Source organism: Camelus dromedarius, chromosome 24 (assembly GCF_036321535.1).
Source record: "Camelus dromedarius isolate mCamDro1 chromosome 24, mCamDro1.pat, whole genome shotgun sequence".
Taxonomy (NCBI): Eukaryota; Metazoa; Chordata; class Mammalia; order Artiodactyla; family Camelidae; genus Camelus; species Camelus dromedarius.
Genome location: NC_087459.1, coordinates 32660411 through 32728023, shown reverse-complemented (window position 1 = coordinate 32728023; position 67613 = coordinate 32660411). Strand labels below are relative to the sequence as shown.

The following is a 67613-nucleotide window of genomic DNA, read 5'->3' as shown; positions in this document are numbered from 1 at the left end:
CACAAATTTATTCTTTTACAGTCATGTGGCTCAGGAGACGGGTCTTGCAGGTTAAAGTCAAGGTGTGGGCAGGGCTCGTCCCCTCCAGAGGCGTCCCCTGCCCTGGCTGGAGACTCTGGCCGGCGTCTCAGAGCCAGCACTCTGTTCCCATCCGTACAGCTCCCCTGACTCTCCTTGTCGTTTATAAAACCCTCGTGAGTACACTGGGTCCACCCGCGTGGTCCAGGGCAGTCTCCACATCTCAGGATTCTTCACTTATCACATCGTCAGAGCCTCTCCAGCCACGTGAGGCCACGTGGTCACAGGTTTCAGGGGTTAGGGCGTGGACGTCTTTGGTGGGGCACTCTTCTGCCACATCATCCTTCCTTATGTCGGAGCGTCTGCTCATCCATTTATTCATCCACCTGTGCACAATCTGTCCATTGGTCCAACCAGCCAGCCTGGCATTTCTCCATCTGTCCTTCTGTCCCATCCTTCCATCTGCTTATCTGTCCTTTTTCTATCCCTCGCCTACCGTTTATCTGATCGTTCCTCCACCATCCATCAGTCCTAACTTCCACCTTTCCTTTCCATCCTCTGTCCATCTGTCTGTCCAGATGGGGCAGGGAGCCAAAGGAGGAGGATTGGAGGATCCTGGAGGATGTCGGGGGGACACAGGGTGGAGCCCCAACCCTCCCAGACTCTGCCTGGATCAGTGTTCCTCTTGCTCACAGCTCCTTCCTGGAACCATCCGTTGTCACCACCCCCCCCCCCCCCAGACAAATGGCTTCCTCTGCCACACCCGCCTGCCCAGAGCCGGGGCTCTCAGAAGACAGAGGCCATAGCTGACCCTCCTAGTCTCTCGCCCAGGCCCACGGAGTGGGTGAGTGTTTGCCGAGTGGAACTGGACCCGTTGTTATCAGCAGAGTGTCCCCCCTCCCAGTTCAGGAGCAGCCCCAGGGGCCACAAGGGGACTCACCGCCCAAACGGACTGACAGATGCAGGCATGAGTGGGTCCTCACTGACCCCACGCCCCCGTTTCCTCTCCTGAGCTCAGTGCAGGGCCGAGCCCTGGGTTCCAGGAGAGGTTGTGGGAAAGGCCCCTTGCAGACCCTTCACTGGCCTCGGGGCGTCTTGCGGGGGAGTGTTGGTCAGCCCAGGGCTTGGGGAGAGGGCCCTGGACCAAGCCCAGGATGACTTGATGGGGAAAAAATGCCCCCAAGAGGAGCAGCGGCTTCGCCTGCCAAGCCGGCTCCTCGGGCTTATCAGAATCTCATCCTCCCTATCTCCCTGCTGGGACGCGGGAGGGGGCCCTGGCTCACTGGCCCCTCCTCAGGGCCCAGACCGGAGGGCAGGACCCCGGGTGACCTCACTCTTCTTTCTCTGCGCCTCACTGCCTCTCTCTGTCTCTCACTGTCTCTGTATCTTTATCTCTGACTCCCCCATCTCCAACCACATCCTTCCTCTGGGGACCTCACCCTATGGCCGAGCCCCTCCCCTGTCGTCTGACAGCCCCCAACCCTGGCCTCAGGACCTCCTCACCAGGATGGCCTCCTGGTGGCCTCCAGGAGTGACTCTGGTCCAGGAGTGACCCCCTCGGACGCCTGCCCAGATGCCGAGGGGTGGCCAGCCTGGGGTCTTGGAACAGGACACGATGTGGTGACCGAGCACGCCCTGGGGTCTGCGGCAGGTGCCCGGGAAGAAGCACTGCAGGGTGGGTGGGTGGGTGTGGAGGTGGGGGGTTGGCGGATGTGTGGGCAGTTGGCTGGGGTAAGATCAGGCACCAGCATGCAGTGGTGGTCCTCTCTGCCCAAAGCCCGCCGGCCCCCTCTGCCAATTCCGTGCGCCGACAAGCTCCCCACATGGCCTCCAGGGCCGCAGGCCAGAGAGGCTGCCGCGGGCCCCTGGCACGTGCCCACGGGAGGGGCAGGCAGGAACGGGTGTGCCTGCCTCGTAGGCCAGGGGCCCGAGGAGGGGGAAGGAAGGGTGGCGGGCTGTGCCGGAGGGCATCCCAGAGGTCAGCCGGGAGGCAGGGCCGGCCGGGCCGGGCCAACAGCAGCTCTAGAACTCAGTCCCTCCCGGCTGCCTCCAGCAATGCCTGGTCCCCCGGTCCCACCAGTGCCCACTCCCAGACCCACTCACCCCTGCGTCTGGGACCCAGCCAGGCCCATGCTGGTCACGTCCCTGAGGTGCCCTGCTCCAGGGAGCTCCGCCAGCATGACAGACCCAGTGGGGGAAGGGGGCGAGCCGTGGGAGATGCACACAGGGCCAGGATCTGAAGCCCTACTCTGAGCCCCCTGTCTGCATGACCCTGGGTCAGACAACGAACCCCCGTGGGCCTCAGCGTCCTGTAGCCCCTCTGCTGTCCAGACAGCCTGGTCCGTTACCCTCCCCACCCACCCACCGGTGCCTCGACAGCTCTGGGCCCAGACGGGAGGCTCCAGGCTCACACTGCTGAGGCTGAGCGTTCTAGCCCCTGGACCGTACACGACCTGGAGTCCCACCACTGTCACCTCAGCCCCCCACCCCATGGGAGACACTGCCTCCTGAGACCCCTCAGCAGGGTCCCAGGCCAGGAGCCCCGGGGGGGCCAGAGAGGCCATGGTTGAATGAGAAGGGGGCTCTGAGTCTGAGTCCAGCCCCAAGGGAGAAGTGTGGGCCCCTCATCTTGCTCCCTGATGCACCCACCACTGTCCCCCCACCCCACACCCCAACTGTGAGGCTGGTGGGGTCTCAGGGCTAGCGAACCGGGTGGGGCTAGGTCTCCTCTGCACATGGGGGGCAATCTCCAGGTGAGGGCTGTGGAGGGGACCAGGTCCAGAAAGGGGGAGAGGCTGGAGGGGAGGGTTGCAAGCCCCCTCCTCTGTTCCCTAGGCTGCTCCTTCTCAGCCCCATCCCATCGTGCATACACACACCCAGCACATGTGCGTGCGTGCACACACACACACACACACACACACACACACGTATGCCCCTGGCACCACACCTCACACTGAAAATGTCGGTGCCGGGCTGGGAGGGGCACATTGTGGGTAGACTCTCAGCCACACCTCCCTCCCCCAAGCCCCAGCCCCGTTCAGCCCCCAGCCCCCAGCTCTCCTGTCCCTGGCCAACAATATGCTGTGGGCCTGCCTGGACCTCAGTCTCCTCATCGGGGCAGTGGGTTGGGCTCCCAAACCTCGAAGGGCAGCCCCACATCCACTGTCGGGAGAGTCTGGCTCCTGCTCCCGCGCCCCCACCCCAGTCTAATTCTCTTTGCAGCAGGAGGGGAAATGGAGGCATAGAGGGCCACTCTTGCTGCCCAGGGGCTCCTGGTCGGCAGGCTGGACTGTCCCACAGGCCAGGCCTCCTCATCCACTTGGGCTCTGCCCAGGGTGCAACTGTGTCCTGTCTGTCTGTCCATTGTTCCTAGGCCACCAGGGCCCGACAACCCCACCCCCACCGCAGAGAGGAGGAGCTGGGGTGGGGAGCAGGGAGGGAGGGCCAGACCTGTTAACAAGCTTCTTCCCAGCCCCCACCCCCGCCTTAACTCCCCAGGCCCTTCCCAGGCGGAAAATTCAATTAGTTTCGAGCAACTGCTCTGCTGAAGAGCCAGAGAAAGGGGCAGGAGAGAAAGGGGATCCGCTCTGCGGCTGGGGTGTGTTGGGAGGGGGGCGCCTGAGGGAGGGGGACATGGGGGACAAACAACTTGCTTATGTCTGTGTGTTTGTGTCTCTAAATGTGTCTTTGCATGTGATTGTGTGTCCCCAGGTCCTTCTGTTCTCAAGTCTGTTCCCTGTGCAGACACGGCCCTCATAGCCCTCGGTACCCCAACGTGAGCGCCCCCAGCCATAACTGCACGCCCCAATCCTGAGTCCACTCCAGGCTGTGGGTTCTCAGGGGTGAAAGTCTGTTTGGCAAGGTGGGGAGCAGTGCACACAGAAGGGCCAGACCCTCCCCCGCAAACTGCATCACGCCAGCCTCCCACTCACAGGATGTGGTGTGCCCCCAGCTCTGGTTCCACACTGGTCTCTTGCCTTGGCTTCAGACACTCTAGCCCCATAGCCACAGGGCCTTTGCACATACAGTCCTCCCTGGCCTGGCAAACTTCCCCTGCAAGAACCTTGCCCCCGCATGGGTCAGTCCTTTCCACTCTCCCATCATCCCTGGGCCTCACAGCAAGCAGCCAAAAGTCTCCCTCTGCAAGTGAGTGGGGAGCAGTTCTGTCTGGATCACTCTCCGTCCTGGACTGTGGAGCATGGGGCCCAGCGCACAGCAGGTGCTCAAGAAATGTTGGCTGGGTGAACGAGGTGCCAGGCCCACACAGAAGTTTAGGAAACAAGGAGTCCCGCAGTAGACACTTCTCTGCCTGGCAAATTCCTGTGCACCCTGCTATGGCCTGGCTTCCAGGACCCTCTCCTCTCCTCAGAGGGCTCTGAGAATCAGTAAGAATTGTAGCTTGGCCCTCAGCCCGGAGTGTCTGTACTTCCCCCTGGGACCCATTACCCCTTGTCTCTGGCCCACAGTCTCCCTTCATGCACCCAGGTGCCCCTTCAAGGAAGGCCTCCACACCAGCAGAGCGTGGGATGGGTGCAGGGGTGCCCATCTGACCCATCATGGCACCCCAGTCCAGCTGCCCAGCTGACTTTCTTCCTCTTGCCCCGCCCCTGCTCCCCTCCCTGATTCCAGGGCCTCCCTGAGCCCTGAGCGGGGAGTGGAGAGGTGCCTACCTGAGCTGGGCGCACAGTGGGTGTGCAGAACACGGAGCTGTTGGGGGACAAGGGTGGAGATGCCCAGGGGAACCAGGTGCGGCAAGGGGCACTGCCTCTCTGAGCGCTTCTTTATGGGGCCCCCAGACACTGCCTGAGGGGGGCCGCTGCCACAGGTCTGGGGTGGGGGCAGGGAGCCCCTGGGCTGCTGGGGAAGGAGGGAGGTTTGGGAAGGCAGATGTGAGGAGGGGCCCATGCAGAGGAATGTGGGCTGGCCCTCCTCTTCCCTGAGGAAGGACAGGGGCAGATGGCAGCTGAGGGGCTGAGAACCAAGGGGGAGGCCCAGCCAGCCTGGCCCGAGGCTCTGATGGGCACCCGGGGCCCCTCCTCAGGATCTCTGGAGGACGCAGCCTTCTCAGGTTCCCAGCTCCCCACCCTTTGCCAGCTGTGTGCAGCTGAGGCCTTGCCCTGAGGAAACCCAACACTGGTTGGGGGGGACCCAGGTCCACGACCACTGCAAGGGCTTCCCCCACCAGAGCCGTGGGCCGTTTGTGTGGGGGTCATCTGTAAGAGGGGTGCCGTGCGAGCCCAAGCCCGGAGGGCGGGCTGAGGCTGGGTCCCCATGGGGAGCCAGGACCTGAGCCTTGGTTTCCCAGTGAGCACCCCTCCAGCTCCCTTCTCCCGAGGGAGCCTCACCACGTCCCTGAGGGGACGGAGTGGAGCCTTACGCAGAGCCCGCCTTCTCCCCAGCCCCTCCCTCAGGCTCCCCCTACCTTCCAGTGCCCATGCCTGCCACACCCCACTTTGCAGGCAGGGAAACTGAGGCCCCACCCAGAGTGCCAGCTGCTCCAAGCCGCCCTGCTCAGCACCCTGGGTCCCGCCCAAGGCCCCGAGGGAGGAGGCTGGTGAGGAGGGCGCTGCCAGACAGCTGTAACCCACATCGGCAGGGGCTTAGACACCTGCCCGGCCCCCTCCGCCCTCCCCGCGGCCTGCCCCGGCATTTCTGCACATCACCACTTGCAAGGGGCTTTCCCCACTCAGCAGCGTCTGGGCCTCCTGCTCTGGGGAGAAGGTGCCACGTCCCCACCCCACCCATCCCTGCCAGATACCCCCATCCCAAGTGCAGTCCCACTTCACAGACAGCTCTCACTGCTGCCGGTGTCCTGGAAACAGGCTGGGCGCCCTGACACGCTTGGGGCTGGAGACATCCCAGTGTTTGGAGTAGGCAGCCTGGGGTGGGGTGGGGGAGGCTGGGAGACTGAGAACAGACCCCAGCTGAGGGGCCAGGACAGTGGGAGCCGCAGGGGAGAGGGCCAAGGTTACAGGTCGGCACAGTGCTTGCAGTGGCCAAGGCCAGCCCTGAGATGGTCTCCCAGTGAGGGACAGGTCACTTCTGAGCTGGAGGCAGAGCTGTGACAAGGCGCTGGCCCAGGGTGGGGGTCAGGCAGCCACGACCCACACCTGCTCCTACAGCTCCGTCCAGTGTCCCCACAGCCCCTGAAGTCTGGGACTCAGCCAGCTGCTCGGGCCCAGCGCCCCGTGCTGTGACCACAGGCCTTCTTCGGGCCAGCATCTTGGAGGACGTGGCCTCCAGCCACAGCACCGTCCCCGAGGGCCCACACAGACTCCCCTCCCCAAGAGGCCCAGCAGACCACCTAGCGGGTGCTGGATGGGGGGCTCTCAGCCCACTCAAGCCAGTGCTCCCGCCGGGGTCCTGCACAGGCGGGCTCAGGGCCCAGCCCCAATGGCCGGCTTCTGTGGGGGGACCGCAGGGCAGGAGGCTGGGAGCTCCTTCTCGCCCTGGCCCAGCACCTGCCCCTGCTGCCCACCCCGCCAGCCCAAGGGGCCCCCTCCTCCCCGGCTGCCTCCTTTCAGGGCCCGACAGGCCTTTTCAGGCTGACTGATGGCAGGTCTGGATTTCCATGTCAATGGGCCGAGCCAGTCCGCCTGGTAAGCTGGTTAACAAGCCTCCAGCCCCGTTGGGGAGGCTGTGTGGGGTGTTAACACAAGCTCCCTTCTGCGGGGCTCCGTGGCCTCGCGGTTGCCATGGCGCCCTGCGTGGCCTTTGGGCCACGGCTAATCCTTTCTCTGGGCCTTTCATCCTGGATGTCCCACCCCCAGGCTGGTCGCTGGTGACTCGACCGTGCCCAACAAGGCTGGTTTCTCTGCCGGGGTCAGAGGAGGCCGTAAATCCAGCCCCCAGCCCCCACCCCCCTGGCCCCGGCCCTTTGTCCCTAGCATTGTCCCCAAGTCCCCAGCCTTCCTCTCTGCAAACTCCAGTGGCGGGAAGGGAGCCTTTGCCAAGTGGTCAGTTCCTGTCCTGGGGAGTGGAGGGTACCCAGGCCCGTTCTTGGCCCTGTCCCCACCCTCACCAACCCTGTCACTCCAAGTCCTCCCATCTCTGTGCCTCCTGCACTCCCTCACCTTCAGCCTGGCCTCTGTGCTGTTCCTGGAATGTGCCAGGTCTGCCCCAGGGCCTTTGCTCCAGCTGTTCGTTCTCTTGCCTGGAATGTTCTCCATGAGGCCACAGGCCCTGCCCCTCCCAGCTCCGGCACTACCTCTGTTTTCCCTGTGGCCTCGCTGCCTCCCCAGCACACCTTGAGGAGCACTGTGCTGTCCTTCCCCCAGAATGCCAGCTCCCTGAGGTCAGGGACACAGCCCCCAGGACAGAGAGTGGACGCTCTGTGTGAAAGATTGGGGAGCTGTCAGCTCAGAGAGGGGGAGTCTGGCCCCAAGGACACACAGCATCGAGCCGTGGTGGATGAGGTCCCATGTATGGGCTGAGCTGACTTCACACTGGGGGGTCTTCACTATCCCATCTGCTTCCTGCCCCAGAATCTCTCGACAGAGACCACCTCTTCTCCTTGCAGCAACCTCTGTCCCCAGAAGACAGATTCCTGGAGCCCTGTGTTTCCAGGACTCTGTTAGCCTGCCTCCGGCCCCATGGTTGTCTCCCCACGGCGCTCCCCTACCTAGCTTCTGCTTGCATGCCTCCAGCAATGGGGAGCTCACCACCTGGGTGGTGCAGATGGGGAGAAAGTGCCTCCTTGCACAAGCATGCTCCCAGCTCTGGGCTCCGGCTCAGACGGCAGGGGAGCTCAGGTCGGATGGACCACGTCTGGGGCTCCTGGCCTTGCAGTGTGTGGGTGACTAATCCTTGGCAGGGCTGCGGCGAGTAGCTGTTAGCGTGGATCCAGACCTAATATGCCCTGAGTGTCCCCGAAGCGAGCCTGTCTCCTCACCCTTCCCCCGCAGCTGGGCACCTGCAGATGCATGCTCTTGGCCGCTGTCACTCTGAATCTCATGACAATCGTGCAAGGCAAGAAGGACAGGAAGTGGCTCTATCTTACAGCTGAGAAAACTGAGTCTTAGGAGTAAAGGGGTGGAACCTCCTGCAGGGAGCCAGAGCCTGACTTCTGACCCTAGGGCCTCTCCCCCAGGTCGTGTGGCAAGGAGGCGACAGCCCAGCCTCACCGCCTCTCACTGAGGGGCCACCCACCAGCCTTTTGAGCCTCCGCGCACTGAGTGTGAGGTGGTGGGACCCAGGCCCCCTCCCAGCCCCACCCCCGGGCTCTCGGCTCCCAGGGACCGTGGGACAGAGAGGGGCTGGCTACCAGATTCCCGCCATGCACTGGCCTACCCAGGGGTGAGGGGACAGCTGGACGAGGGCCCAGGAAGGGGGGCAACAGCGAGGGAGGCTGAAGCTCGGGGCGGGGGTTGGTCAGGGGTACATGAGAAAGGCCAGCTGGGGGCGGGCCAGGAGGCCCAAAGAGCCTCCAGCCAGGGTGGGAGGAGCCCCGCCAGCCTCAGCTTTCTCATGGGTCACGGGGACTGAGGAGAGGAGAACTGTCCCTGTCCCCGCGCCCCCAGATGTGGGGAGGGAGTGCCAGGGGCCCCGAGACAAGGAAAGGAAGAGGAGGGGAGGACGGCTCGGGAGCCGCGCTCTGCAGCGTGTGGGCGAGCGCCGGGCTCCCTGGGGAGACCTGGGGGCGCTCCAGCTCCACAGCTGCCCTTGGCTGTGCTGCTAGGGCCGTGGCCGCCCCCACCCTGTGCTGGAGGCCCTTGCTGGCAGGTCATGAGGGTCCTCCTGCCATATGGAAGACATCGCCTCCCAGAGAGGGCGAGGGTGAGTTGCCTGTGCCGTGGGCTGCCCCCTGCTCCGGGCAGGACAGCCCTGGAGGAGGCGCCGGGCATGGGCTGCACTTGGGGGCCAACACCAGCTCCAGTGGCAAGTCCCCCCAGCAAGTCCTGTGGCAGAGCCAGCAGCCCTCACCCACAGCCACCCCGGACGCCGCTGCTCACAGAGGCTGCCACAGGCCCGTGGGGGCAGAGGGCCACAAGGATCTGCTGCTGAGTGGGCGCCCACGGCCCGGAGCAGCACTGGTTAGCGAGTCGGAGCAGGCCCAGCCACCTGGGAGCCAGTCGGGCTTTCTGCCTGCCAGGGCCCGAGGCCCCACCACCCAGCTCTGCCTTCCTCCATCCCCCTAACCCCTAGCCCGGCCGCCCAGTCCAGCCCACCCAGCAGCTCCTTGGCACCAACCCAAATGGGTGCCTTGGTTGAGAGGGTCTGCCTTCTCCAACCTCAGTCTCCGGACTTGCAGCGCCCATATAAAGGCACCCGCTGTGCAGGGCCCAGAGGAACCCCACGAGGGGTGCAGGCTTGGCGGAAGGGGTCTCCCTGGAGAACCAGACAGAGCAGGGGAGGGGAGGCCACGGTCTCTGGAGTGAGGCAAATCTGGGCTCACACTCCTGCTCGCAGTTTAAAACCATTCTCTGACAATAAACTCTGGCCTCGACCCAGCAATTTGGCAGTGACCGAGACAAGATGGGTTCTGAAGTTCACAGTGTGGCAGGGCCAGCCCGACAGTGGCCCAGGTGACAGCATCCGTAGCACTCACCATGTACCAGGCCTGTGTGAGTCGGTTCACGTTGCCTTCAAAACATCCTTTGAAACAAGCTTCCTAATTACTCCCATTTTACAGTTGGAGACATTGAGGCACAGAGAGGTTGTGTGACTCACCTGAAGTCACCCAGCTAATAATTAGCAGAGCCAAGAATTAAATCCCAGCAGTACGGCTCCAAGAGGCAGATAAGAAAGCTGAGCGATCCGGAGCAAAACAACTAGCGCCCCCAGACTCGGTTTCCCCAAACCCGCCTGAGGCGAGGCCCCACCGGTCAAAGCCAGGGCAGACCGGGTACAAGCACAAGTTGGAAGCGGCCGGCAGGGCGTTCTGGGGCCCCCACTGCACTGGGCCTCCCTTTCAGTACCTGTAAAACGGGGTGATGATCCTGCCCCTCCCCAGGAGGACCAGGGGGCTGCGGAGGGCAGGCCCCTCACCGGGAAGGTTTCCAGCACTCAGTCTGGCCAGCTGCAGCCGGCAGTCCACCCCGCTCGCCCCCGCCTCCCAGATGGGCCTCCCACCCCCAACCAGAGCAGGCTGGGGCTGCAGCGACGCCCCGGGGGACGGCGCAGGGTCGTGGGAAGGGGCGGCAGGGAGCTCCCTGTGGACACACCTGAGCGGCCCGGCCTCCGGGGGGACACGGAAGGTGGCAACACAGCCGGCCTGGGCCACCGGAGCCAGACGGCCCCCCGGCCCACCCCCCGCTGTCCTCGTCGGCGCCCCTGGGCTCCACGGAGGCGCGGACGGGAAGAGGCAGAGGAACCGGCTGTGCGGGACACCTGAGCCCGCTGACCAGGCCTCCCAGGGGGCGGCTGCCCAGGGGCTGGGAGGCCGAGACGTGGTCCGTTCCCACCGCCTGCCCCCAGAGGGCCCGGGAGGAAGCAGGTCGGCAGGTGGTGGGCCAGCTGGGGCCTAGGCCTGCCCCGACCCGCTTCTGCTGGGCAGGGGAGACCAGGCCAGGCGCCTCCTGACCTCAGTTTCTGCCTCTGTGACCAGGGACACTGTCCCTCCGCTCCCAGGCCCCTGCGAGAAACGCAGGTGTGCAGGATCCTTACCCCACATCACGCATGGGAGACTGAGACTGGAGCAAGGCTCATAGGAGACACCACGGAGCTCCCAGCTCTGCTGCTGTGGGGCCGGTGCTCAGAGCCAAGAAGACACCCTCAGCGTGGGGGTGCGGAGACCCGGCTTCGGTTCCAGCGGGTGAGCCAAGCACCCACTTATTGTAAAAGGCGTATGGTTAAGATCGGCCGAGCCTGCATCCTGGCCCGGTGCTGACGGGCAGAGGCACCTTTGCCAGTGGGGAATCACAGGGCAAGCACTCGGGCCTCTCTGGCCTGGGGCCTGGTGGCCACTCGCCCAGCCCTCATGCCCAGACCTGAGGCTGAGGGAGAAGCGTCCTGCGAGTGGGAGGCCCAGCAGAGCGCCAACCGTTCAGGGACTGTCGGCCCATCTGCATGCCCCTCTCCGTCCTTGCGCTGGGCAGGTGCCGGGGGCCCCCAGAACCAGATGGGGGGCCCAGGGGCCAGGTGCCTGTCTGTCCGCCCATCCTGTGTGGCCACATTCCTGGTGGGCAGGCCTGGCGCTGCCCGCTCCCCAAGCCGCCACCCCCGCCTTCACCACCGCTGGGCTCTCTGCCCCTCCTTGCTCACACGTGTCTGAGGGCGCCTGCCCCCCACGGCCCCGGGCTGCCGCGAGGAGGTGTGGGAGCACCGCGTGCAGTGCAGGGAGACGCAGCCTCCCAGGTCCCTTGCCTGCAGGGGTGTACTGGGTTGAATGGTGGCCCCCTGAAAAGACAGAACCAACTCCGAACCCCCAGGACCTGTGAAGGGGTCCTTATTTGGAGAAAGGGTCTTTGCTCATGTAATTAAGTGAAAGATTTTGGGATGAGGTCATCCTGGATTTAGTGGGTCGTAAATCCAACGAGCAGTGGAAAGAAGAGGCGGACACAGAAACACAGAGGGAAGGTGGCCGTGTGACAGCAGAGCCAGAGACTGGACGATGCGGTCACAAGCCCGGAATGCCAAGGACTGTGAGGTCCACCAGAGACACCTGGGGCAGGCCCCCTCTGAGCCTCCAGAGGACCTCGATCTCAGACTTTTGGCCTCCAGAACTGGGAGGCAATAAATCCCCGGGGGTTTTTTGTTTTGCTTTTTTTGTGAAGTGGGAGGTAATCAGGTTTACTTATTTATTTTTAGACGAGGTACTGGGAATTGAACCCAGGACCTCGTGCATGCTAAGCACACGCTCTACCACTGAGCTGCACCCTCCCCCAACAATATCTGTTGTTTTAAACCAAGTTTGTGGTCATTTTTTACAGCAGCCCTAGGACACAAATGTGGGGGAAGGGGGGTCTGAAAAGGCTCATCTCCCAGAGCCCAGGTGTGCAGGGATGGGGGCAAGTGCCCGAGAGAGTCCCGGCAGGGTGAGCTCGGGGGAGCCACCCCCCGGCACCTTCCAGGGACATGAGGGGCTGCTCCACAGGCCCCTGGCCCCCGACGCGAGCTTTCAGCTCGTGGGCCCAGGTGAGCTGCGGGGCCGCCTGTGGTCAGCCGTCCAGTGCTCTGAGCTGGAAGGCGGGCTCCCGGGGTCCAGCCGCATCCTCCCAGAGCTGACTGTGAGCCCCTCAGCAAATCCTGCCCGCCTCAGGGTCCCCAACCTCTCAGGGCAATGAGGACTCGGGGAATTTGTCCCCTGGGGGCCCTGGGCTCTCGGGGAAGCAGCAGTTCAGCCCGGGAGGTGCTGAAAGCTGAGAGGACCGAGTCTCAGCCGGGCCCTGAAGTGCCACGCTCAGGCCCTTGGGGCAGATGCAAGAGGCCCCAGGCGCCGCTCACCCGGGGCACAAGGCAGCGGGGGTGACAGCAGGGGTCAGGGAAGGCTCCTGGAGGAAGAGATGGCAGAGGATTTGGCTGGACTCCGGGGGAAGCTGACTCAGCCTCTAGAAGCCCCACTTCTCCAAGCAGCGCCTTCCTGATGGGGCCAACCTTCCTTCCAAAGCTGTTGCCACCAGCCGGACAGGAAGCATGTGGCCTGGGCCACACCCCAGCCCCAGCCCGGCCCCCGCCCAGCACTCTGGCCTGGCCTCGGCCTCCCACCTTGGCCTGGCCACCTCTCTGGGGAACAAGGCTGAGGCCAGCCCGACCCGCCTCCCCCTTCCCAAGTCCGCAGCTGTGCCAGAGGAAGGAGCTGGGAAAGGCTGCGGGGGCCAGCTCTGGGCGTGTGGACGCGTGGACACACGTGTCCTCTGTGCAGGGCCACACGCTGGCTGGCGGGCACTTCTGTGCCCCCCGCCCCAGCCAGTGCACATACAGGCTCATCTGCACGTGTGAAGACCTGCACACGCAGACGCACGGACACAGGTGTGTCTGGGGCGCCCAGAGCAGCACAACTGGGCCTCTGTCTGCCAAACTGCACCCAGCCCTGTGACTCAGGCCTTCAGGGCCACTGCTGGGGGGGGGGGCATGCTGGGGGCGGGCAACTGGGGTATCTCACTCGCGAAAGCCCTACTCCTTCCTACCCTTGATTCTTCAGGGAGAGGACACACAGCCTTGCAGTTAGGGCCTGCAGTTGTCGGCCTCTGGCTCCCTGCTTCCTCAACTCCACCAGCAGGACTGACCTGTGACTCTGTCAGCCAAGGATGAGCCAAGCACTCTGAGCAGGGGGCTGGGGGAGGACATTACCCAGAGAGTCAGAAGAGGCTGAAGAAAGACATTACCCAGCTAGGGAGGGGCAGTGCACACATGTGTACAGGTCGTGCACTGACCAAAGATAAACGCCTGAAGTCCAGCCCACGCTCTGCTCACCAGGCTGCAGAGAAGGAGAGCCTTTTCCCCAGCAGTAGCCCTGGGTGGCAGGTAGGGTGCCCGGCAGGGTTCTGAGGACCCAGTGTGCACAATCTCAGCCTGCATGGCTGGGGCCCGTGTTTGCCCAAGACCCCGTGTTGATGCAGGGCTGTGTGTCTGCGTGTGTGTGCTCTCCCTGGAGGATGCCCAGTCACCCACAGGCCAGAGTCCTGTGGACAGGGAGGCGCATCCCTGTCTGGCCCAGGGTGCTGCAGTTCCCATGCTGTCACAATGGTCACACAACAGGGGGCCCCTGGGGATGGAACCTAATCACGGGCTATTGAAGACCTGAACGCCATGGCCCTTACCCTGAGCCAGCGGACGGCCCTGACCGGGACACCTGATCTACCACCGCCCTCGCCTGAAAGGGGGACACTGTCCCCTCAGGGCCCCCACCCCAATGGCATAGACAGGGAGGGAAACTGGGTCGCTGGGATAGAGTGACAGCAATTGCAGACAGGGACGAGGCAGGAGGGGGCGGCCACCGCCAGGAGCAGCCACCCCTGAGGATGGTCCAGCCTGAAGGATATCTGCCCGAAGGGGACCCAGCCTCAGGTCCCTAAGGAGGGACACATTTGGGGGGTTGCATCTGAGACAAGAGAGAAACCACTTGCCTAAGACCCTACATCAGGTTGGGGACAGAGCCAAGACTGGGGACCCTCCTTTCCCCCAGCTAGAGGGGTGCCCCTAGGCCATGCTGCAGGCTGTGGTGTGGGCACCAGGCCTGGGCATCGGCTCAGGGCCCCCAGCCCCCTGCCCTCCTGGAGCAGGCCAGCCAGCAGCCCACTTCTCCATCTGGGTATGCCTCACTTCTACTCAGTTTCCTGGCCGGGACAGAGCTTTCCAGGGGCAGCCAGGGAGAGTCAGGCCTGGCCAGAGCTCCCTCGGGGAACAGTGTCCCAGACCTTCTCTGTCCAAGGCCAGTTCAGCACTGCCACCCTGTCTCTGCTCTGAGTCCTGCACCCTCCTGTAGACCCTGCGCAGGGGAGGGGGCCCTCCAGGACTTCCTGGGGTGTGGGAGACACACAGGAGGTGGGACCCCACAGATGCTCACTCTCAGGGGTGGCTGGAGAGGCCTGCTAACTGTTCAGTGACTCTCGGGGCCTCCATCTTCCCACCTGTGAAATGGGTCTCAGCTCTTTCAGGCTCTTTGAGCGCTGGGCACATCCAGCAAACTCAGCTCTGTCGGGTTGGGCTTCCACCCACCACTGTCAGGTACGTTTTGGTGCCAGAATATATGCTGGGGGCAGGAGGGGACCCAGGATTGAGGGGAAGGGAGTGAGTCTGGAAGACGTCCCCAAGGAGGTGGCAGCTGAGCCAGATGTAGGGGTGGGGGAACAGAGGCAAAGGCGCTGGCTGGGGAGGCAGGAGGAACAGTGGTTGGCTGAGCCCGGGGTGTGTAGCGAGCAGACAGAAGAGGTTGAGAGGCTGGCAGGCAGCGAAGGCCAGGGACCGGCCAGCCCTCCCAAGCAGGTAGCGAATGGGGAGCCAAGGAGGGTGTCCGACCGCAATCCCATTTCTAGGATCCAGGGGCCAAGCTTTGTATCCCTGCAAGACCGCGCTGTCGGCTCCTCACTCTTCCAGCTCCAGGCAGGGAATCAAGCACCCTGGGCACAGAACTGGCCTGGAATTACGATCCACCTCCCACCCCAGGCGGCCAGGGATGCTGCCGGCTAGAGGGGGCATGGGGTCCCCAGAGCAGTCCACAGGGTGGGCTGGCTTCGGCCCCACTCCCTGAACCTTGGTCCAGCAGGGTCGGCTGGGCCCTTACAGGGCTGACGTCATTGTCAAGCGAAGAGGGGTCCAAAATGACCCCAGAGAGTGCCTGTGGGCGACCTGTGGGCATGCCCCTTCCTGCAGCTTCCTATGACGGTGAGGCTGATGACGCGGGCCAGCCGTGGTTGCTGGGCAAACATCCATGGTCACTGCAGGGGCACTGAGACCGGAGCCAGATCCGCCCTCCACGGTGCCCCAGGGAGGGCTGCCGGACAGGAGGGCGCTCAGGAGCTGATGGGGCCCTGCCTCTCTGTCTGTCGGACGGTGCTAGTGGTGGGCAGCACCACGCCCAAGCGGGTTTTAGAACTGGGGTGGGGGCCCCGGGCCGAGAACCCCCACCCCACCACGAACCCCCACCCCACCACGGTGTGGCCCGGTGCGGGCCGGCTCACTTCCCTCTCTGAGCCTCAGCTTCCTCATTTGCAAAATAAGACCGGGAGACACGCCCTCTTAAACCTGTGAGCCTGCAGCCTCTCCCCCCCACACTTTCCTGCCTCCCCACCCTGCCGCCTTCTGGCTTCACTGGCAGAGGGGACCTGGTGCCCTCTCTCCAAGGCCTGGTTGGCATCAAGTGGCAACAGCCTAGGGGCTGTTGGAGAGGGTGGGAGCACTCGCAGTTGGGGACAGGCGCTGTGGGAAGCCCCCAGCATGGGGGCAGGAGTGGGGACCCGGGAGCTTAACCTGGCAGACACATCGGCAGTTCCGTCTGCTGCTTCTGTCAATACGAGCCTTCCTGTTTTGGAGATTAAACCTCGGCTGAGCAAACAGCTTTCAAGGAGGCCCCTCCCTGCCACCTCCCCTTCCCAGCCTGTCCTGAGGCTGGAACCACCTGGAAGCTGTTGAGGGGGTGACATGGCTAGGTGGGGGCCCGGCTCTCTTCCCCTTCCCCTCGCCAAGCCCTGCACCACCCCCCATGCAACCCCCAGCCCCTGCCCCCACCCCCACTGACCCCTGCCGAGGCCTCCACCGGAAGCCTCCTGTGTAATCCTTCCGCCCCAGGCGGGCGCACTGTCCCAGCGGCCCTGTCCTCCGCATCCTCTGACCTCATGTAACCTCCTACAGGAAGGTGAGACCAAGCAGCTCCTTGGGGCTTCACTGCCAGGCACATGCCCACCTGGCAGGGACGCGGGCATGGCAGGAGAGCCACCCTTGAGCGTCCCACCGGGGCCCAAGCCTGGGGAGACCTGGTGATGCACTTGTGGCGTCCCCCCTTGGCCTCTTGGCTTTGCGGGTTGCAAGACTCCTTGTCTGGGGCCTGTCTTGTTTGCAAAAGGAGGTTCCACAGCAACCCTGGCTTCTACTCATTTGATCCCCCAAGGATGACAACCAAAAACATCTTCAGGCATTGCCGAGTTCCCCTGGGGGCCAAAGTCACCCCCAGCTGCGAACCCGTGGGCAAGCCCCTGCAGACCGTGTGCAGACCACAGAGCCAAGGCTGCAGAGGGTGGGCGGAGCCTCAGAGGTCTATCCCGTCACCCTGGCCCCCCCAACCCTCCCACCAGTGTCCGCCCACCTCCAAGCACCCTGGCCCTGCCCGCTTCCCAGCATCCTCCCCAGACTCAGCTCTCCTCTTGGCAGAGCCTCCCAAGGAAGGAAGGAGGGAGCACAAAGGCCGAGGCAGCCCCAGCCCCTCCTGGCTTTCTCCCTCTCTGGCCACAGGGATGCAAGGCCATGAGGGGCACACAGACAGATGGGGGGCTCGGGGTTGACTCCCGTTGTCCAAGCTGGACCACAGGTGCGTCTCCTTCTGTAAAGCGGCCTGGACCACAGCCCTCTCATTCACAAGGCGTCTGTGGCTCCTCGTGGCCTCCCCAGCTTGGCCTCCTGAGCCTGGACCCCAGGGCTCCTGCTCACCTGTCCAGCCTCATCTCCTCTACCCACACCCCTGCCGAGTCACACAGCCTCTCCAGTCCCCCCTGGGGGGCCTCCTGGCTGCCTTCCCATCTGCCTCTGCCTGCCTGAACCTTCAAGCCACAGGGTGACAGACACCATCTTTTCCCAGAAGCCTCTGCTGAAGCCTCAAATCCTTTGGCCCTAGCATACGATGGACTCTCCCCTGCCCAGGCCCCCAGCACACCAGGGCTTGGCCTGTCTTCCAGCCCCTACCGCCCTCTGCCTGCTTGAGGAACAGCGGGTGCCTGATGAATCCTTCCCAGGAGACCGTGAGCTCCCTGGGGCTGCACCTGAGTCACCTCCTCCACTCTCCCGGAGCCAGAGATGGGACTGGAGAAAGCACCAGGGACACTGTTGGATGGGTGGGTGAATGGACAGACGGATGGACAGACATACAGGTGGATGGATGGGTCCCATGACTGTGGCTTACCTTTCGGGGGGTGCGACTGCCATGCTTCCCCCAGGCAGGGCACATGACCTCCCCACCGCCCCTTCCAGGGCAGCCTAGAGCATCCGGGGATGCCTTGTCCCTCCCCTTCCCGTGAGTGAGAGGAGGACAACACCGTCCCTGTCACAGGGGAGGGGCCCGAGGTCAGGGAGACAGGGACAAGCCCAGGATAGCATGGGAAGCCCAGCTCCCTTTGAGCTGAGGTTCTGACCCCTGCTACCTCCATCCAGCCCGGAGCCCCTCCTCGCGCTGCTCCTGGGGCCTGGACCCATCAACATGGGCATGGGGTCACGACAGGGGCAGGGGATCCTGCCCAGAGCCTGGCAGGCACCCGCACAGCCACGCCCCACCCCCTGCCCCACACAAGCTAGCCATTCTTGGCAAGACAAAGGCCAGCTGGGGCAGAGTGGCTCTGGTATCTCCCTGATGGGTGTCTGGCCTCTGCAGGATGTCAATAATCAGTTCTGGGGGGGCTCTGCCCCTGGGGGCTGCAGATCAGATTAGCTCCATCCAGCTTCACGGCCCAGGCAGCCCCAGTGCAGCCACCAGGAAGAAACGCAGCTGTCAGCTCCAGGCCTGTGGCCTTCCCCGAGTGCACAAGCCCTGGTCCCAAGGCTGAGAGGCCTTCTGATCTTCTGTGGGGTCAAAGGCATGTCTCATCCCCTCCCTGGACCCCCATTACCCATCTGTAAGACCAACAGTTTGAGTGGGACCTTTTGAGAACTTCTTGAGGTGATGTACCCAGAAATGCTCCCATTCCCCAGTGCAGGGCAAGCACTGAGCAGATGGTCATTTTCATGGGTCTCAGCCCCTGCCACCCACCACAGCCCTGCCCTCAGGTCCCATCCCCAGCGCCAGCTCAGAGTTCAGTGGGCGGCCCTGCCAGGCCTTCTTACCCAGAGGCCCATGTTCCCCTGGGTGGGAGTGGGCCAGGGAGAGGGTGTACTCTCTTGAGTCTCTGTATATCTATATGTCCACATCTACCCAACCTTCCATCCATCCATCCACCCCACCTGTCCATCCATCCACCTGTCCGTCCATCCATCCAGCCGTCTGTCCACTTCCTCATCTGGTCAACCAGGTTTGTTGAGCAACTACTTTGTGCCAGATGTTGAGGGGGAGACATGGCCCCGTGCCTTCCTGGAGCTCCCAAAGGGGTTGGGGAGGGAGGGAGGGAGGGAGGGCAACAGGCAGCTGCACTCTTATGTGGTCAGTGCTGGGCTGGCGGTACCACAGGGGCGGGGGAGGACTTCCCGGGAGAGCTAGCACTTGGCCGGCTTCGAAGAGTGCTCCCCGAAGCCTTGATCAGCCACCCAAGCTAAGTCGGCCTAGCTGCCCTGACCACGCCAGGCTCCAGGTTTCAGGCCAAAAGGCCAGGCCACCGGTGCTCATTGGTGCTTTACTGCCAACTCCTAGGCAGCCCAGGGTGGGCAGGGCAGGGCAGGGCAGGCAGCAGCGACGTCCCTCATATAGAGTCAAGTAACATCCTAAGACCCACAGAGAGAAGGAAACTGGCCCAAGACCACCCAGAGCGTGGGCTGGGGGTGCGGGGTTCTGGGCGAAGCAGGCGGGCGGCCGGGCCTGAGCTCGGGGCTCATCTGCAGCTGTAGGCTGTCTGTTCCTCTCCCAGGGCAGTAACGGGGATCAGCTGCTGCCGCCGCCTGCCGCCCCATCCCTCCCTGCCATGGAGCCGCCGTGCTGAGCTTCTAAGCCAACCCCTCTCGATTACCTCCCCTCCTGCCAGCACTGGCTCTTCGTCCAGAAGCTTCTGGGCTGGGGCCCTTACTGGACCACCATGGCCATGCCACTCACTGTCTCTTAGGAAGCCTGCCGGCACCCTGGTGTCTGAGGCCCCCAAGCTGCCGGACACTGAGTAGTACTGCCTCGGATGACTTCCTGTGAGTTAATGGGTCACCCATTATGTCTCCTGGATCTTCCCAGGAAACAGACACCCAGTGGAGGCTAGCCCCAAGGCCCCCAGGATGCAGAATGGGCTTCTAGAACCTGCTGGGACTGACCCCATTTGCAGGAGGCCCCAAGCTGAGCCCCAGCTGAGAAAGGGGTCCTGAGCTGGGCTGAGGACACAAAACCTCCACGGAGCCCGGCAGGGGAGGCGGCGTGGAGCCCCGTGGGGCCTCGCGGGCCATGTGGGCCCCCTGTCCTCGGCCAAGTCTCCACCCAACCTCATTAGGTAGGTCTTAAGCCATTCTGCCACCTGGCTGGCCGGGAGCCCCACGTTGGGGCTGCTGGAGGGGCATGTGGAGCACAGGCCAGCTGCTCAGGAGATGCACAGGCCCAAGTCCCTGGGCGAGAGGACCAGGCTGTCTGCTTGCCTGACTTGTCAGCACCTGATACGATGGACAGTAGTGTCATCCTCGTGTAAGGGTGGGAAAACAGGCTCAGAGGAGGAATGTCCCATGTCTAGAGCCTTAACGCTGAGAAGCGGCCACTCTGGGGTTGGAGGGCAAGCAGTCTGGTTCCTGAAGCCCCCAGCCCCTAAGGCTGCATCTGTTTGTCCCTGCCTGGGGAGGGTCCTGGTACAGCCTCTCCCCCCTCCCCCTTCCTGAGGACCCTAAAGCCTCAAGGACTGTCCTGGCAACCTTGTCAGCTATCTCCATCCCCTCCAGACTCCCCATTTCCTGTCCTGGGCCCAGCACCTCCTCCTCTCACCCACCCATCATAGCTGTTTGGCCCAGTGGGTCCCTGGAGGGAGCCTTTGGGTCTAGGGTGAGGGCAGGGGAGGGGAGCAGCGCCTCAGGCTGGAGCTGAGTCTGGGGAAGGGGGTGGGGGCAGCTAGGCCGGCCACCCCCCTACAGTTTTCAGACCTCAAGGAGTCACCACGAAATTCCATTCTCCTGACAGCAAAGAAATTGAATCACTCTTGCCAAAGCCCACGGCCCCCACAAGAATGCTGCAAAGCTTTGTCCTGCTGTTCCCAGATAGGCAGCCGCACCCAGGTCCCCCCACTCCCAGCAGGTCTGGCTGCAGAGAAATGCAGAAAACCCCTGCTGGACTCGATGCCATGCCCCTGCCAGGCTGAGCCAATCCCCCTGTACAGTTGCTCCCCCTCCCGGAGTGCAATGCAACAGAGCTTCTCCAGCCTCCACTTGCTTTCTGTACAATGGGCACATCACTTCCGATGCCTGGTGTGTCAAAGGCACAGCAGCCAGGGCTGTGTAGAAGGGGCTGGGGAGCATGAGTCAGAGAAAGCAGGGGTGCTGTAGGGTGCAGGGCGGGGAGTCCCACCCCCTGGGCTAGGGGTCACAGAGAGGTTGGCTCACAGGACCTCATCAGGTAGGCATAGAGGGTGGCATGGCTGTGTACTGCTCCCCCTCCTGCCTCTGGCAGGATGCTCAGTGCCTAGTGGGTACCACTAACTATGGGTGCCACTGGCCAGAATCCCAGGTACAGGGCACAGCTCATACAAAGATCTGGGGGCTTGACGGTGTTTGGCTGTTGGGCAATGGGGAAGCATTGCAGGGAGCAGAATTTCTGTGGAGCTGGGACCGAGCTGGGACCAAGCTGGACACCAGACCAGGACTTGAACTCAGAGGCAGTGGGGAACCACCAAAGATTTTGGTGTGTGTGTGTGTCTGTGTGTCCGGGGGTAGGGGTGAGGGTGTGATCAGAGCTGTGTGGTTTCTGAGTGGAGAGTAAGCAGAGCAGGTAGACTGGGGACAGGAGACCAGGGCGGAGGCTGTCCAAGGGGTCCAGGGAAGAGACGAAGGCCGAGGAGGAGGCTCCCTCTCAGAATAGCCCAGACATGGGGTAGGTAAGAGTTGGTGATGGGGCAAGGGACTTGGGGGCACAGAGACCCTCCAGATGTGAGGCTGGAGTTGTGCTGGGGCTCAGCTGACTGTGTGGGGATGGCCCCGCAGCCATCGGGTCCTTTCCTGCCCTGCCCACCCCCACCTCTGCAGGCTGTGCTCTGGCTGATGGGGGTGGTTTATGGCAGGAGGTGACTCCATGGGAGTCTTGTCACTTGGGCACAGCTAGCACCATCTGCTCAGGCATCTGCCTGCCTGAGGTGGCGCCTGCTAATTACCTTGGGGGTGGGTACAGGAAGAGGCCTGGGAACTCCCATCCCCCCTCACCCATCACAGAGGGGCAAGGGGGAGGGCCCCAGGGCCCTAAGAGCAAATGGGCCAGGCCCCCTGGGCGTGAGTCTGGGACCGGGGCCAGACATGCCCCATAAATCTTTATAGAGCACCTACTATGTTCTAGGCCCATGAGGGGGTGCCATGAAGCAGAGGGAAGCGCTGTGAAGATAACTGGCCAGTGGGCAGAATGAGCGCCAAAGAGGTACCAGTTTCACTGTGGTGGTCGCTGAGGGCGTCCTCAGGAAGGGACGCGGAGCAGCTGGGGAGGGAGGGGAAGGAGGCGCAGCCAAGCAGAGAGCCGCCCCTAGCAGCGCTTCCGGAAGATGCTGCAGGCAGGGGGCTCAGACCGTGATTTCGCGACGGGGGTCCCTTGGCCACTTCCGCGCCCCTCGCCCCTCACCCTCAACCCCGGCTGCCGGCGCGCATTCCTGCCGCGCCTGCTCGTGCGGTGGGCCGGCCCAGCCCGTGGGAAGGGCAGGGGGTGGAGGCCGCCGTGTGCCGGGGAGGAGGGGCGGGGGCACAGCTGGGCCACATCTGGCCCAAGCGCAGAGGGACCAAATGGGACAGAAGGCGGCCTTTCATCTCGCGCGGGGAAGGGCGGCCTTGATTTCTTCTCGCCACGGGTCGCCAGAGAATTTCGGGGGAACTACGCCCCGCACCCTCACGACGTTGGGCTTCGACGAGGAGACTGGCGCTGGGGCTGGGGGTGGAATTTGGTAAGGTGCTTTCTCGCTGGAAACTCTTGTCCCTACCTGTGGCTCAGGTGGTTAAACGCCTCCTCGATATTAATACCGGCTGTTCTGGATGGAGTGCTCAGGTCCACCCAGGCGCCGACCCTGTTACTTGGCCTGCACTGTCCCTAGGGGAGGAAGCGGGGCTCGGGGAGGGGAAGCGCACAGCGAGGAAGTAAGGACGTCCCACACCCCACCTCGGGACGATTGAGCCCCATGTCACTGTCCTAGAATCCCGGTCACAGCCCCGAAGGCGCGTCCCTCCATATGCCAGACGCCCTGTACGGCCCCAGCCGGCGCTGCGCTAGCCTCGGTTTCCCCTTCAGGGCCACTAGGGCGGGGCGGGCCCAAATCCCCACGCCCCGCGGCTGCCCATTAGGGGAGATCCGGGCGGAGCGGGGCGTGCACGTGCGCACAGGGGGCGGGAGCCCAAGGCAACGGCCCTTCAGTTCCCAGACCCCCGCCGTGGCCCCACGTGGGTGCTGCCGGGTGTCGCGGGCAACCCGGCGAGGCCCCGCCCCAGGGCCCTGGAGCCAGTGAGCTCGTGTTGGGGGCGGGGCCTCATGGAGCGCCCCGCCCTCGGGGGGGCGGAGCCACTCTGGGGAGGTTTAAGAGCGCGGGACTCGGGCCTTGCACAGCTGAACTTGCCCAGGGGGCGCGGAGCTTCGGCGCTGGTGTGCCGGGCAGGGCGCACCGCGCGGCCGCCACCCCACTATGCTCAAGCGCTGCGGCCGACGCCTGCTGCTGGCGCTGGCGGGAGCGCTGCTTGCCTGCCTGCTAGTGCTCACGGCCGACCCGCCACCGCCCCCGGTGCCCGCCGAGCGCGGTCGGCGTGCGCTGCGCAGCCTGGCGGGCCCCTCGGGGGTGGTCCCGGGGCCCGGACTGGAGGCGGCAGCGGGGCCCCGGGCGCTCGTCCGCGAGGTGCACAGTCTGTCCGAGTACTTCAGCCTGCTGACCCGCGCGCGTAGGGACGCGGGCCCACCGCCCGGGGGCGCCCCCCGCCCCTCCGACAGCCATCCGCGGCCCCCGGCCGAGTCGCTAGCGCCGCACGACGTCTTCATCGCCGTCAAGACCACCAAAAAGTTTCACCGCGCGCGCCTCGACCTGCTGCTGGAGACGTGGATCTCACGCCACAAGGAGATGGTGAGCCCCCCGCGGCCTGGGCAGGCGGGCTGGGGAGAAGGCACAGGCTGTATCTCTCTCTAGCCACTGGGAATATCTAGGGGTGATGATCCCCTTCCAGCCCAGTTTGCCTGGTGGGGCCACCCTCCCCATCACACTGTTGTGAGAGCCCCAACTGGGGATGGTCCCCAGCCAACCTCCAGGGCGCTGGGTGGCCCACACTGACCCTCCACCAGCTACCAGTGCTTAGGGTTGGTGCCCTGCGATGCTTTTGGCCCCTCAAACACTGGAACTAATTAATAGGGAATTCTTGTCCCCAAACCTTCCTAAGGCAGATTCTGCGTGGGGCATCTGCCCTGAGCTCAGATCCTTCCCTGGGAGGAGAACTTTCCTCACGGTGGAGTGGGGGTTAGGACCCCTGGGCACAACCTTTGCAATGGAGTGGGGGACAGATCAGTGCTGAAGACATTCTGGATTTGAGGGAATGAGAGAGCGCTGGGTTTCGAGGTCTGTTTGGGGGCCTTCTCTCCACAGTGCAGGAGTCTGGAGCCTGGAACCCTGTGCTTAGTACATCCTGGCTGAGCATCGACTTCCTACACACACACATAATAAAGACACACCTCACTTTGAAAATCTGCCTCCAGGCTGCAGCAGGACCGTTGGGTTGGGGCAGGACAGGGGCAGAGTGTGAACCCTGCTCAGGCAGCGGTGGTGGGGGAACACCCCCAAGCTGGGATATTCAAGGGACTAACTGGGCATTTGAGGTGAGGGTGAAGGACCCTTGACCCAGGTGGGGTCTCAGAGAAGACTCCACACCTCTTCCTCCTGATTTGAACCCTTGAGGTCTGGGGGCCTTCTGGCCTGGCTGAGCCTGTTTTGGGGGCAGGATCCTGGTGAGGTCATGATGGAGGCTAGGAGGGCAGGGTCCTTTCTAGTCCAAGCATGGGGAGGGGGCCCTGGGAACCCCAAGGCAGCCTCCTGGGAACGCAGCGTCCCTTTCCCAGGGGCTCAGCAGGCTGGCGGGAGGGGGCCGCGGGGGCCGCGGGTTTTGTTTGGCTGCTGGGCCGTTAGGATTCCCAGCGCCGGGCGGCTCTCACGCCGGCCGCTTGGGCAAGGTAACAAAGCCCCTTTCTCCAGTGGAGAAAGGCGTCCGGCCTCTTGTGTGCAGCTATGTGCTCCATGGGAACCGCCGCCGGCGTGCTGGCCACTCAGGTTGCCTGGAGATGAGGGCCTGTGGGGCCCCCCCACATCCCTGAGTGACAGCACTTGCGGGGCACCATCCCTGAGCCAGGCACCACCCTCCGGGACTCTGCCTCCCCGCTGTGTGACCTTCGGCAGTGTTCAGCCCCCTCTGGGCTGCCACCAGTTCTCACACCTCCCATCTTGGGCTTTGGGGGCTTTCTCCAGCAGAGGGGATGTGGTCGGTCTCAGGTGCCAGTCCCTGTGAGCTAGGTGGCCTTGGACAAGACCTAGGGCTTCTCTGACCCTCAGTCTCCTTATCTCTGAAATAGAGAAAGCATTGCCCTTCCAATAAGGTGCTGTAAAAGAGGACTGGCAAGACCTGGGTGTGGGGAATGAGCACGGTGGGGCACTCAGAACCCGGGTGGGGGCTGTCATTCCCTTGGACCCTTAGCTTCCTGCTGAAGGGCAATTCAGGTTTCCTTTTTGCCAGCTGACCCCACCCAGGAGAGGCTGAAGCTGCCCCAACAATCAGTTCATGTGTCACAGCAAGCAAGAGCCCCTCTTACCGTGTACTGTAGGGGAGGGGTCCTTGAAACTCTTTCAAAACAGAGGATCCTCCTTTCCCAGCCCTGTGCAGGGTGATTCAGACCCTGTCTGACCGGGGAGACTCAAGGAAGTCAGGGTTGCACTAGGGGGAAACCCAGAGAGGCTGTGTGAGCTGGAAGTGGGCATCTGACCCATGCTGGGGAGGGAGGGGCTTCCTGGAGGAGGTGCCATTTGAGCTAGACTGGGAGTAGAAAATGCCCTGAAAGGGCAGTTGGGCATCATGAGCACGGGCCTGGGGGATGTGCCAGAAACTTCTAGCCACTGGAGTGACCTGGGCGGGGGTGGTCAGCAGGGGCCACACCACGACAGGCCTTGAAGTCCAGGATGAGCGGCCGGGCCTTTGGCCGACACGTTCCTCCCCCATCCCTCCCAGGAGTGGGCCAGGCTGCTGTGGCTGCCACCGCAGCAGCCACAATTGTTGGGGGGAGAGCTTGGCATCCTGTGTTTCTTTGAATCGCGGCTCCAGGAACAATGCTGCTTCCTGTGGGTGCCCCCCGCCCGCCCTCCGCCAGCTCTGCTGTTGTCAGGGAAGTGGGGAGGGGTCTGAGGGGTTCTCGCTCCTAGAAAGGAGCAGCTGAGATGGACTAGCACCACCTCTGTCCCCGGTACAACCGCAGGCTGGGGGCTGCCCCTCTGGGCCTCAGTTTCCCCATTTGTGCCCGCGGTTAGTAACGGTGCCCTCCTCCCAGGGCCGTTAGGGAGAAGCAGGAAGAGAACTGTTCTTGGCATTTTGCTTGGGGCTTATGTGAGCTCTGGTTATGCCCATTGCACAGAGGGGGAAACTGAGGCTCTGAGCAGTGGGTGAGGCCTGTGGCCAGGCAGCCCAAACCTTCCCTCCTGGTTGCTCTGTTGTGGGGAGACAGGAGGCCCAGCACCCTCACACCCCCACAGCCCCACCCCTCCAAGTACTCCTCACTGAACAAAGGTGACTTTAATCTCCATAGCCTTGGGCTGGGTTTTTAGGGCACCACCAAAGCGCGGGAGAACAGGCCTTGCTTGATCTCATTAAGAAAGCATTTTCCTTTTAATCCAGTGGCGGCAACGGCGCGTCTGCACTGGCCGGCCTCAGCCTCCCACGGCATTCCTGGGCTGAGGTGCTGGGGAGCGGGCGGGGGGCTGGATGCGAGTCTGTGCGTGTGGGCTGCCCTGGGGTGTCTGCTCTGGAAGGAGAGGGTGCATGTGTGGAGAGGGTGCAGAATGAGCCTGCCACCCCTCTTAGCTCTAGGCCCACCCAGCCGGTGGCCTTGCCCCAGCATGGGCCAGCGTCTGGGGTCAGGCTGGGCAAGGAGCCGGGGCTGCCGGTTGGGGTGGGTCCCCCAGGTCCCTGGGGGTGTACTGCTCTCTGCGCATGCTGGCTCCTCCCTTGGACCCATCTGTGCACAGAAGGAAACCGAGGCCTGGCGGGCATGGATGTGGGGGTTTCTCCTGCTGCCTGTGCTCAGAGGACCCGCCACTGGGCCCCCAGCTTTGCACTCAGCCCCGCCTGGGTGCTCTGGGCGGCACGCGCTGGGCGGGCCAGCCAGAGGAGGGAACATTCCTCCCCGTGTGCCGACCAGCCCAGGCGGGCGCCGGCAGCTCCTGGTCCCTCTCTGTCGGCCCCCCTCTTCCGCGGAGCAATCCTGGCAGGGGTGGCCCTGTGCCGGCACAGGTGGAGCCTTGCTGTGGCCTTGAGTGAGGCCTGTCTGCGAGCCCGGGTTTCCTTGTCTGAGCAGCCGGCGGGGGTGCCTGGCTGCCCGGGTGCTGGGGACACTGATCCCTGCACTGGGGCATGTGTGGTTTCCTGCCTCAAGCCCGCTGATGGACGGCACCCCCTTAGAACCCGGAGGCTGCTTTGGCTCAGAGAAGGTGACCAGCTCAGCTGGCTGGTCACACAGTTAGGGGTGCGAGGGGCCCAGCTTGAGGGCCCAGCCCGGAGGACTGCAGGGCTGTGGCCGCACCCCTGCCCGCTGGACCTTGCGCCCAGCCCGGCCCAGTTAACCAGGCCAGCTGTATGGTAATGGGCCGCTAGGCCACTCCCGCTTAACGCGGCTGAGTTCCCCTTGCCGCGCGGCCCAGGACAAAGCTGGCGGACAATGCCTGGTGATTCATCCTCCCTCCGGGCCCTTTGTCCGACAGTGCTTGGCAGACGCCCAGCAGAGGCCTTTGTCCCCCACTGATTGAGACTTGGCTTCCCAAAGCCGACCTCCTCTGCCCGTCCCCCCACCGCCCTCTGCCCCCTCCCACAGGCCGGGCACTGTGTCAGTAAGGGTGTGTGCCCCACCAGGTGCGCAGGGCGGGCCAGGAGCCTGTTACCTGGCGCGTGGGCGGGGCACCCCACCTGGCTCGTGCCTGCACAGCTGCCGGGTGACCTTGGGCCCAGCTGTCGAGGTCGGGGGTGGGGTCTGCCTGAGCCCCTGACCCACTTCCACTCAGGCTAAGCACCTGAGCCCCACTCTGCACAGGGGGAAATTGAGGCCCAGAGAAGGGTGGGGCAGTGGCATGACAGAGGGGTCCCGTGAAGCCCTGGGGTGCCCAGCCCTGGACCCTGCAGTGGACAGGGGTGGGGGCACAGAGCTGCCTGTTCAAGGCCGTATTTCTCCCTGCAGACGTTCATTTTCACGGACGGGGAAGATGAAGCCCTGGCCAGGCGCACGGGTGAGCCCTGGACGTGGGGAGGCGAGGGGGGCTCCACCCCAGAGGAAACCCTCCCCTCGGGAGAGGCCACCGAGATCACGGGCCTGGGAGGGCAGTTTACTCAGCGGGTTTGCTCAATGCCCTGCCCCACCACTCGCCCCCACCCCCAATTCTTATGCAAATGAGGCCCTTTCAGCTCCCGGAGCTCTTTGAGCTGCTCTGGCGGCAACAGGTGGCTGGTGCTGGGAAACAGCGGCCTGAATGGACAGGGGCGGGCGGGGCGCCGGCGGGGATCACCAGGCCTGGGTCCTCTCCAGTAGGGCAGGGCGGGGTGCCGCTGCAGGCACAGCGTGGACCCAGAGCGCCCGGGGACAGACGGCCACCCACCCTGGCCTGCTCTGCTCTCACTCGGCCCGCCTGCCGTGTCACCCCAGGCTAGGCTGCCCTCTCTGAACTGTCTCCGACCCGCTCACAGCCCCTCCCCTTGTCCGCAGGCAATGTGGTCAACACCAACTGCTCCGCTGCCCACAGCCGACAGGCGCTGTCCTGCAAGATGGCCGTGGAGTACGACCGCTTCATCGAGTCGGGGAGGAAGTGAGTGCTGGCCTTTGGCTGGGGCCCAGGGAGCGTCCCCTCCTCGGGCTCCTGTCCTGGCAGCCCCCCCCCCGCCCCGCCATGCCCTCCCTGACGGCCCTGCCTCGCCCAGGTGGTTCTGTCACGTGGATGATGATAACTACGTGAACGTGCGGGCCTTGCTGAGGCTGCTGGCCAGCTACCCGCACACGCAGGACGTCTACCTCGGCAAGCCCAGCCTGGACAGGCCCATCCAGGCCACGGAGAGGGTCAGCGAGAACAAGGTGGTGAGTGTTCCAGCCACACAGGCCTGTCCAGGGGAGGAGGCTGGAGGTGTCCCTGCAGTTTACAGGCGCAGGGAGAGAGGGTCTGGGGGGTCTCACCACGTTCTCCCTCCCACAGCGTCCTGTCCACTTCTGGTTTGCCACGGGTGGGGCTGGCTTCTGTATCAGCCGAGGGCTAGCCCTGAAGATGAGCCCATGGGCCAGGTGAGTGCCCTGGGGCCCCAGTGAGGCTGCCCCAGGTCCCAGGGTTCCCCTATGGCGGGGCCTGGCTTGGTTCGTCTTCCCTGCAGCAGTAAGCCCAGCCTCAAGTGCACTGGCAGGTGGAGTCGTCCCTACCACTGCCCACCAGCCACTGCTCTGGGTGGTCAGCACCCAGGTTGGGCGGGACCCCTTCCTGCACCTGGTGACCCCCGACTCACAGAGAATCATCAGGCTGGTACGGAGGAGGGGACCGTTCTGGGGCTCAGGGAGGTGGGGAGCTGCCAGCGTGAGAGCCCATTAGGGACACAGACTGGTCTGCAGGCTGCCCCGCCAGGCACATCCACCTCCTCTCTGAGCCTGGCCAAGCACTCCATACGACACTCTGCCCAACGGGGTCCTGCCCAGCTCCTGCCTCTGCTCACTCTGGTGCTTCCCTCCCACAGTGGAGGCCACTTCATGAGCACGGCCGAGCGGATCCGGCTGCCGGACGACTGCACCATCGGCTACATCGTGGAGGCCTTGCTGGGCGTGCCTCTCGTCCGCAGCGGGCTCTTCCACTCCCACCTGGAGAACCTGCAGCAGGTGCCCACCTCCGAGCTCCATGAGCAGGTGTGCCTCCCCAGGTGCTCAGGAAGGGGCTTGGGACTGAGAAGGGGCTGAGAGAGGAGGGGAGGGGCCGATGGGAGGGAGGAAGGGAGGAGATGGGGGGAGGTGGGGAGGAGGTGGGGTCACTGTTCTAAATGGGTCAGGAAAGGCCCTGCTGTCAGCTGCCAGCCAGGCACCCACGTCCCCCACGCAGGTCCTGTAGTGCATCCTTCCCACCTTCTGTCTCAGTGGGACACGTGGTCGGTGCCTGTTGGGTCCCCCGGGTCAGTAGCTGCTCTCTGGCAAGGACTAGCTGAGTCCACCTTGGACATGATCTCTGGAGTGTGCAGAGCAGGGGGCGTGGTGCCACACGGCTCACAGACCTTCCTTCTTGGTCTGAGGGTGTGCAGAAGGCAAGCCTGTTCCCTCATTCAGAGCCACACGCCAGCCTTGGGCAGAGCTGGGGTGGGGGGCATTGGGACCCCTCCCGGCATCACTCTGTCCCTCTCTCTGCAGGTGACCTTGAGCTACGGCATGTTTGAAAGCAAGCGGAACGCTGTCCACATTAAGGGGCCCTTCTCTGTGGAGGCTGACCCATCCAGGTGAGGAAATGGAGGCCCAGATGGGGGCTGGCTTACATCGGGTCCCCTGGGGTCTCCTGCAGTTAAGCAGCACGGCTAGGAGGGCCTGGTGCTGTGAGCTCAGCCCCCGACTCTGTCCCCACAGGTTCCGCTCCATCCACTGCCACCTGTACCCGGACACACCCTGGTGTCCCCGCACTGCCACCTTCTAGCAGCTTGTGGCCGAAACCCTGTCCCCGGGCACCCCTGGTATCCAAAGGGCCCGGGGAACCCTGTTGTGCTGCCCTGGCCTCGGCATTCGAGGCTCCCCCAGGGCTGTGCAGGTGTGTGTACTGTGTGCCCATCCGTGTAGCAGACTGCTGGGCGGCTCTGCACCGCCGAGGAGCAGGCAAAGTGCCACCTGTCCGTTTTCCCCTGCTCCGCCGGGTAGCGGCTCCGGGCCCACGTCCCAGAAGGACTTTTACGTCAGGGGTCACTCTGAGGGTGGTTTTATTATTACTCTGAGGTCTTTGGGCAGTGTGGGGACCGGGGGCCACTCTGCAGCGCTGTGCAGGGCCCTTCCCTCCTAGGCAGGCCCTGCGCGGGGGACTCCTGCACCCTGGGATCCCGCTCCTGCCTCGGAGCCCCCAGGACAGCTCACGCTGGGTCCCCCTGCTGAGCTCTGGCCTGGGCCCTGCGGTTCAGCGTAATGGCAGCCCCAGTGGCCTGGCAGTGGGGGAGGTGTAGCACCCCCCGGGGCAGGGGTCTGCCCGGCCCTCTCAGCTGTCTTCCCTTTGTGATGGGGAGCCAGCTGAGCATTTTATCTCCTCTCTGAAGTAGAGAGAAAGTCGCCCATACTGGGTGTGTCTGTAAATATTGTGACAGTATTTTTCACTGTGCTTGTTTTTCAAAGGGGGGGGGGTAAAAGGTAGGGTGTTTTTGACCTTTCTTTTCGGGGGGGGGGGGGGAAGGCTGTTATTTTTATCTTTTCTGTGGATCAGAAAAAGCAGAAGCCAAACTTGGGACATCTTTGCTGTTAAAGCTGATGGAAATGTCTGACACTCTGTGTATTTATATGTCGTGGAATCTGGCCTCTTCCTGCCCACCTCCCGCACAGAACCTGTCTCCCACCAGCCCAGCTCGGCGCACCTGGCCAGTGGGGCATGTTTTGTCTTCTGTTTTTCTTTCTGCAAAGACATAGCTAGGAAAGTGAATGATAAGGGAAAAGTTCTCAGGGAATTGAAGTGTGTTGCTATGGTGACGTCCTTTGCTGTGAATAAAGATGCTCTTTGGGGCACCCCTTGGCTGGAAGTTGCCCTGAGCTGCAGGTCGGTGGGAGGTGGACCCAGCTGGGCTGGGGGCTTGCTGGGTGGAGACCCCCAGGCCAGCTATTGCAGGAAGGTCTCTTGTGGCTCCCGCCTAGGAGCGGGAGGCGTTCTGAGCCTGCAGGTCTTAGTCGACGGGCAGCGCTGAGGCTCTGCAGCCGCGGCCTGGGCCAGCCTGGCCCTGGACAGCTGCCAGGGAGTCCAGCTCTCTCTGCAGGAGGACGGGGGCTGGCTGTGGCCTGGCCAGGGACCTCCTTACCCGGCTTCACCCCTGTCACGGGCACGCAGACGGCACATTGTTGCCCCCTTGTGCAGATGGGGAAACAGGCTCAGAGCAAGTGATGCCCAAGGTCAGGTCTAGCTGGGCTGGTAAAGAGCTCACACTCTGAGGCCAGCTGTCCCCCACTGCCCATGCTGCTGCCCATGCTGACTGGCCCCAGGATTCTGGGCCAGGACTCGCCCTGCACTGCTTTTCTGCAGAAAGCAGCTCCTCGGCTCTTCCTCAGATCAAGCCTGTGTGATGGCAGGAGTGGGGAGGGGCTGCTCTGGCCTCAGCTGGGGAGTCCCCCTCCGCACCCCTCCCTGGTCTGGAGCAGCCCTCACTTCCTCTTCCTCAGACTGAGCCCAGCTGCCCCTGCGGCTGCACGGTCCCTGTGACCTCCCCCCCCCACTGCCCCAAGCTTGGCCCTATGAGCACATCCGCAAGCAGACACAGTGGTGGGAAGGGTGCCTCCCTTCCGGTCCCTGATCTGGGGGCCAAATGCCAGCCCCACCCCCACCGGACCCAGGCTCACACATGCAGCACCCCCAGGGAGAGCCCCTTCCTCAGCCCCGGGGCCTGCCCTGGCCTGGTGGGGGACTGGCTGGGGCCTGACTGAATCAGCAGTGTGGTTTGGACAGTGACTGGGCCAGTGGGAGGGAAGGAGGGCCCCTCACCATTACACAGCCTCACCCCTATCCGGGAGACGCCCCCAGCCTCACCTCAGCATCCACTGTGTGCCAGCCGGGTAGGGACACTGGGGGGGGGTAGGGGGTGTCAGCGGAACCGCTGCCTCCTGCGGGCAGAGGCCCTGGGCCCCCTTCCTGTTGTGTGAGTCAGAGGAGCCTCTGCCCCGGCCGAGTGTAGACCCAGGGCCCCAGCTGCGCTGGCATCACCTCCCCACGGAGCTGGAGCTGGCGGGGCCCTGGGGCACAGGTGGGGCCCGGAGGCCCCTGCCGGGGCAGGGGGACTCCATTGGCAGGTCACAGCTGGTCTGAGCTGCCCCATGGGGCGGGGCGCTGAGCAGGGAGGGCAGAGGAGACCAGGCTGGTGGGGGGAGCCTTGACCTCAGTCCGAGAAAGGGGGACACCCTGGTGCTCTGGGCCTGGGAGGGGTCACAGAAGGGCACAGGCCAGCAGCATCCTGGCCCCTTGTTTTTTAAATCAAGGTGCTGGGGACTGAACCCAGGACCTTGTGCATGCTAAGCACACGCTCTACCACTGAGCTGTACCCGCCTCCCCTTTCCCCTTAAACGAGAAGCTGAGGGAGGAGGGAAGTTCCCCTTCCTCAGAAGGGGAAGCAGGTCCACGAGGCCTTCCAGGAACCGGGCAGCCTGACTTCTCCCATCTGCCGCCCTCAGGGTGTGAGGCGGGCTCCCCCTTCTCCCAGAAGACGAGTCACAGATGCCCCCTTCCCCGAGGCACAACTGGGGGCAGCAGTGTCCCACCCCCAGGTGGCATCGTCGCCCCTCACCCACGCACTCGGCCAGTGGTCAGTTGGAAAGGTCCTGGCTGGCTCAGGCGGCCCCACACCCCGCAGCCCGGCCCAGCCTGGCCCTCCCAAACGGCTGGTCCCTTGCAGGCTTCCAAAAATAAAGAGTAAAACCGCAACCACTGGGGCTGCTGGGTGCTCCCCCAACCCCTGGCTTCTGTGCAGCCAGAGCAGAGGCTGAGCCAGGTCTTGGAGGGGCTGAGAGGTGCCAGGGTGGGCCCCTTCCTGCTCAGTTTAAACCAGCTTCCCTTCACCTGGGCTGGAGCAGGGACACCCTGCAGCAGCAGAGTGGGGAGAGAAAGCTGTTCCCAGTCTCAGCACAGCCTGGGTGAAGGGCAGAGAGGGGACCAGCCAGGATGCCTGGAGGGATGGGAGGGAGGGTGGGCTGTGGACTCCGGTCTCCAGGACCCTCCTCCACCCGGCCCAACCACCAGCAGGCAACCAGGGCTTTTCATAAAGCTCCATCCAAGGTTCGAGGTTTGAGAGGCCCGACCCTGCTGGTGGCTTCAGCCAGTCCTGCCTTCTCTGGGCCTGGAATCAGAGGGCACGGGAGGCGGGGGACCAGAGCCAGCCCCATCTTTTTGTCTGTCAGACCAACTGGCCGGTCCTGCTGCCACCCCAGGCCCATGTGCCCAGGCCCAGCCTCACCACGTGTTCCTGGATGTGACCCCTTCCCCAGGTCCTTTCTGAGCCCAGGGCTGGACACACAGAAGGCACTTGGCCCATGGCTAGGCGTGGACCCAGGGACCGAGGAGCTCCTCGTCCTGGCCCCTGGAGGTTGCCCAGATTATGCAGCCATGCTGAATTCGGGGGCTCGGAGCTGTGGCTGCTTTCCCCCATGCCTGCCCAGGCGTCAAGGACACCCCCTCAACATATATAACCCACCACGGTCCTTGGGCGCCACCTGGTGGCCAGAGCTGGTAGTTTCTCCCACCCCGAATCCACCTTTCCCAGGACCCCACCCTGATCTAGGGTGGAGCCCCCGAGTGGCAAGGAGGAGACCCCATCTCTGCAGCGCCTTGCTTGCTTTTAAAAGTTCACATCACGAATCTTTTGTTATTACCCATATTTGCTACATTACCAATGTTTGGAATCTATTGGTTATGACCAATACTTGGTTCATGCAGTACATGTGATGTCAAGAGGCAAGCTTGAGCCAGCTGCTGCAGGCCTCCCCTGCCACCATCCTGCCCCCTAGCTCTGGCGTGGGGCTGGCTGCTGCATCTCCTCGCAGCCCATCCTGGTGGAATCCCCAGATCCTCCACCTCAGCCAAGTGACCGCTCATTCCTGCTTGATCGCGGTGGTCACAGCTAAGCCCCAGACTAGCAGCCTGCGGTCACTGGGAACTTGCTGGGAATGCAGATTCCCAGGCCTGCCCAGCCCACTGGGAACTCCAGGTGGCTCCTCCAACAGTGTCCATTTGACCCTGCCAAGTCTCGGCCTCTGAGGACCCAGCACCCCCTGCCGGGAATCTGCTGTCCTCACACCTCACTCCTCCTGGAGATTCTCCTGTGACCTCGTGCAGACCCTCCTCCTCTGCCCCCTCCCACCAAGTCAGCCTCTGCTGCCCCCACCCCGTGGGTGTCCACAGGCCCCCTGGTCCCAGGGAGACTTTGCCTCCTGGCTGACAACCACTCTGTCCCACACTGAGTGTCCTGAGTCTGTTCCTGGTGACTTGGCCTCTGAGACCCTTCCTACACCATTGGTGGCCCCTCCCCCAATACCCTGCCCCCTCCTTGGTCCCCACCCATGGCCATTCCCCAGACCTTGCCCACCCCACAGCAGCAGTGTCCCACTCTGCCTCCACCTCCTGTCTGTCCAGCTCACTCCCTCTGGTTTCTGGACTCTACTGGACCCCAGATCCCGCACCCCTCAAGGACCTGTCCTCCCCTGGCTGAAATCCCAGGGTCCAGTCACAGCCTTGAAGTCACCTTCACCTCCCTTGGCCTCTCTCACTTCCACATCTTCTCTTGGCCCAGCCTGTAGTCTCTGACCTGCTGCGTCCGGCCCTTCGCCTGCTCACCACCCTCCCATACCTGGGCAGCCAGAGGGGCTGCTTCCCCACTTGGGGAGTCTCACCTGAGTTCCAGACCATGCATGTAAGGGGCCTTTGGGGGTTCCACTGTCCCTGGTCCTCTGGCTCTCCCACAGCCCCCCACCTCCTCTCCAGCCTTCTCTCGACTCCATGAGACCATCTGGCACCCCAGCCCCATGCTGCCCATATGCTCTGAGCACCGGGCCGGCAGGGGGGACTGAGCTCCTGTCTGTGGCCATCCCCTGCCCTGTGACCTACGTCTCAGCCCCACTTGGCAACTCAGCAACATCACTCCACCAATGGACTGTCCCCTCTTCCCTGCCACAGCCACTTCTGTCCGCAAGACCATTCCTGCCAGCCTTTTCAACACGCTGTTATTTCCCCATGTCAAAACACACGGGCTGGTGGGGGAGTCTAGCTTAGTGGTGGACCTGGGTTCAATCCCCAGCACCTCCGTTAAATAAATAAATACATAAAAACCTAATTACCTCCCCTCATCCCCAAAAAAGGAAACACACACAGAATTCTCTGGGTCACTCCCACCCGCCAGCTGCAGCACCATTTTTCTACTTTGCAGCTAAACTCGAAAAAGGAGTCAATTCTTGCTGTCCCCATGCCAACTGGAGGGCTTCACCGGACCTGCTCCTGTCCAGTGTCATCTAGGTCCCCAGATCCATTGGTCACTGCCTAGTCCTCGTGGACCTGGCCACCAGCAGCATTTGACATGTTCCCTCACCCCTCCCCGAGACTGTCTTCATGCATCTCCCAGGACACCCACTGTCTTGGCTTTCTCCTGCCTCACTGGTCCCCCTTGCACCCCTCAGACCCCAGACCGGAGGCCCCCAACCTGACCCTTGGTCCTGCTATCTCCTTTTCCACCCCACTCCCTGGGGGACATCACCCAGGCTCGTGGCTTTAAACAGTACAATGCCCAAGACTCCAGCAGACCATCCCCACCCAGTGCTCTCCCCAGAATCCCGCCATGCTCCAAACCTCCCCTGGGGTATCCAGTGAACACCTGGGGCTCAACACGTCCCAGACTGGACCTCTGAGCACCCCTAGATCCCACCTCTATGACAACACGACTAGATCCAGACCGCACACCTCCACACACTGTTCCAGGAAGTGCTCCTGGCATTACCTTCCAGGGCCCGATCCCTCTCACCGCTCCACAGCTGGCCACCACCCTGGCCTGCGCCGCCCTCAGCTCTCATCTGCATCACAGTAGCCTCCTAGTAGTCTGCCTCTTCGGACCTCGTCCTCTTCCCAACTCAGCAGCCAGGGCGATCCTTTAAAATGAATGTCAAGTCATGCCAGTCTGCTCAGACCCTCCATGGCTCCCATCTCCCTCAGAGTTGATGTCAAAGTCCTTACAAGGCCCATGAGCCCTTGGCAATCCCCCCAACCTTTACTTCACCTCCAGCCACTCTCCCCCTCCTCCCTCTACTCCGGTCACCACCCCTCCTAGCTTGAATACAAGAGGCATGTATCTGCCTCAGGGCCTTTGCGCTGGCTGCTCTCCTGCCTGGAGCTCTCTTTCCTCAGATATCCTCAAGACTATCTTGGCATGTGTGACAGAAAAATGGCTCCCAAAGATGTCCAAGTCCTACTCCCTGGAAGCTGTGAATAGGTCACCTTACATGGCAAAAGGGATTTTGTAGATGTGAGTAAATTAAGGAATTTGAGATCACCCTGGATTATCCAGGAAGGCCTGATGCAATCACAAAGGTCCTCATAGGGAGGAGGCAGGAGAGGCCAGGGTCGGAACAGAGGTCCGAAGGTGCTGCACTGATGGCTTTGTGCCAGAGCAGGGGCTGCGAGCTGAGGAATATGCAGCCTCCAGACCCAGCATGTCACTGTACCTGCCCTGCTACGCAGACAGGAAACTGAGGTCTGAGAGGGGCAGGGCGTGCCCGGAGCCTTTCCCTCATGGGCCTGGGCACTCACTCCAAGCCTGAGGCTCTCTCACCTTTTTGGTGCAAATGTCCCCAGTTCACTCTCCTCACCACATGGCAACATGCTGGGTGCTCAGCGGTGCCCCCTTCAGTGCACATGCATCCTGGGCTTCCTTCCCTAGAAGCCAGTCAAATCAACGCCCTGGACCGGGCTGCAGGCGTGTGCAGGAGGCAGCGGCTCCGCCCGGCTCCCCCGCACCAGCCCAGGTGCCTACCGTGCTGACAGCAAGGAGCCCAGGTGCTAGCAATGCCACCGCAGCCCCGTGTCTCACAGCTTCCTAGCTCGCCTGTGCTCAGGGCGCCGGCGACAAACGCTCTCAGGGAGCATGTGCCTCCTCCGACCCCACAGGTCCCAAGGGTCTCCCTGTGAGGGGGGTGGTATCCCTCCCGCCTCCCTAGGGTTATGAGCTGGGCTTCGCGGCCTCGGACAACAGGGCACCTTCCTGGGCCCGCCTCTCAGATGACGAGCGTGATCCCGCCCCGTCCCACCTAGGCGCAGCCCACTAGCGAGGACTCCAGGAAGGCCGGCGCAGGGCGAGGGGCGCCCGTGGACCGCCGGGGAGCCCGCCTGGGCGGGGCGGCCGGAAGGACGAGGAGTTACCCCGGGGGCGCTCAGGAGGTGCTTCTTCTGGGGACACACCTCCCCCCCCCCCCACGGCCTCTCTGCCCTCCACCCCCCGCCCCGGGCCGGCGGTCCCTCTCCCGGCGGCGGGAGGAGGGGCACCCGGCGCGGCGGCTCCAGCGCAGGCCCAGGCCGCAGGGAGGCGTGCGCGGCGGGGGAGCACCGCCCCCCGCGCCCGGCGCGTGGCCGCCCGGCCCACAGGGTTGGGCGCGAGCCAAAACAGCGGAGGAAGAGAGGCCTGTTTTTTAAAATTTGTTTACTTTAAAACATGAAACCCAAGCTGAATAGAAACCACAGAAATTACATTGACGAGATTTTTAGTATTTGCCAAGAAAAATAAAGCCCCCAGAGAAATAAAAATCAAACCCCAAACCCCGTTAAAAAAAAAAAAAAAGACACAGCGACAGCACACACAGCCGTGGCCCCACGGAGGTGGGAGGACGCCGAGCCTCAGGCTCCGCTCCCCTCCCCGGGTGCCAGCTCACCTTGGGGCGGGGCGGGCGCGAGGGCCGGGAGGGGGGGTCTTAACAGAATTACTTCGGGAGAGATACTATACATACCAAATATAAAGTGGTGTGGCACTCAACCATTATGGTTAAACGAAAATGTCCCACACAAGAGGCCCTGCTTCCCACTCGTCCGGAGCTGAGCCGCGCTGCCGACCACACCCCCACTCCCGGCGGTGCTGGGGCCCTGGGGTGGGGGTGGGGATGGAGCTGGGACTGGAATTGCATAGTGAGATGGGGTGGGTGTGGCTTGCTGGGGGGGAAGGGTCAAGTCTTCTGACGACCCCGCCGCACCAGGCGAAGGGAGGGTGGGGGCGGGCCCCTGCACAGGGAATCCCATCGCCAGCGGCCAGCTGGAGCCCCTTCGGCCCACCTAGCCCAGCAGGGGCCCCGGGTCGCTCCCTCCCACCCACGTGGTCAAGGACACCACCCCCAGATGCTGCGGGCCCCGCGGGGAGCAAGGCGCACAGGTGAAGGGTGGGAGCGGACGTGGGGAGGTCACCCGAACAGGGCTCGTTAGGAAAGGGGGCCCGAAAACTTAAGAGCCTACACAAAACCAACGGCGGAAGCAGTCCCCCTCCGGGGCTGAGCTTGGCCTTGGCCTTGCACCTTTTGATTGCCCCCCTTTTCATTTATTCAGCCGCAGTGAGAAGCAGGAACCCGGTGGAGTCGCAGGCGGGCGGGCACACGCGCGCGACGCACGGGGGCCCGAGCGGCTCAGGTCCGCAGCGCCCGGCTCCCGAGCTGCGGGCGTTTCACATTTACGAGGCCTCGCGGGCCGGGCGGCCTTTTGTGCTTCTGAGCGATGGCAGAGCTCCGGGCGCCCCAACAACCACCGCCGGCAACTCCCACCTGGAGGCCTAGGCAGGAATGTTCCGCCGGGGTGGAGCCCAGAAGAAAACCGGGCAGGTGGGTTTCGCCCTGCGCTGTGGGGAACCCAGAACAGTGAGGGCCTGGAGCCCGTCAATGAGGTTTGGCCACGTGCAAGGGCTCAGACGGGAGGCTGAGGGCCACAGGCCCTCCTGGGGCACCCCCATGTTTGCCCACTCACTCCTCTCCCCTCCCAGGGTGGAGGCCCCAGGATGGGGGTAGATATGGCCGGGCCCAAGCCCACCCACCCTTTTGGTCCCAGACACCAACACAAAGAAGGGATGACAGAGGAAAGGACGGTGGTCTCTCCCAGGCCACCCCAGGAGAGGGGCACTGCCCTGCTGCTCTGGAAGAAAGAGCCCCCGTGTCTGTAAACTGCTGGGCCAGCTCCCACCTGCCCCTGTGCAACCCCAGCCTAGGCCCTCGTGTGGCTGCCAAGTGGCCCCCTCCTGCCTCTGGCCTGACAGCTGCCAGAGCCCACATTTGGCCCCTCCATTTCAGGCTGGCTGGGCAGGGCTGGGAGAGGCAGGGGACTTCCCGTCTTGATTTGAGGGTGTCCCCACCTTCCCACAGGAAACACAGCAAACATTGTACACTGAGCCAAAAGCACCTGGGGGAAGCCTTGTTCCCACTTCACAGGTAGGAAGACCGAGGCCACAGGGACCTCAGTCCTACAGCCCAAGGGACATTCATTCCTGAGGACACGGTCCCCCTCAGGGCAGCGCCTGCCCAGGGAGTGGTCTCCAGGCCCTCAGGCTGCCTCTCGGTCTACGGCACCTCCCAGCAGCACCCCAAGTCTCCAGCCTGATTCCCACTGGGCTACCAGGGGCCTCATCTCCAGCCTGGACCTGGAGTCACACTCTCCAATTCTGGGTTGGCTGGGGCCCCAGAGACTGGAGTGAGGTTAGTGGTTAGTCCCAAGAGGAGTGGCAGGGGCCAAGGGCACATTCACAGCCAGCTTGGGTCCACCCCAAGGCCAGCTCTGGGACACTGTGCCTGTCCTGGAAAGGGAACAGAGAATGGGGCGCCGCTCAGCCCGCAGCCCCACCTGCCCTAGAGATGACAAGTGTGGTTAGTGCAAAAAACGAACCAGAAGATGCTGCCAAGTCTCTGGGGTGGGGGAGGGGTTTTGGCACCAAGAAGGCGGCCAGCACTGGGCAAGCAGCCTGGGCTCAGCACGGCACCTGCTGTCTCCTGCCGCCACGGAGGGCTGGGTGCCACGGGCAGGGCAGGCGCTGAGGGGGAGAGCAAAGCTGGGAGAGAAGGAGAGAAAGTGGGGCCCCCCCAGGAGGCTTCAGGCAACTGACCAAAGAGGACCCTGGGGCAGGGCAGGGTGGGCAAGAGAAGGAAGGGCTACGGATCCGCAGGGAGGCGAGTGGTCCCCACACACGTGGGAGCCGAGCAGGCAGGTGCCCACGGCCGCCCTCGACGCCCAGCAGAGACTGACGCTGCGTTGCCTGTGAACCAAGAGGTGAGGTGCAGAGACGTGGTGGGTGCAGGAGAAGCAACAGAGCTGTGGGACGGCAGGGGCAGGCGGGTGCCAGCCCAGGAGACTGCAGGGGTCCGCGGGGACAGCGTGCTGCAGAGGGAGCGGCAGGGACAGCACCAGCACCACACACCTGGCCCAGAGCAGAGCTCTGCAAATCCCCAACTCCAGGGGGCCGAGGGGCATGGCGGGAGGGGCTGGAGGGCCCAGGTATTGGAGCAGCACCCCTACGTGTCCAGGTGCATGACCCTGGAGGAGAAGGTTTGGGCCCCCGGCCCCGTCTCCACCAGCAGGACTGCGCCAGGCATCTCCACGGCCCTGCAGGAAGGGGAGGAGGGGGGCGAGTGGCCACAGAGGTGCCTGCAGCGGGCCTGGCGTACGTGCGGAGGGTCCGGCAGGGGACCAGGGAGTAAGCAGCAAGGCTGGCACAGGGAGGAGCAGGGCGATTGGCACGTGGGGTGGGCGGCGGCCGGGCGGTCTAGTGCCCGCTGCTGCTGGGGTCCGGGCGAGGCTGGCTTGTGGCGAGGTACTTGGCTCTCATGCTGGAGGTGTACTGGAAGGAGACAGAGGGGCAGGCGGTCAGTGGGGCGCTGGGCACGGCTGGGCATGGGCCTCGGGGGGTGAGCCAGGAGCACCCCTGGGGCGGGATAGGTACAGCTGACAGACCCCGGGAGGAGGGGCTCTGGGAAGCACTGGCTGCTCCAGGGCCTGGACTCCTGAGCCCTGCCTCAGTGGCAGCCCAAGGAAGCAGAGGTCTGGCCCCTACTCCCCAGGCTCAGGATGAGGACACTGGGGACCAGCCTCCTCTCCCAGGGAGATAAACACATCAGCCCCAATCTCCTGTCTCAGGCCAGGCAGAGCTCTGCTCCCTGCAAGACCCGGGGCCTGGAGGCCCCCCACCTGCACCCCTCACGCCCAGGACCTGAAAGCCATGCTCAGGCTGCCCCCTCCTCCCTCTGTGAGGTCCTGGCTGGGCACCCAGGAGGACAGTGTCGGGCAAAGGTGGGGCCAGGCTGTGTCTGAGAAAAGGTCAGACCAGGGCTGTGGGCCACAGGAGTGAGGCAGCTCCGGGGCCACTCTGCCCATCACCTCGGGGAAAGGGGGCCCCAAAGCCACCCAGGCCCCTCAGGCTGGGGTGCTGCTGCCACCCACTGGGTGGGAACCACACTGTGGGCTCCTTACGGGTCACAGGTGCAGGAACGGGCAGCTGGGGAGGGCCTGCACATCCGGCCACGCTCACCCCACCTGAAGCACAGAGGCCCCGCGGTGTGCCCGTGTGCTCATGTAACACCCGTGGAGACGTGTGTTAAGACCGGGCAGTGTGAAGTGGGCCATACACCCATCTAGGGGACGAAAGCCAAGGCACGTGCCAAGGGTCACCAGTGGGAAGGAGCCTGGCAGGCTGACTCCACAGCCACACGCCCCCACCAATCCCTGGGGGCTCCAGCAACCCAAGTCCCCACACCACAGTGCCCAGGCCAGGCGGGACAATCTCCCAGTCCTTGAGAGCTCTCCCGGAACTCCTGGTGGGGGAGAAGTTTGCAAGCACCCATCGGAGGCCACGAAGGCAAGCTGGAGGGGGTAACAGCGGGCACTGGGAGCTGTGTCATTCCAGGGACATGCGGTGGAGGGGGGCGGTGGGCAGCAGCCCAGACCCCTGAAGGAGCCCAAGCAGGTGCACAGCGCTATGTGGGGGCGGCTGCAGCAGCTTGCACGTCCATCTGCACACACCTGTGTGCACTTCCAGACACACAGGGCGGCACCTTGAGGGCCTGGCCTACTGGACGCAGCCTAGCGCCTTCGCTCACCCGCGCTCTGCCTCCCTGAGCTTAGGCGCCGGTGCAGGCGTGCCAGCGCACAGGGGTCTGGGTGGGCGGTCTCCTTGCTGGGAGGTGACAAGAGGGGCAGGGACCAACCTGCAGCTGGCCCTGGGGTGAGGAGGGGGCTCTGTGGAGGGGCTCGTGGCCTCTGACATGAGGATGATGGGCCCAGGGCCAGGGTCTTCGTGTCTGGGCTGGGGGCCACAAAGTCCCTGCGCCTGCACCGGCTGCAGGCTGGCCCCACGGGCACCGAGCTGAGGCAGCCCCAGGACCTGGCAGATGGGCCCAAAGGGGTAGCAGTGAGCAGAGAGGCGGGCGGGCAGGCGGTGCAGGGCAGGGGACCCAGGCGGGTCAGTACCTGTCACTCTGAGGACACGGCCACCACAACGTTCAGGCACTGTCCATGGGCTTAAACTGCCAGCCCGTGTGGCTGCCAGAGTCCAGGGCAGCCAGATAGCGCTAGGAGGGCCCAGGGTGGGAGGAGTGCAGGGAGAGAGAGAGAGAGAGGGCGGCCTCAACGCCAGGGTCAGACCAAGGCTGACAGGTAGGAGGGCAGCCTGAGCAGCGATGGCCTGGGGCCCGCATGGCCTGGGGGCACACACCCAGGCCGGCTCTGTACCACGGGGCACGATGGGACCACTGCACACGCGGGCCATTATTTCTGAAGCAAGGTGGGCTTCGGCCTCTCTAGCTGTGTTCTTTGAGGCCCACAGCCTCTAGGAAGCCCGCCAGGGCCCCTGGCCTCTCTGCGAGCTCCTTTATTTGGTACTAAATCACCCTGTCCCCTCTTCCATGTCTTACTCCAAAGACAAGAGGGGACACTAGGCCCTGCTGGAGGAGCCAGGAGCCAAGACCAGGGCTGAGTTCAGAAAGTGGAGGAGGGAGAAGAGGAAGCAGGGCGAGGGTGGGAAGAGATGCCGGGGCCCTCAAGGAACATGAGCGCTCACCCAGCCCAGTCTCAACAGGCCGGATACCTGCCTGGGAGCCCCCCCAGGGAGCCCCAGCCGGCCCTGGCACTTAAGGCTCAGGGCAGCCCCCAGGGCTGCCCTGTCAACGAGGGCCACATCAGACCATGAGGGGACAGGTGCCCCCTACCCCAGGCCTCGGGTCCCCCACCCACCTCCTGCCCTGAGACTTACCGAAGGCGGCGGGGACTCACGCCCGATAAGGGGGGTGTTCTCGCAGCGGGGGTTCTGGAAATTGGCATTCTGGCTCCTGAGACGTGAGGAGAGGGGCTGTGAGTGACCAGTGGCCACGGCAGTCCCAGCCCTGGGCCAGGGGCCGATCTGGAGCCAGGCAGACCCACGAGTTCTCTCCACCACCCTGCATACCGGCCGCTAGCAAGGGCCTGGGGGTCCCAGGAACCTGCCACAGCCATAAAGGGCTCAGAGCAAGCCCACGGCCGCCACCTGCCCGCCTCAGCCCTGCCAGGGCCTCGGCTCCATGACGTGGCCGGTCCGGCCCTTGGCGACCCCAGACATATACCCTCCATCTGACGCAGGAGTCTCCTTGGCATGTGGGGGCAGCAGGTATTCAAGGCCAGCCCAGCACCCCCACAGCCAGGGCATCCCCCCCAAGGGAGGCCCGTGCCCCACCCAGCCCAGGGCTCACATGTACTCGGTGACCGGGGCGTTGCTGACAGTGTGCGCGGCGGCCGGGATGCTGGCCTCACTGCCGTAGCTGCTCCCGCAGCTGTACAGGCTGGGCATGTGCACGCGGTAGAGGCTGTCGTGCGCCTGCCGCGGCCCCGGGCCAGCCTCCTCCTCCCCATCCTCGTCCGGGCCTCTGCAGGGAGGGAACAGGCAGAGGTTCCAGCCCTGACGCGAGGCAGCCAGCCACAAGGCCTCCAGAGGGTCAGCCCTGGGGCAGACACACCTGATCCCAATCCTGGTCCCAAACCTACTCGCTGTGGGACGGCGGGCGAATCACCCGGGGAGGGCAAGAAACATATACCTCAGTCTACACACAGGCACGCTGCCTGCCTATTAAGAGAAGGGGTCAGGGCCCCTCCTGGGGGAGCCAGGTGCCGGAAGCAGGAGGCCCTCTTTTGGCTCCATAGTCTGGCCTGCCCCCCGAGAGCCTGAGCCCAACCCTCCCCACTGCTTGCCTCTGGCCCTCTGCCCTCCACTCAGCCCAGGCTGCTGCAGCACAAGGCCAGGGAGCCACAGGCCAGGCCTCTGGGGCTCATCACACTCTGCCTGGGCTGCCTGGTGGTGGGGGCACAGACCTGGGCTCACATCCCACCTCCCCCCACCAGCTGGGTCCCGTAGTGAGACAAGGGGGGCAGAAGAAGCCAGTACCAGCCACACCCAGGACTGAGCCCCTGCATGCAGTGGTTCCCCTAGCGTTCATGGGGTCCTAGGAGGATGTGCTCTCTCAATCCCCATCCTACAAGCAGGAAAAAACTGAGGCCCAGAGTGGTTAAGTCACTTGCCCAAGGTCACCCAATGAGCAAAGGCAGAGGTGGAATCAGAATCCAGGCCACGTGGTTGCAGGGCTTGCTCTTAGTCACTCCCCTTATAGATACCATCTTCATTACTACCACCACCACCACCATCGTGACCACCACCATCGTGACCACCATCACCATCATGACCACCACCACCACCATCACCATCGTGACCACCACCACCATCATGACCACCACCACCACCATCACCACCATCATCACCACCATCACCAGAGAAAATAACAGAGCAGAAATCCAGACAAAGAGAAGAGATCTGAGCTGGGCTACTTGTCATCCAAGCTGGGCCACCAGGAAGCAGCCACAGCCCAAATGGGAGGGATGGTGGTGGGTCTGGGGGCTGCCCCATGTGGCCCAAGCAAGGCGGGCCTGGTATCCCCATACATCACTCAATCCAGTACTGACTGGGAGACTGAGGCAGGGCTCACCAGAACCCCTACTTCAAAGATAAAGACACTGTGGCCCGTGGGAGGCAGCTGCTGTCCCAGTCACCCAGCTGAGTAAACCTTGGAGGCCAGGGCCATGTGGGGTGCTCCTGCAGCAGCTCAGAGTCCCCCGGTCGGCTGGTCTTTCTCCCAGCATCCCTGCACACTGCACGAGGGGTGGGGGCACAGAAAAGACACTCTGAGCTCAGCCAGGCAGAAGCGTGGAAGGGTGTGGGGCACAAAGTCAGTACCCAGAGGCAATCCGCCTGTGCTGGGAGCTCCTCTACGCTGCTTTCCCGGGGCATGCCAGGAACGGCTGCTCATCTGGGGCACGCCACCCTCAGAGATGCTGGGGAGGCTAAGGATGTCAGGAGGTGAGGAAGCCTCTGTCCCTGTCCCTGGACTAGGACATGAGGTGTCTAGAAGGCACAGCCCCATGTGGCTTGGGGCAGGTCCCAGGACCTGGCAGAGCCCCTTACCTCTTCTGCTGCCAGGTGTGCGGGACGCTGCAGACGATGGAGCTGAACATGAGGGCTGTGACGAAGGAAAAGAGGGCCAGGTAGATGAGGCCCTCGACACCGTCATAGCAGAAGCCTGTGAGGGCCTGCACGTAGTCCTAGTGCCACAGAGATGGCAGGAGAGAGGGGAAGCGCACGGTGAGATGCAGCAGGTGGCCACGGTAGCCTGGAGCGCCCCGCCCCGCCCCTCACTGCACAGCCCGCCCCACAGCCCAGCTCTCACCAGGTGCAGGCTCCGGCAGTCCACCAGGGCAGTGAGGTGCTGCAGGTTCACCTCCGTGCTGTTCAGCACCTCCTGGACACGGAGCAGGGGTTCCTGGGGGCATGCACCACACTCGGGAGGGGGTCCCCAGCCAGCCATGGGCTTCCTCTGCCCCACTCTGCCATCGAGACCCCTTCGACCCCCAGTGGTCTCGGCACAGAGCCAGAGGACCCTGGGCTTTGAGGAAGGACGGGCCCTGAGTCTGTGGCCTGGTCTCAGGAGGCGGCCAGGATGTGAGGACAGCAAGGAGGGCGGGCCCATAGTGCCCAAGCGATGCAGCCAACATGAGGGTCCTTTGTTATGACGGGAAAACCACCAACACCTCTGTCTCCCCCGACATGGGCCTGCTTCTTTTAAATACCACGTTTTAAGCGGCAATTTAAGACAAAGGAGATTTTCATGCTATTTTAAGTAACAAAACATCATGCAAAATACTGTGTGCGGAGTGAACCTGGTCCTGGAACGTGCATGTGTGTGTGCATGTGGCGTAAAACCTACCCCAAATCCTCGGGACGTGACGGGAAGGAGGGAGGGATGAATAGGGCCAGACCCCCAGCAGGGCTCCCCAGGAGCAGCGTCTGCACCACGCCTCCCTTCCACGATGAGCAAAGGGGGCCCCACCACCGCCCCCTCAGCCCCTCACCTTGGTGGCCGGGAGCTCCCGCGGGACGGTCTTCAGGAGCTCGGCCACAACGTCCTGCATCTCCACCAGTGCCTTGTGGCTGCCCGACAGCTTCTGCTCCACAGAGAGGCCAGCTGATGCTAGCAGGGGCTGGGGCAGCCTCTCCCTCGCTCCCCGAGGCCTCCACCCACACACAAGGCAGGCGAGTCCCGGTGCCCCGCGCTCCTGCCAGCCCCAGAGGTGGGGCCTGGCACTCTGTTCTGCAGGCCTGTGGGACACCCCTCCCCGGCCCACTGCCCCTGGCTGCCCATGCACCCCAGAGACAACACAGATCACCGGAAGTACAGCATCTCTAAAGCAGATAAACAGTCCTCAGGACCCCAGAGGGCCACAGTCACATGGAGTGACAGGTTTCCCTTCAAATTCCCCCTGACAACACCCGTCCAGTCATTCCACTCAGCAGGCACAGGACCCCCTCCCCCCACTGTGGGGCATCCCTGGGCTCCTCCCACGCCCGCCAGACAGCTGACTTGGCCCTGCAGGCATGGCCAAGGACAGCTCAAGAAAGAGGTCCCAGGGACGTGGGGCCATTAAGCATCCACCCAGAACGCTTCTGTTGAGGGTGTCAGGACGGGAGCCCCGGGGGTATGACAAGGTGTGAGGAGAGGCCTGGCAGCCTGCAGGTGTCGGTGGGGGGCGGCCAGGGACCAGAGGCTCTGCAGAGCCAGCAGCAGCCGTGCTCACCTGCTGGAAGGGGTTGGTGGCACGCGGGGAGCAGGCCAGGTAGTACTGCAGGACGTCTGCGGAGAGAAGGCAGGGTGGCTGAGCGACACACGCCGGCCGTGCGTGCTGTGTGCACCCACACGTCTGTGTCCGTGTGTCTCCATCACATATGTTGCATGTAAGCCTGCTGGCTTGTATACGCGTTTCACGTATGCACGTGTGTCTGCACACGGGCATGTGCGTGTGCACCTGTGAGGGGGCGTGGCCTCCAGGGAGCCCAGGGCCCAGACCCTTTGCTCTGAGTTTTTTGCTCTGTGCCTTAAACGGGCACAGATCTCTCCTGGGGGCAGCCTCCCACCTCCTTCCCCTCTGGAGCAGCAGACAGAGCACTGAGAGTGGGCGAGTGGTCCGACATCGGCCGGGCAGGCGTCCCCTCATGGGCCAGCTGGGCAGAAGAGTTCTTTGACCAGAGCATCACCCCAAAGAGGGGGGTGGGGCTCAGAGGGAGCAGGTGGCCTGCTCCCCCCTAAAAAGCAGGTGTTGATTCTGTGTCTAATGCTCAAAGGTGGGGGGACTCACGCACAATTCTGACTTTGAAAACCCAGGAGACCCAAGCCCAGCCAGAGTTGAGGAACAAGCCTTGGACCCTGACTACCCCTACCGCCACCCACCCTGTGCCCTCTGGTCCCTTCAGCACCCAGACTCAGCCCCTGAGGCTCAGCTCCTGAGGCCTGGGCTCCCATCAGGCTTAAGTCGGAAAACGTGAGAAAGCCCGGCATTTGACTTCAGCCACCTGTAAGTGGAGCCAGCATGCCGCCTGACCCAGATGGCCGTGGCCTGCAGGCAGCAGCAAGCACTCTCGTATGGCTGGGACTGCTCATGCTTGCTGAGCCCCCGAGCAATAGGACCTAGAGAGGCCTGGCTGCTGGCACCAGGGCCAAGGACAGTGGTGGGGACAGGTGTCACTAGCCCTGCCAGCCCCAGCCAAATAGACCCACCGCCCCCCCACAGCAGGCAGACAGCCCTCCCTCCTGCAGGCTCCTCGGGCTTACGCACCAATGGTTCCTTCAACAAAATGAACTAAAACCAGCCCACACGCCACTTGTGTGGCTTTCTTGGGCAAGGAGAGGAGCACAGTCCCATAAGGGCCAGCATTTCAAGGCCACTCTGCACGCCCATCCCTCGGGGAGCGCACCCCTGCTTTCTGCCTGGGGAGCACGCAGCCCGAGCCCCCTCCCCGTGTGCCTGCCTCCCGGGTGTCTCACACCTGGTCCCCAGCCCCAGCCCTGCTCGGCCCCCAGCTCAGTCGAGGGCCCCTGTGATGGCAGCTGCTCCAACCCGAGGCCGGAGCCCTCAACTAGTCCCTCCTCCACGGCCACCTTCCTAGGAAGTTCCATCAGCTCTGCCCTCACAGCACATCCTGGTATCCTCACCCGGCTGTCTCCTGCCTGCAGGAATGCAACAGCCTCCCTGCCTCCCTCCCTCACTCCACAGCTGCTCCAGCGCCCGAGGCTTTGGAAAGGAAGTTTAACCATGGATCACATCTGCCTCCTGTTTTCCACCCTCCAACAGCCCCCCTAGAATAAAGCCCAAATTCTTGACTGCCACCTGGCCCTGCGGGCCTCCCCACTGTCTCCCCTCCCAACTGGTCTATTTTCTGCCTCACGAGCACATCAAGTTTGTCTCTGTCTCAGGGCCTTTGCACAGCCGTCCCTGGCTCAATTTTCATGCCACTTCTTGGGCAGGCCACCCTGACCACTAGTTCTGAAGCAGCCCTTGTCACCTGCTACCCACCCCAAATGCTGGTCCCTCTTCCCTGCCCCCACCCTCACCCCCATGAGCCTCACCTCCTGTCCTCCTCCTCCCCAGAGTCTCACAGGTGCTCCTGCCTCCTCACCAGCTTCCTGGTCTGGTCCTGCCTCCCCCAAGGAGGACTCACGAGGGCAGGCTTGCTCACTGAGGTCTCCCAAGTCCGGCCCTCAGGCACCCACGGGTACCCAACCGCAGACTCACCCCCGCTCAGCACCGAGTGCTCCTCCACCATCCTGGTCACATAGGTGTCGGGGTCCACACAGAAGTCACTGGAGCCCTGGGGGGTGTGGGCAAGGCGGATGAGATGACCATACTGGGCCCCCTGCCGACCCCTCAGCTCTCAGGGCTAGAGCCTGGCCCCTCAGGGCCTGCTTTTGTCTCAGGAAAATGGACTGTGAACCTGTGGGGGCATTATTGCTGTGTCCCCAGAACAGGTCCCCAGCTCTCCCGGTGTCGTCATGGGAGTGGAGATGAGTGTGGTGCCCCCTCACCCCCGTCCCCCATGCCTCGGCCTAGCAGATGGGGGCCACCCCCCCGTCCTCGCCAGCACTTACCACAGACACAGCCAGCTCCAAGCCCAGTGTGCCCCAGCTGATGACCAGGGCCAGGACCCCCAGCAGGCAGACCCTTGGGGCAAAGAGAGCCAATCAGCACTCTCCTGGTGGGGGTGAGGGCTGTGCCGCCTGCCAGGCTGCAGGCCAGAGGCCCAGGTCCCAGGGCACATCCAGGGGTCCGCCACACAGGGGCTGTGGCTCCCGCCATGGCCTGGCCTTCACTAGAGCTGCCTGAAGGCCGGGCACATACGGATTCGCTCTGAACTGGAGCAGCTAGAGTGGGGCTGAGAGAAGTCCGAGTGGGAACGGGAGAGGCAGGGCTTGGCTCGACTTCTGAGCCCCACTCCCGTACCCCCAGGCCGCTCTCCTCAGCAGACTGGGGTCCCAGCTCTCACCCTGGCCCAAGGCCTGCACCCCACAGCGTGGCCCATGGGGCCTGTTAGCCTGGCATGAGACCAAGCCTTCCTGTGCTCACACCCCACCCGGCGCCGCCTCAGACCTCCAGGCAGAGTTCTCCCCTGTGGCACTGGCCCCCTCCTCCCCTGAGGCCTCAGCTCGCCTGTCCCCTACCCACTCCAGCCACTCAGGCCCCTCTGCTGCTCCTTGCACACCCACCACAGGCCTGTGCACTGGCGGTCAGCTGCCCTCTCCCAGGTGTTCAGGGGTCCCTGGCTCCCCTGGGTGTCGGCTCCAGCAGCCCCTCCTGGCCAGGTCTCTCCGAGTGTGCGCGCTGCCAGCCCCCTGCCCACCTGCACACCCTCCCTCCACCTGCTGCACTTTCCTCCCTGGGGCCACCACCTCCAACACAGGCACGCACACTCTGTGGGAGCCCTTGAGTGTGGGCCTGCACGCTCACTGGTCTCTCCCGTGGGCCTGGCCCAGGGAGGTGCCAGGACATGGCTGCTGACTTGTTCAGCAACGAGTGGTGATGTCCCCGCAGAACTATCCTACAGATGAGCTGTCATTCTCTTTCTTTCAGACAAGAAGTCAGAGGCTCAGTGCCAACAACCACCTGTCCAAGGCAGGCAGCTCAGTGAGCCACAGAACTGGGGTTCAAACTCATACTACCTCTAGGCCAAAGAGAGGGGGTGGAGGAAGGAGGCCCTCAGCCTGACCTTCAGGAGGCCCCATGCACTCGGTGACCTGGGCAGGTCTTCAGGAGCCTCTGTGGGGGAGGGGCACAGCAGGAACCAGGAACTGCTGGGGCAGGCGTGCCCAGATGCTGGCCACAGGGCAGGGGAGGAGTGTCGGAGCAGGGCCGCACCGTGGGGAGCCCCACCGTCAGGCAGACCCTGTGGCTGGACGTAAGGATGCGGAGGGTGGGACAGGACTGACTCAGGGGACATGGTGCTGCAGGTGACTCACCCCTCCCTCTGCCCCAGGGGCCCACAGACTCACCCCACCAGGATGCCCTTGGAGCTGCGGATGAGGCCAACGAGCACCAGAAGGCAGATGGCAACGTCGAGCAGCAGGAAGCCCAGGTAGCTCAGCCACCTGCAGGCGCACCGCACAGATGGGCCGGGCCCGCGGCCCCAGGGGCCGGCAGCAAGGGCGGGCTGGGGCAGGGCAGGCACCTGGGCCCGGGGGGACAGGGCCAGGCAGACAGCCCAGGACGCAGCGGGCCAAGCACAGGCAGTTCTGGGATGTGGAGACTAGCCTCAGTTCTTACAAAAGATGTCCCCACGGGAACTCCTTCCACAGTGGCCACCAGTGGCCCCGACCCTTGCCATCCATAAGACCTCAGGCCCGGGGAGCTGGGAGTCAACCGGCCCACAGAGAGCAGTGACCAGGTAGGGAGGGCAGGAGAGGGGTGGGCCGCACCTGTACCAGTCGTAGAGGTCCACCCACTCGGCCAGCGCCTCCAGCGACACAGCCGGGTTCCTCCAAAATGGGAGGGCAGCCGTGTGGCCGAGCAGCGTCTCCAGCAGGCCCTGCAGCCGCTGGACCGCCCGCAGGGGCTCTGGCCGGGAGGCCAGCTGCCGCTCCAGGCTCTGCAGGCTGGGCTCCGCCGTGCGGTTCAGGGCGGCTGCAGTGTCCCACACCTGTGCCAGGTTGGGGACAGCGTCACCCGGGAGGGCACGGAGCCGTTCTCGCACGCGCCCGCACACGCCCACGCCTCGCTCCCGCACGCTGGGGCACACACGCACACATGCGGCTTAGAAGCAGGAAGAGGACCCCCCTCCCATACGGCCACTCACGCGGTCCTGGACCCCTGCCACCGTGCGGTTGGCGTGGCGGAGCGAGTAGGTGGCCCGGTGGATGCCGTCGCTGGTCTCCCCGTTGCCGTAGAACCCCACGGCGATGCCGGCGCTGGGACAGGGCGGGGCCGCGTGAGGGGCGGGCCTCAGGGCGGGGGCGCCCCCGCGGCCACCCGGCCCGCCCCTTCCCGCCTGGGTCCCCGCCCCCCGCGGGCCACGCCTCCACCCAGCCTGCCCCGCGCGCTCACCTGCAGACCAGAGTGGCGATGATGACGCACCAAGCGGTGCAGCAGCAGTCGGCGTCCAGGTGCTCCTCGCTCTTGCGTCGCCGGCAGCACAGCCAGAAGGAGTAGAAGAGCAGGAAGAGGAGGTCCAGGGCGAGGCAGGCCAGCGCGGCGGCCCCCAGCAGCAGCAGCGCCTGAGGGCGGTTGGGAAGTGGTGCTGGAGGTGTGGATCCCGCTCTGGCTCTGCACCCAACTCCGGTACCAGCAAAGCCCACCAGCGCCCGCGGTCAAGGGATGGGCACACACTCCCACTGAACCCTCCCCCAGCACCTGAGTGACATGCCTGTGGTCACCCAGACCTGTGACCCCAGGCTCACCGTCTTCAGACCTAGACTCAGGATTCAACCCAAACGCCACCTAGTGGGCAAGACCTTGAGGTGCCCTCTCCTAACCCCTCCCAAGCCCTGTGTCCTCCTCTTGGGAGCCCACCACCTCCTGGGCCCCAGAGCCCGAGGCAGACAGGGGTCCTGGACCAGGCCCTATGAGGAGGTGTTGGGTGGGTGGGGGCCCCAGGGCAGGGCCAGTCCAGTTGCTAACCAGCAGCCACTAACTGGCCACATGGCCAAGGAAGGCCCTTACTCTCCCTGAGCCTCAGTTTCCTTGTCTGTAAAAAGGGGGTGATGCTGCCTCCCCAGAAGAGGCAGGCACAGTCTTACTGAAGGCCACCCACGCCTGCTGTGGGGCTGGGCACAGCAGGGCCCCAGGAAGAGGCTGTCAGCACCACGCCCCCACCCTCATCCTCACCCGCAGGGCTGAGACTGCTCTGGATCTGAGCGCCTTCGTGAGCCCCAGCCCCACGCAGCCTGAAGGGCCCAGAATTCTCCAACCAGGCACCAGGAAGCATCAGGGGAGGAAGAAGAACCCCCCAGCACCCTCCTGTCACTAAGGCCAGCGTCCCCCATGGGAAGCAGCTGACTCGATCCAGCAGCGATGCCCACTGTGGGCTCAGCTGTGGGCTGGGCCTCCTGGGGCGGGGACACAGCCCAGAGCCTCCACCTGCTGGGACAGGCACCAGCCCTGCCCCGCCCCCCCGGGCACCTCGCCCTTCAGTGTGCCTGGTCCGGTGCTCACCCCCATTCAACTGATAAAGAAACTGGCTTCAGAGAAAGTATGGAGGAGGGACCCGCGAGTCCACATCACAGCCCTTCGGGGAGTCTCAGCACCCATCCTTTGTCAGGGTGGGAGTGGTGGCTAGCATAGGACTGCAAGGTAGCAGGCTGGCCCCGACCCTGTACAGCTCATGAGGGGGAGCCAAGGAAGTACCACAGAGGTGCCCACCCACTGGACACCCCTCAGCTGCCATGCTGGCACTGCTGCAGAGACAGCCAGACCTTGGGGACCTGGCAACACCCTCACCCCACATCCAAACAGTCAGCAGTGTGGCCATGAGCCTGGGGAGTCACTGGGGCACAGAATGCCCCAGGTCCACCTGCCCACTGCAGGGCCCCCTTGGGACCAGAGGCTCAGCCACAGAGGCACTGGGACAGCTGGATCATAGCCCAGGTGCCCAGCAGCTGTCTCCTAGGAGGCAGTTGCCAGGCAGCAGACATAGGATGGCACTCCCTGCCTTCCCAGGAGGCAGCTGGCCCCAAAGGCCTCCTGCCAGGCCCACCATCCCTGGCTGACCCCTGCACCCGAGGCAGGACTCTCTCACCTGACCAGGTGGTGCTGACCAGGGCATGCACCTACAGCCATAGTCCAAGCCAAACTGGGGGCTGACTTGCTGTCTGGAGACTGGGCCTTGCCCCCCTCCACAAGGCGCAGGGTGGGGACACCCTCTTGGGGAAGGCCAGGTCACCACCACGAGGCTGCAGCACAGGCCAGAGGGCCTGACAGGCCCTGACCACCCCTGCTCACCGACTGGGTAGGGGAGGGAGCAGGCCCAGTGGGGCTGGCTCCAAAGCCACTTCGTCAGCTCAAGGCTCCCTAAAGGTCCCAGGGTGCTCACATCAAAGGGGACTCTGAGGCGGCGGATGGGGGAGCTTGTCCAAGGTCACACAGGGAGGTGGGCCAGGCCACAGCAGAAGGGAATCAAGGGCCTGCCGGAGGGCCAGGCGCCAGTCACAGGGGAGGATGCTCACCTTAAGGAGCCTAGTATCAGGCACAACCTCCACCCCACGCAACACAGCCCGGTACCAGGCGTTAACATCCGGGGGCTAGGAATAGCACTGTCTTGTGGGTCGTGCCCTCACACAGACACACACACAAAGCGGGACATCAGGCATAGATGCTACAGGCCCTGCCGGTCCCTTTCTCACAGGTCAGAGGCAAAGGGCAGAATAAACCGCCGCCTCCCACAACCTCAGTCAGACCACAGCATGCGCCACATCTCCACTGGGACTGAGCCCCCTTCGATGCCACAGGCACCCCAGCTCCCAGGGTCCCACAGACCCTGTCCACCAGGCCCATCTGGGCCCCAGGCTGGCAGCATCCCCGCCCCAAGGCCTCCAGCAGCCCTCAGGCCAGCACTGCCACCCTGCCCCACCTCGTGCCACCCCTTCTCCCGTCTGGTCCCCCCCATCACTGTGGGCCGGTCTGGGAGAGCAGGCTCTACCCCCAAACCCAGAACACAGCTGGCTCCGAGCTGATCCTTAAATGAGCACACCTACACACCTCTAGCGAGGAAATCGCCCCTGGGGCGAGGAAGCCAGGGTGGGGGCACAGGGCAGGCGGCACCCAAGCTGGGGCCCTGAGCCGACCAGCCTGGCAGCAAGGCCAGCACTCACGCAGTCGTCAGGACTCATCAAAGACCCAAGACCACAGCCCATGTGGCGCCAGGACCATCCACTCCTGTTTCCCAGGTAAGAAAAGTGAGGTAAGATAAGCATCACTGGCCAAGCAAGACCCCAGCACCTGGGGTGCCGCTGGGCGGGGCTCACCGCCCAGCGGGGGGACATGCTAGCACCCGGCCCGGCAGGCGCCCAGCAGAGGCGGCTCCCGTCCTTGGGGCTGCTGGGCCGGTGGAGGAAGTGAGGGGTGAGGCCTGCTAGACGGGAGCCAGGCCATGAAGAACAGAAAAAGCGGAACAGGCAGCGACCCGAGCAAGTCAGGGAGGGCACGGGCTGGTCCAGGGGTCAGAGTCACCGCAGCCGACAGCGCCTGGAAGGCGCCGGGCCTGGGCACCTGCGGGGCGGGCAGGCGGGAGGCACACCTGGGTCTCCTGCAGCTTTGATTTGTTTTTTGTTGTTGGGGTTTTCTTTAAATCTTTTTTTGGTTTTCTTTTTTTTTCAAACCACAAACCATACTACCTTTATAATTAAAACAAAACCAGAAACCTGGTAGTAGCTCTTTTCAGTCATGTGTGGGAGGCCCCTGGCCTGCACCCAGCTCTGCCACGTGGGAGCCCGTGCGGCCCGGCAGCCCCAGCTCCTCCGCCGTGGGACGTGACATTCCACGGCCCCTCCCAGTGTCACATGGGAGAAGGGCCCTGGCAGCCACGAAGGTGAAAAGTTGAGCCCCTCTTGTCTGTGGGGATGCTGTACCGTCCCTGCTGGTGCCAGTCCCCCAGGAGCAGAGACCGAGGGGACGGACACCCTGGGTCTTGCCACCGGAGGCTGCTGCGAGCTGCCTGCTGCTGGCCAGCGGTGTGGGGGAGGGCGGCCCGGCTCATGGGGGAACCAAAGTACTGCAGGTCAGTGCTGCTCGGCCTGGTTTAGAATGTGACCACAAGTCAGTGACTTTAGCCTCTGTGCCTCAGTTTCCCCACATATAAAACAGAGACAGTAATATCACTGTCCTACCTAGAAGTGTTACTGTGAGGATGGAACGAGCTAATACCTGTAAAGACTTCAAACAGCACCTCCGTGGGGAGCAGGGAGGGGGTGCTGCTCCCAGACCAGCTCTGCCCCCCCGCAGCCTGGTGGGCTGGGGACAGGGAGTCAGTGTCCTGGCTGCTCACAGACGAGGTGAGAGTGTCCACACCCACACACGCATCTCTACACCCGTACACTCACATGTGCACCCACACCCGTCCATGTGCACGTGTCACCGCTGAGCTCCCAGCAGTGTGGTAGCAGCAGCCTGTGGCTGGAAGCTCTGTGGCTGTGGGCGGGCAGGTGGGGAGGGGGTCCCACGCACCTGGGCAGCGGACACCTGCCAGCGACGGGGAGGGGGAAAGGCTTCGGCCAGCCAGGCGCAGCCTCACTCACAGGCACCTGCCTGGGGGCCCGGAAGTCACAGCCCTGGGGGAGAAGTCTCCCATCCCACCCCGCCCCACTCCAGCCTCACAGAGCTGAGCCGAGTCACTGGTGCAAGCATGGCCAGGGGCTCAGACAGGCACCGAGGGCAGAGGGGTTGCTCCCAGAGGCTCTCCTGGGGGCAGTGACAGGCACAGGCCTGGGTGCTGCATGAAAAGCCAGGGATCTGGGCAGCTGCAGTTCTGTCTACACAGCTCCAGAGAGCCCTTCCTGACAGTGAGGACAGGGACCGATGTCCACCGTCTACGTGCTGGGTCTGTCTGCCCACACCTCTGCCAATGGGTCCTGGAAAGGCCTCGCTAAGCTCATCAACTTACCAAGGGTGGTGGCCCCTGAGGCCTGGCCCACAGTGGGCGCTCAGAGACACAGGCCCCTGCTCCCCACCCCCAGCTGACAGGCTGGGGCAGCTTTCTCTCTGGCAGGATGCTTTCCTCCTGGACAGGCTTAGCCTTAAACAGTGACCCCAGCGGGTGGCTGCGGGGCCTAAACCAGGACAGCCACACACAGCCCCGACTGAGAGGTGACAGCACCCTCCTAGTTTACACAGGGGAGGCTGGCACTGGGAGCACGGGGCCCCGCCCACTGCTGCCAGCGAGCAGAGCCTGTGTCCATGGGGTGCCCGGCACTGGGCAGCTGTATCCTCCTGCCCAGGGGCCCGGGTGCCTGCCCTGACCTCTGCCCTTGTCCCCGCGGCCAGATTCCCAGAGAGCAGCCTTCTGCTGGCACTCCCGTGGTGGCCCCACCTCCTCTTTCCACGGCCTGGCTTCCCCTCTGAATGGGAAATGTCTGATCAGCATCTGGGCTCTGACCAAATGGAACTTTCCGTCTGCGATGGAAGTGATGTCAGCGATCGGTCAGGCGAGGCGAGACACTGGGGCCCACATCCTGACCGCTGGCCACGGCGCTGGCCGCCAGCCACCTAAGACGCTCCTGAAGCGCCCGTGCTGTGAGGACTCGGCACCGACACACGTGCCCGGGGAGGGGGCCGGGGACGCTCGGTCCACCCACCCCTCCTGCCGCTTCTCAGCCTGGACCACCCTATCCTCCCCAAGGCCCTGCAGCCTCTGCCACAAGGTGTATCCACCGAGGAGGCCACCGTCCAGCCCTGGGTCCACACACTCCCCTGAAGCCCCCACCTGCTCTGGAAGCACCCACCGGGCCAGAGCTCAGGGTCTGAAGCCTCACTGCATCCTAGGTCAGGCCCAGGCCCACATCTGAGGCCCTTCGGGGGGCCTGACAAGCCCCCGCCCCAAGCAGGTCCTCCAAGCCCGGCAAGGGCACAAGGGGCGCAGGAGGCCGGGGCAGCAGTGTGTGTCCCCGTGTGAGCCTCGGCTGGGTCCCTGTGAGAGCAGAGGGAGCCCCAGCACAGCCTCAGACTTGCTGGCAGTCTGGGTGCAAAGAGGGACCCAGGTCAGACTGGAGAGGGCCACAGCGCGCCGTTAAATCTCACTAACAAAGCCGCGCAGGGGAGGCTTGGCTCCACTGCAGACGAGAGGGCACGGCAGGAGACGGTGTGGGGCTGCGAGTCCGCCCCTTCTCGGACCCACTCACGGCTTGTTCCCACCGGCTCCCTTCCACGGGACTGCGCACCGCACACAGTGCCGGCTCAGGCTGCCCTGCGATGCTCCAGGCCACCAGGCGGGGAGGGCCCTGCGTGACCCTGGGCAGCACAGCCGTGTGCCACCTGCACAGGCAGCTCCAGCTAGGTGTCCTGGCAGTACCTGGCATGGAAGCCCGCAGGGGAGTGTGCCACACACGGTGAGCACACCAGAACCACGGACGTGCACCCCACCCCTCACACCCCTCCTGGGAGAGCAACTGCCATGCCAGCAGCAACCGACCTGGGGGCTGGCCTGTCCACTCAGCCCCTCTGCAGGACACCACAGCCCACAGCCAGGCTGGAGAGCCCTTGCCCCTCTGGGAGACCCTCACAGAGCTTCTGATGGGGAGTGTGGGGCTACGGCTGTCCCCAGCCACAACCCAAGGCCACATCCCAGCCACCCTGCTGCCCCAGCCTCAGTGGCGTGTGTCCCTGGCCAGCCTGCTTGTGGGAGATCACGTGCACCCGGCACCGGTGCCACAGGCAAGGGAGACCAGGGACTAGCAGCCCAGGGGTGACTCGGGAAGGCTCCAGGGAGTTGGGGACTCCCTCAAGATCACATGGCTAGCGTGCTGGAGCCAGGATCCAGGGATGTGACCACAGCCTGAGGTCCCACCGCTGCCCGTGGCATGAGGAACTAGCGAGGCCTGCAAGCCTGCCCTGCTACAGAGCGGCCTCTGCCCCTCCCTGTGCCAACCCTCCCTGGGAGGCAGCCTGGCCAAGTGGTAAAGGGCAAGGCTCCAAAGAGGAGACAAGTCCAAATTCCATCAGGGATCCGGGACCTCACCATCCCGCACTCACGTGCCCATGTGTGGGTCACACCTGCCTCCCTGGAGTAGGGGGGCCTGACTCACCACACACAGGGCCCTCGGCCCAGAGCTGGCCTCTAGGCTGTGGAACTTCAGCAAGCATGTGCCTGTACTCACACCAGGCCTGGCACTGGGCCCCGAGGACATGGGACCCAACCGGCTCAGCCCCTGCAGGGCCGGGCTGGCAACTCTCAAGACCCCAGCGTGTGGGCCTGGAAGCTCAGCGGCTGTGGGGGCCAGGCAGGCGGGGGGAGGGGCGCAGAGACTTCAGAGGTGTGCCCTAACTGCCATCACGGGGTCGGCAGGGCACTGTGAGGTATGGGGGGGGCTCCCAGAGAGGGACGGCGAGAGCAAGGGTCCGGCACAAGGCACAGGCTGCAGCCTGCGTCCTGAGGGGCCCTGGCAGCTGTGGCCCGGCGAGGGTCGGGCCTGAGCCCGCAGCTGCTGACAGCAGGGCAGGGCCCTGGGGGATAGGGCTGGGGCACGCAGCGAGGTGGGAGAGGGGAGCCAGGGGCCCCTCAGTGCCTCCAGAGGACACCCACCCCAGCCCTGGGACTGCCACGGGCCCTTCTCCAGAGGAGGAAGCCAGGGAGGGGCGTCCAGGAGGCTGGCGGGCTCCCACATCCCAAGGCACCATCTAGGAACCCACACATGTCCTGGCTGGAGCCCTGGGCCTGAGAGAGGAAGGGGAGAGGCTGCCGCAGCTCCTGTGTCTGGGGGACACGCACCACAGGCGCTGCCCACTCCCCTCAGGCTGGCCGTCTGCTCCAGCACCCTCTGCGGCCCAGCTCCACACACAGCCTTGTTGGTCCCCAGACCCCCTGGGGCAGGGGGGGGCGTCCACCATCCAGAGGAGGGGTCTGGGGCCCCCACACTGAAACATGGAGGCAGGGTCTGAGCCAGCACGGGCCTCCTGAGGGAAGTTCTGGTAAAGGCTCCCCTCACCTCCTGGGCTGGGCTGGGCTGGGCTGGGCTGGGGCCGCGGTGCTGAGCTGGCTGTACGGCCCGCAGCCACCCCCACCCCCACCCCCAGCACACTTGGCCGTGGCTCCCAGATGTCGGCCAGAAATTAAAAACAGCTTTTCCACCAAGCTGGGCTTAGGTTTCACAGATTCCATGCTGGTGAGCTCGTGGCCATGCCTGGAGAAAGCACAGCCAGCGGCCAGATGCCGGGGCCCAGGAGGGGCCCAGCCTTCTGTCCAAGCCCCCCACGCTGAGACCCAGGTCCAGGCACCAGGCTGCACACAGACACGCACCAGCTCCAGGCCACCTCCTCAGGGGCACATGCCACGCTGGCCCCCAGGAACCAACAGGACAGACGCCCAGTGAGGCAGGATGGGGCTGAAGCCTCAGAGAGCAGCTCTGGTCGGTCACCCCCCAGGCCCAGCACCCCCTCTGCTGCCCTCCCGGACCGTGGGCCGGGTGGAGGAAGGCTAAGGCCCCGCGCTGCTGCCCACACCGGCTCGCAGAGGGAGCAGACACCAAAGAGCCCAGCACCGGAGCTGCCCTCGAAGCAAAGAGCATGTCTATTTTGGTCCCAGTGCCCTAACTCATCTCCCAGCACGACACTCAGAAAGCCTGTCTGCAAGAGCTTCTCCACCGGCCACCACTGGGAGCCCAGGTGACAGGCCTCAGATGCAGGCAGGAGCCACCAGACGGGCCTAGTCATATCATCAGGCTAGACCAGAGCCCAGCACCAGGGCTCGCCTCCACCAGGCAGATGCGCCCCGGCAACTCAGCCCAACCCCCGACTCCAGACTCAAACTTCTGGAGTGCCCCTCCCAGTGGCCAGGAACCCTGCCCAGAGCGCACGGGGCCAGAGCAGGAGCGCCAGGTAGGGGGACACTGGGCCTGCCACTCTTCTCAGAGGCAGAAGGAAGTGGTCACTCAGGTTTTGGGCAGGCAGGCCTCACCCCGTGCCCTCGGCCAACACAGGACAGTCCAGCCATAGAGGGTGCCTGTGGACGAAACCAAGCCTCGCTTTGGCACACCTGTCCCTCAGAGCCCACCTGCCTCCTGTGGGGACCAGGCCTCAGCCAGCCTCCTCTGGGAAGGGGGAGGCGGAGGGACACACCAGTGGGGGCTGTGGATGACACACGCGTGCAGGCCTGTGTCTGTGCGTGAGCCCATCTGGCACGTAACAAGCCCAGGCCGTGGGCAGGGGCAGTGGGGAGGGAGGCTCCCGAGGGGCCCCCCGCGGCCCTTCTCCCACACCCCACCTGGCCCACCTGCCGCCCCCAGCATGTCTCGGCCCCACTGGGCCTGGCCCAGGAAGGAGCCCAACCCTCACCTGGCCCTGCCCACCGAGGGCACGCCTCACACCGGGCGCCCTCCCCTGGCTCTGGGCAAGGAAAGTGGCGTCAGGGCCAGCTGGCGCTAAATGCAGCCCCTATCCTGCCCCTGGCATCGCGCTGGAGGCCTGGCCTTGACCAAGGCCCACTGCCACCTTCACAGCCCTGTCCGTGGCACAGAGGACACCCGCTGCCTCAGATGTCCTCTGTGCATGGACCCCCAGGGAGTCCTGGGAAGGCACAGGCCCAATTCTGGGGGCATCTGCCATCCCATCTCTAAGACCTTAGCTCAGGGGGGTCCTCTGGAAAGTGGCCCCCACCTCCGGCAGCGTGAGGCCGCCTACTCCAGGCAACGTGCCTAGTGTGTGCCCGCCAGGGCCTCGTCACACTGAGCTGCAAAAGCCTGACTGTGGGTCTGAGTCCTCCCCAAGGCCACGGGAAGCCCCAGAGAGCCACCTGGGGGCCAAGTGTGTGTCCTGGCCAGCACAGGGCTCAGGCAGGCTCCCTGCAGACCCCAGCAGGCCGCACAGGCACAGCCAAGCACTCCTCGGGCCCTGCTGCACCCACACCGCCCTGTCTCGTGCCCCAGTCCCTTGGGGGGCCACGTGAGGCCCCTTCCGGATTCGTGATCCCGTCCCTGGGCTGCAGATTCGCTTCCTCTTCTCCAGCCAAAGACTCAGCAGAGCCGCCTTGGCGGGTAGGGGGTCTGGTCCTGACCCCCCCTGAGCCTTCCTGAACTGCACCTGCTGGCAGGGCTCAGGGAGCCTCCTGACCAGACCTGGAAACCACAGGGGCTGTGTTCACGGGCTGGGCGTGCTGACTGGAGCCGGGCCTCCCGTGTCTCCTGGCCCACCGACGCTAGCTGGCCAGTGGCCTCCGGTTCACTTCTGTAGAGGCAACAGCGCCCACCTCCCAGGGTCACCGTGTGGCTTCCCAGAGAAACGCTTCTAAAACAAACAGCACGCGTCTCTTCGGCAGAACAGCTGTAGCTCAGGGACAGAAGCCACAGAGCACCCCGGGCCAGAGCCAAGACAGGGGCTCCCCTGCCTCCCTCCAGTGCATGGGCCCTGCACCCCTGCTGTCCAGCTCACAGCTGCTGTCCACGCAGGGCTGCGCTAGGAGCTGCCACGCTGCCCCTCAACGCGCTCTGTCCCATTTGGCACATGTCTGTCACTTGCAGCCTCAGGATCCTAATCCTGGTGCCGTGGGATGCTGGGTAAGCATTGAGAGCTAAGGACCAAGGACATGGTCCAAAGACCTGATGTTTAAAAGTAGGTGAAAAGTTCTAGTCTTAGGTGGCAGCCCCCGCCCCCCACCCCCCAGGTACAAGCACAAAGGCCGACTCCAGCTGGAGGGGCTGCTTTCTTGTCTCCATTTTCCAAATGTTCCTTTTTCCTATTTTCCAAATGTTCCATGAATGTGTATCACATTCGTAACTAGCAGAGAGGCAATAAATGCTGTTTTTAACCAGAGCGAATTTCCTTCTGATTGTGGGGAAGATGACAACAGGGCCAGCCTCACCCACAGGCACATGCCGACCGTGCTTGAGTCACAGCGTCAAACCAACGTGCTGTGGTCCCTGCTGGGAGACTCCTGGCCCCTGAGGGTCCTGAGACCCAGAGTTCCAATCCCCTGTAAGTGGCCCTCCAGGCTGCACTCACGCACCTCCAGCACAGAGCACGCACCACCTCCAAGGCAGCACGTTCAGACCAGAGGGACTCCCTTATTGAGGGCTGAGGCCCAGGCTTCTCTCTGCCTCAGGGCCTTTGCATGTGCAGTTGCCACTGCCTAGAACCCTCTTTCCCAAGGTCTCCGCACAGCTACCTCACATCTTTAGAGTCTCAAAGGAAACACCTGAGCATTCAGGGCTCTAACGGGAAATGGGTTCACCACCCGCCAAGCTCCAGGTGAGTCCTCACCCTCTGGGTGTTCACAGCCTGGCTCACAGCCTCCACAGCAGCCGAGGTAGCACCTCCTACAAGAAGCCTTCCTTGACTGACTGTTGGGCTCCTGTAGGCCTTGTCCTGACCTGAGCACAGCACTACCACACCAGGCTACAACCACACCAAGTTCTCCTCTGCCTCTTCCAGCCTCCCCTGAACTGGCGGAGATAGTGAGCAAGAATGAGAGACTGAGGGCAGAGACAGCGAGTTTGACCTCTGCCTCAGGACACCAGGGCTGTGGGAGGCTTGGGACAGGGTTATGGGGGGGGGGGGGGAGTCGGGAAGAGTCGTAGGAGTTAAGGGGCAGAACCCCCTAACTAAGTGAAGCCCAAAGAGGTGGATGGACCCACCCAAGGTCACACAGATGGGAAGCTACAAAGCTGGGGCCCAGACCTGGCACCCCGCCAGCCAGGCATCCACACTCCAGCCTGCAGAGAACACTCTGAGATTCCTGCCTGCAGCCAGGACAGCCTTGACCATCGCCATGGAGCAGAGGTTCATCTCAGGCTGCATCAGGTCACCGGCTATGCCACCACCAGGGAGTCTCCTCCCTCCTCTGGGCCTGAGCCCCTCCCCTGTAAAAGGAGTGCTCCACCCATCAGCTGCCCAGGTTTGGGGAGCTCCTGGAAATGGCCCAGCCCCAGGGGAGCCAGGCCAGCAGCCAGGAGGGCAGGTGGGGGATGGAGCGGCACAGAGCAGACCCCAGAAGCCCCTCTGTCTTCCAGCACCTGCCAGCTCACAAATCCCACCAGCCCCTTGCCCACGGCAGCTCCCCGCTGCACGCTGTCCTTCCAGCAAACACCATGAGCCCCTGGGAGACAGCTGTAATGGCCAGGGGCCCCTCTGCTCCAGGACGGAGGCCATGAGAATGTGGGAGCCTGAGACGCTCGGTCCCACAAGAAACCACCAGCCTCGGGATGCAAAATCCCAGCCTCGCCTTGCGGAGGCCCCAAGCCCCCCGTGCAGGGCCAGCCAGGCCTCTGAGAGCTCTCAGAACAGCCCCCATCAGCTCCTGATCCCTGCAGTCACATCCCCCACAGGGGGCCAGCCGCGGGGGACCCAAGAAACCCCTGCCTCCCAAGGCTGATGCTGGCTCCTTGTGTGAGAAAAGGCTACCGACAGCCCCAAACAGTGCCTTCAAACAGGGCCTGGCCCATGGCGTTTCCAGTGGGTTTTATTGGCTTCCCAGCAGTGGATGGTGGGGGCAGTAAACAGCAAAGAAGGACAAACACTGGACTTCCCAAGCCACACCACCCCCCACTCCTGCACCAGGCCCCGCCTTTCTCCTGGATGGCCTAGGAAGCAGAAGCCTCCTCCCTAGCCGGGCACAGCCCACGTGGCAGAAGAGGACTGCCAGGCCCCAGCAGCCCAGGTGGGTGCCGGCCACAGATAGGCCCCCAGGCCAGGAGGATAAGGGGTCTACCATCCACCAGTGGGACGACGGTAGTTGTCCCCCAACAGCTATGAATGCTCCACCAGGGGAGGCAGGAAGCGGCCCCAGACGACGGCCAGGCTGACCCGCCGCCCACTCACTCAGAAAGGGAGCCCGTGGGCTGCACGCCCAGCACAGAGCAGGCGCACAGGGCTCCCACTTCCCCACCGACCCTGCAAAGAAGGCGCACCAGCCTGAACTTCAGGATGAGTCAACGAAGGCTCAGAGAGGTCAAGCGCTTGCCCAAAGCACCAGCACAGGAGGGCAGGGGCAGGACGCACGCCTAGGTCTGGCTCGCTCCACAGCTCTGTGCCAGCAGTGGAGGTGGCGGGGGATGGAGACAGGCTGGTTTCCACACTGTGAATTATTCAGTGGCTAATTCTGCTCCTCGGAGAGGAGGCAGGAGAGAGGGTGAGTCAGAGCCCCTCCACAGTGGAGGCGAACGGTGCTCTCGGAGGAGGCCGGGGGCAGAAGCCAGGGTCCTCTCGGGGGCAAAGGGCCCTGCAGGAGGCCAGGCTGAGCGGCGGTGGGGGGGCTTGGCCACCATGCTTGATGCCTCCACTGGCCGCAGGCCTCAGCCCCTCACTCACTACCCACCACATGCCAGGGTGCCCAGGAGGTCAGGAGGGATGGCAGCCAGATCAGTCGTGGTTGGCAGCATGTGCAGGTGGCAGCCCACGGGCCAGCAGGAAAGCTGTGTGGGCACCCCCGGTACCCCTGGAGCTTTAGAACTGGCAAGTAGCAGAAAACTTCCTTAAGTAAGAGACATTGTCCTGTTCTGTGGAAGCAGAGCCCTGGGGACAGATGTGACAGAGCCATCACAGGTGAAGCTCCTGGGACAAACAGAGGAACAGGGTGGCCTCCAGCCCAGGCTTCCAGAACCCGGGCACATGGCTTTATAAGAACCCTGCTGTCCCCGCATGTGCTTGGGCCAATCCCTTGCCCCCTTTCTAATCCGCTTAGAAACAGATCAGCAGGACTAGGGGACCGGCCGCCAGGTGAGGGCTGGGCGGCGGGCTCCCCTGCAGAGCTGGGGTTCTGGTTCTCCTCCTCTGGATAAGGGAGGCCACAGCAAAGGACAGAGTTCTGAATTGTCCAGGTGTGACACGGTCCACGGAATACTGGACCTCCAGGCCATCTGGATGAGCAAAGCCATTTCCACCTCACCCTGGGGCTCTGCATTCATCCCTGAAGAGAAACCTAGAGATGTGCCAGGTGACTAGGAATCCCAGTCATGGGGGTTCTGGAAGCTGGATCCCCAGACAGGAAGGAAATGCCACAGCCTGGTCTCCTGCCCTGCGCCCAAACGGCAGTGGCTCAGTGATGGGGGTGGCACTGGGGCTTGGCAGGACCCCGGACCTGGGGCTCCAAGGGGAGAGTCTGGTCACATGGGGAGAGGGCTGCAAAGGGTCCATGCTGTCCCCGAGCTCTGCCCAGGCTTAGTTCCTTTCCAGCCTTCCAGACGGAGGCCCATCTGCATCCCTGTGGCCAGCCCTCCCTCCCTCCCTCAGGTGCTATAGGCAGCCGGGTCTCTGGGCAGGCACTGTGTGTCCATTCCACAACCTGGCTGTCCAGCAGGGGGTCATTACCAGCCAGGGAGGGTTGGCAACTACACAGACCACTCACCCACCAAGAATCTGGCAGTGAGTGAGTGGGATTCCCGGGCTGGGGGTGAGGGGGCTGCACCCAATGCTCTCAGGCAACAGCTGTGGTCTCAGAGCCCTGGGGTCCTCTGGGTAAGGGGCTCTGCCTGGCAACACCCCCAGGGTGCCCCTGGTCAGGTGCCCGGGCAGGCACTGACAGCTGGCAAAGAGGACTCCATGGAAGGGAAGGAGTTGGCTCCATGCAACCCCAGAAAGGAGGGTCTCAGTGACTCCAGAGGGGAAGGCTAGAATTTGCAGAAGCTGTGGACCCTCCACGGGGGATGAGGAGCCCTCAGACTCTCCAGCAGGGGAGATCCGTGATTGAGGGGGAGACCCTCCAGAATCACAGGGGCTGTGACCCACGAGGAGGAGTGGGACATAATCCTCGATGGAGGGTGGGGAGTCTTTGGCCCCTCCAGGAAGAGAGGGCCACGACCCTCGGGGAGGGGGCGCAGGACCCACGGAGGAGGAGGGGGCCGCGACCCTCGGTGGGGGATGGGGAGTCTTTAGACCTTCAAGAAAGAGGGGGAAGCACCCTGGGAAGGGGGATCGTGACTCGCAGGAAGGGGGGCCATGACCCTCGGAATGGAGGGGCCGTGACCCGGAATCTGACCCCGACCCAGGGGACCCGTGTCACCTGCTGGTAGTCGGTGTCCTCGGGCCGGAACTGGCTGCTGGTGGTCTCCCAGCGCAGGTTGAAATGGGGCAGCCGGTGCAGGAGGCTCACCCACCAGGGCGCCGCGTAGCTGACCCCGGCCATGGCGGGCCGGCCGCTGGGGCGCGCGGCCGCCGCGGGGCTCCCTGGCTGGTCTGGGGCGCGGGGTTCAGGGGCCCGCCGACCCCGGCCTTGCCGCCCGCATAGCCCGCGCGCTCCTGGGCCCGGCCCGGCCCGGCTCGGCCCGGCTCGGCCCGGCTCGGCGGCGCTCGGCTCCGCTCGGCCGCCCGCACCCGCCGCCTCTTTGTTCGCCGCCGCTGCCGCCGCCGCCGCCGCCTCCGCGCGCCCCCGCCCACCGCCCCGCCCCACCCCCGCGCCGCCATTGGCCCGCCGCCCGCCGGCCCCGCCCCGAGCGCCCCGCCTCCGTACCGAGCCGCCATTGGCACGCGGTCGAGGCTCCGCCCACCCGGGCCCCTTCACTACCCGGACGAGGGCCGCTGGCGGGGGATGGCAGGGAGGGCCTGCAATCCTGGCAGCGGTCTCTCCGTCCGCAAATGGGCCTGGGGGCCCGAACCCTGGCTGCAGGCGTAGATGTGCTTCTCCTGGGCACGCCCGTTGGTTAGGCTATTGCATGTTCACCGAGCTTCTGCGGGGACGGCCTGGAGGGGCTGGGCTGGACCCCAGCATGCAGCCGCGGCTCACACACAGCCCATGTGTTGTCCCGC

At 64.0% G+C, this 67613-nt stretch overlaps 2 protein-coding genes across 5 annotated transcripts; one reads left to right on the top strand and one right to left on the bottom strand.

Annotated features, from left to right (window-relative positions):
• Nucleotides 1-22982: 22982 nt before the first annotated feature.
• On the top strand, nt 22983-31381 carry LFNG (LFNG O-fucosylpeptide 3-beta-N-acetylglucosaminyltransferase). Of its 2 annotated transcripts, none has more exons than XM_031471300.2 (8): nt 22983-23501; nt 27854-27902; nt 28376-28475; nt 28588-28738; nt 28857-28942; nt 29383-29548; nt 30041-30126; nt 30251-31381. In XM_031471300.2, the coding sequence occupies exons 1-8, from the start codon at nt 23073-23075 to the stop codon at nt 30315-30317; spliced, it is 1134 nt and encodes a 377-aa protein (XP_031327160.1). In that variant the 5' UTR covers nt 22983-23072; the 3' UTR covers nt 30318-31381. The 2 variants fall into 2 exon arrangements, with proteins under 2 accessions (XP_031327160.1, XP_010997884.1); XM_010999582.3 differs by having other exon boundaries at nt 22985-23501; nt 28588-28741.
• Nucleotides 31382-38016: 6635 nt separating this feature from the next.
• TTYH3 (tweety family member 3) lies at nt 38017-67178 on the bottom strand. 3 transcript variants are annotated; one of them, XM_031471303.2, is made up of 15 exons: nt 66871-67178; nt 52284-52453; nt 52036-52147; nt 51659-51879; nt 51236-51331; nt 49838-49910; nt 49485-49560; nt 47493-47548; nt 46770-46862; nt 46088-46180; nt 45826-45962; nt 44066-44239; nt 43594-43669; nt 42813-42913; nt 38017-41187 (listed from the first exon to the last, which is right to left on the bottom strand). In XM_031471303.2, the coding sequence occupies exons 1-14, from the start codon at nt 66991-66993 to the stop codon at nt 42845-42847; spliced, it is 1569 nt and encodes a 522-aa protein (XP_031327163.2). In that variant the 5' UTR covers nt 66994-67178; the 3' UTR covers nt 38017-41187; nt 42813-42844. The 3 variants fall into 3 exon arrangements, with proteins under 3 accessions (XP_031327163.2, XP_031327162.2, XP_064334817.1); XM_031471302.2 differs by lacking the exon at nt 42813-42913; XM_064478747.1 differs by lacking the exons at nt 38017-41187; nt 42813-42913; nt 43594-43669; nt 44066-44239 and adding an exon at nt 44253-45512.
• Nucleotides 67179-67613: the final 435 nt, after the last annotated feature.

What these genes read in the sequence shown, in the direction of transcription:
- TTYH3 (XM_031471302.2), bottom strand. Translation starts at nt 66,993, where the DNA reads ATGGCCGGGGTCAGCTACGCGGCGCCCTGGTGGGTGAGCCTCCTGCAC. An exon ending in ATCGCCACTCTGGTCTGCAG is followed by an intron (nt 52,148 to 52,283) that starts GTGAGCGCGCGG and finishes GCCCTGTCCCAG; the next exon opens with CGCCGGCATCGCCGTGGGGT. An exon ending in GCACTCGGTGCTGAGCGGGG is followed by an intron (nt 47,549 to 49,484) that starts GTGAGTCTGCGG and finishes TTCTCTCCGCAG; the next exon opens with ACGTCCTGCAGTACTACCTG.
- LFNG (XM_010999582.3), top strand. Translation starts at nt 23,073, where the DNA reads ATGCTCAAGCGCTGCGGCCGACGCCTGCTGCTGGCGCTGGCGGGAGCG. An exon ending in AGCCCTGGCCAGGCGCACGG is followed by an intron (nt 27,903 to 28,375) that starts GTGAGCCCTGGA and finishes CCTTGTCCGCAG; the next exon opens with GCAATGTGGTCAACACCAAC. An exon ending in GTGGAGGCTGACCCATCCAG is followed by an intron (nt 30,127 to 30,250) that starts GTGAGGAAATGG and finishes CTGTCCCCACAG; the next exon opens with GTTCCGCTCCATCCACTGCC.